Genomic DNA, 71,907 nt, shown 5'->3' with positions numbered 1-71,907 from the left:
GCAGGACTGATGCTCAAATACTTAGGGACCGGGCAGGGGGAAGGGATGGGAGAAGGCAAGAAAACCCAGTGTAGATGACCACATGTGCCCTGGGAGACCCACCCCTACCCCCTTCCCTCAGCCTCCCAGCTAAGCAGCGCCTACCTCCTCCTCCTTTTCCCCCAACTCAACGGCCAGGCAGCAGGGCCCACAGCAGCAAACGTGGACGGGATCAAAGAGTGCTTCTTTGGGAGAGTTTAGGGCAACTGTGGAAGCAACAGATCTGTAGAAGAGGGCAGCTGGATGTTGTCACATCTCTGCTAGGACGTCAGGGAAGAAACAGTCACACCAGGGAAAATTCTTGAAGAAGCTGAAGGGAGAGGCACGTTCACCTTCGTATTCACAACTGGGTGATTTCAGAAAGTTCCAAAGCCCTGTGAGGTCCCTCCAAGCACTCCTTACATGACTGGGATACCTCTTCTAGAAGGACAGCAGGTGCTCGTAATTAGCCAACCGCTCTTAAGAGCAGCTGACTGTGACAACCTGCCACAGGGGACGCTGGACAGAGACCTCTCAGCCTCCAGCTATTGACCTCCTCACAGAAGGATCTACAGAGCAGGAGAAAACGACAGGTCACCTACAAGAGACCTCAGTGCTACTTCTACGGTGCAGAACCGAAAAATACACGTGGAAAGAAAGTAAAGGACAGGAGCCGACTTAGGGACAGAGTAACACTGAGGAAGGACCAGGACTGTATGGGAACAAATGCTTCCAGATCTGTGTCTCTTAGTGCCTTCCAGCTCCGTCTTGGGGTAGAGATAAACTGATGGGAAGGAAGGTCTATAAAAATATTCCAACAACCTTCCTCGTTGAGGGTATAACATCATGTAGCATGGCTATGCCTCTTCTGATAAAAACACAGGACAAGCAGGAAGTTTTTACTGTTTACTGACAGAAGGGGATTTAATGGCATCTGCTTCAGGCTCTAGAATCAGCACAGCCAATACCTGACAACTATCCATCCACCGTAGCTGCTACATAGAAATAAAAAATCCCAAAATCCTCTACTGGTTGAAAACAGTCTCTATGAAAAAAAAAAAAAAATGCACCTGGATCAAAGTGCAATTACAGAGAAAAGCCACCAATACCTTCTCCCCCTGCTTAGCCTCTAGGGGACGAGAGTTTTTGCCTTGATTACACAGGAGGAATAACACACGTAGAAACGAATGAATACTTTCGCAGGAGCTCACACGGCTGGATAACGAAAGAAGGGATTTTGCGAAAGCCGTTCATTTTTCTTTTTTTTTTTAATTTTTTTTCAATGTTTATTTATTTTTGAGAGGGAGAGACAGGGTGCAAGCTGGGGAGGGGCAGAGAGAGAGAGAGGGAGACACAGAACCTGAAGCAGGCTCTGGGCTCCACCCGACGCAGGGCTCGAACCCACGAACTGTGAGATCATGACCTGAGCCAAAGTCGGACGCTCAACCGACTGAGCCACCCGGGCGCCCCAAGCTGTTCATTTTTCAATCAGCAAGAATTAGGAAACCCTTTCTGAGATGACCGTCACAGGGCAAGTGATTTAACTCCTGAGGATAAAAGCCATCGCCGGGCTGTGTCTGCTGCTCGTTTTCCTAAGACCCTGTCCACATCTGTTCCAACCGCCTCTCTCCGCCTCTGCAGACGAGGTCAAGGATTTGATGGTCTAAGAGGAGCCAGGCAAAGTGGGGGCCAGAAGAGGTTTGAAAACCCAAATCCTGAGTCACAGAAACAAGTAGTTCTCATCCGGCTTGCCAGGATTCCCGTGTCGAAGGAACCAAATTCACTAGAGCATAACCCTGCTTTCTGCCTTGTCCCCAGAGCATCAAAAAGAAAAGCATTTCTCCTCTTTGGCGTTCTTCTCGGGAAGCACTGTACTTGATGAACTTGTGTACTGTGGCGTGTTTGTGAGCAGGCACACATTACACTGGGCTAAAGGTCTCCTGACAAAATGATTCGATCTGTTAAGAAGTGTTTTTGCCCACGGCTCTGCGTAGAGCATCCCTGACCTCCCTGTTCCTCAGACTGTAAACAACAGGGCTCAACAAAGGCGTGATGATGGTATAAGTCACTGAGAGAAGGTCTTTTTCTATTGAGTTCTCTGACTTGGGCTTGAGGTAGATGACAGAGGCGCAGCCGTAGTGGACGATGACCACTGTGAGGCGGGAGGTGCAGGTGGCAAAGGCCTTCTTCCAGCCCCGGGCGGAGGGGATCTTGAGGCTGGTGGAGAGGATGAGGATGTAGGTGATGAAGATCAAGCCCACGGGGACCAGGATCACAGAGGAACTGACACCATAATTGATCATCTCATTGATAGTGAAATCAGTGCAAGAAAGCTTCGTGACAGGGTAAACGTCACAGAAGAAATGGTCCACCACTGTGCCCCAGAAGGGCAAGTGGAACATGGCTGCTACGTGGAGAACTGCCATTACCAGACCAGTGCCAAAGGACCCACATACCAACCCGGCACACGTTCCTTTACTCACGATGACAGTGTACCTCAGAGGGTTGCAGATAGCCACATAGCGGTCATAGCCCATTGCCGTGAGCAACAAGCCACTATTTACGGCCAAGGTGACAAAAAAGAACATCGGAGTTGCACAGCCTTCCCAGGAGATAGGCTGGTTATGAAGAATGAGACTGAAGAGCATTCGTGGGACAATGACCAGTGTGTACACAGCCTCAGAACTCGCCAGCATGCTCAGGAAGAAGTACATGGGAGTGCGGAGATGGTGGTCAACACGGATGATGGCCACAATGACGATGTCACCAGCTAGAGTTAAAATGTAGATGGTTAGGAAAGCCACAAAGAGGGTTATCTGGTGCTTTCCAAAGATAGAGAATCCCAGGAAGATGAATTCTGTCACTTCTGTGATGTTCTTTCTCTGCATCTGCCAGACCGGTGTCTGAAAGCAATCAAGGAAGTCATCAAGGAGAAAATTCCCATTGGCAACTGGACTTCACAAGAAGGGGCAATGATAGCTGCCCTGAGGGAGTGAGCCCAATTCCTTCCTTTATGACCAGCAAGCTCAGGCTCAGGGCCCTTGAACATAAAGAGGAAGGACTACCAGAGCTACCTTGGGTCTCACCCACATGTCGGTCGTCACCGCGGAGCAAACCGTCTCCTGCGCATGGAGAAGACTTCTGAATAAACACCTCACACACCTCATTCTGACACAAGGGGAGGCGACCAGCAAGGAGAAGTCCTGCTCTGTGTCCCAGTCAGTAACGACCTCCACCGCTCAGAACAAACTCAACAGGGCGGAACACCAGCCAGGCGCGTGTCCAGGAAACCACAGAGTCGAGTGTTTCGGTGGGAATGTGACAGCAGGACGGAAGGGTTGAGAAAGAGGACCTTTGAGAGGTGGTCGCCGGATCTGGTGACAGGGTTACCATGGACTTTTACATGGTGCTTCAGTTGAGCTCTGAGTCTAGAAACCTCCTTTCAGAGAGCTAATGTGGTGCAAATAGGTCATGCATGGGACTGCCGTGATCACTCCACTCTTCACTCAGTCGGCACTGAAGAAATCTCTTTTGCTGACTCCGGTCACCCTTTTAAGAGGTGAAATCAGGAAGAGAGGATGGTGTAAGACATTGCTTCTCCTGCAGTGCAACAGGAGAGGGTTAGAACGATTCAAGGCACGGACGAGGGGACGTACCCAGCAGAGTTGAGGAGGAGAGCACAAGTCTCCTAGTTGCTTCGGGCTAAACTGGCTTGCTCGTTTTTAGAAATCTGGCAAAGGGCACCTGAGTGGCTCAGTCGGTTTAGCGTCCGACCTCGGCTCAGGTCATGATCTCACGGTCCATGAGTTCGAGCCCCGCGTCAGGCTCTGTGTTGACAGCTCAGAGCCTGGAGCCTGTTTCAGATTCCGTGTCTCCCTCTTTCTCTGACCCTCCCCTGTTCATGCTCTCTCTCTGTCTCAAAAATAAATAAACGTTAAAAAAATTGTTTTAAATAAAAAAAATAAAAATCTGGCGCACACAGGATTTGATATAATGATGAGAAACCGTCCCCTAGTCCTCTTTAATCAACAAGAATCCACATCCTACGCAGAGAGCCCACAGCTGATGCAGTGGGTCTCTACAGTGACCGTTCTACTGTCCTCTGTCTCTTCATTTTCAGTTACCAAGACAGACTTCCTCCCCCACCACCCTGAAGGCCTCATAAGTTGGCTTCATCATGTTCACTTCCATCAAACTGTTCCCTCAAATGTCACCAGAGTCCCCACTGCTAAAACTGTCAGACTGCTTTTGCCTCTGTTTCCGTCCTTCTTATTCATTTGACACTTCTCGAAACTCTGCCTCCTAGAAACCTGGTCTGACCTTGGTTTCCATGACGCTCTGCTATATCTCCCTGTTCTCAGGGCTCGTGTCATCGTCTTCCCTGAATCTGCTCACTCCACCTACATTGTAATCGTAAATGCTGTTTTCTGCTTAATCCTTGGTCTTGCGTTTTCGCTCTCCACTCCCCACAATGTTCTTCCTCCACTTACTTATTATTTCTATGTTGATTGCTCCCAAATCTCTATTTCCATCAATCTTTTCTTCCAAGTCTACAACTTCCTCTGGACTTACCTACTTGTGGGCCTTGTGAATGTAATTTTGTAATTTCCAAGGCAAATAAAATATCTCCCCCTCTGATACACAGAAAAAAAGCTCTCCAGCTCTACTTTTCCAACTTCCTCTTCCTCTGCGACCCCACCATCATCCCAGCCGATCACGGTCGGCACGTCGGGTCCACATGTATTTGAAGATCACAATCGGTGAAATTTTCTCCTTACACAAGGTCACAAGTCTGTCCAGCTTCTGGATTCGCAACAATTCCATGTAAGGCTAGGCTACCCAAGTCCTCTATCCAGGATAATAAACAACATTCCCATTACAAAATTTACATGGAAATACAAAGAACCAAGAATGTCAAAACAATTTCAAATAGAACAAAATATTTGTGCTACTTCATCTGAAGTCTCCAGTAATCAAAGAGGCACAGAACTGGCATAAGAGTAGCCACAGGGGCCCCTGGGTGTCTCAGACAGTTAAGCATGCAACTTCAGCTCAGGTCATGATCTCATAGTTCATGGGGTTGAGCCCCGTGTCAGGCTCTGTGCTGACAGCTTGGAGCATGGACCCTGCTTCAGTTTCTGTGTCTTCCTCTCTCTCTACCCCTCTCCTGCTCGTACTCTGTCTCTCTCTCTCTCTCTCTCAAAAATAAACATTAAAAAAAGTGAAAAAAAAAAGAGTAGACCCAGCTCAATGGAACAAAACCAGAGTCTAAAAATGATCCACATATGTAGGGTCAATCGATTTTTGATAAAGTTCTGAGATACCTCAATGATAGTATTTTCAATAAATGTTGCTGGAACTAGAGATCCGTATGGGAAAAAAAAGTAAACCCCAAACCTTACCTCTTACCATACACAGAAAATAACTCAAAATGATGCAAAGACATACATATATAAAAGCTGAAACCAAAAAGTCTAGACAAAATGGTGATAAAATGTTCACAACTGTGGAATAAGCAAGAGTTCTTAGATACTAAACAAAAAGCATACACCATCAAAAAACAATCACAAACTGAATTTCGTCAAAACGAAATCTTTTATTCTTCAAAAAGATGCTTAGAAAAATGAGGAGGAGAGCCGCTGATTGGGAGAAGCTATTCACAATACATACGTCTAAACTTGTATTCGGAATATATAAAGAATTCTTAACTCAATACTAAGACGCTTCTTACATCGGAAAAAATATTTGGACATTTCACAAAAGATATACAAATGGCTCAGGAGCACATAAAAGATGTCCAATTAGGCATCAGACAAATGTCAAATAGAACCATGAGGTACACACCCACTCACATGGCGAAAATTAACAGTTGAACACCTAATTTGGGCAGGGAGGTGAAGGAAGGAAGGAAGGAAGGAAGGAAGGAAGGAAGGAAGGAAGGAAGGAAGGAAGGAAGATCGCACTGATCGTGGCAATGTAAAATGGTACAACCAATCTGTACAACCGTTTGGCAAGTTTTCAGAGAAGTAAACATATATACTGATCTCATTACTCCGTATCGTTCCTAAGTATTTACACAAGAGCAGTTACAACACGCATCCAGTGTCCACATCTCTGTACAGATACGTACACGGAATGTCCTTAGCAACTTCATTCCCGGAAGCCAGAAACTGGAAACTCGAATGTTTATGGTAAATCCATTATGGTATATCCATTTAATGAAATACTCAGCAATAAAAGGAATGAATTACAAACAAAAGACGCCTGAATCTTAACATACTGAATCACAGAAGTCAGACACAAAAGAGTACATACAGTAGAATTCTATTCATGTGAAACTCTAGAAAATGCTGATTTAATCTGTAGTGCAAGAAAACAGATCAGTGGTTGCCAGACCTGTTAGGGAATTGACTGCAAAAGAACACAAGGGAACTTTCTGGGACGAAAGAACTGTTGATTATGGTGGTAGTTACACAGGTGTATAAATTCATCAAAACTCAACAAAACGTATATTTAAGATTGGTGTCTTTTGTTACGTTATTTATATTGCATTGCATGGTATTCCATATTATTCCATCATACATTGTAATGTTTTATACCTCAAAGTTGACTTTTAAAAAGACTCTCAGCCACAAATTAGACTCTATCCCTGCAAATCTGTCACCCAGAATTCTTTAGGGGCTCATTAGAATGTGCGAAACACGGGAATTGTCCAGGGCTTGGGAGATCTGGAAACTGATCTGGAATCTCTCGACATCAAAACATGTAGTTTTGGGCAAATCACTTAAAATTATCCTTGGTATCAGCTCTGTGATAAGCAGCAGCCATCCAAGAATTTTTTTTTTTTAAATGAACAAAATGAAGAAAAACACTGAGACAATGAAAGACGAGAGAGACAGAAAGTGCATTTGCAGATTATCCTTTTGGGAAAATGAAAACACTGAAACAGCCTCACATAATGAAGAGTTAGTGCAGCCAATGTTTTCGTCATGAAGATTATATTCCAAATAAAAGAGGGAAAAAAGTTCAAAGTTGCAAAGAAAATGCATTTTTAAGGAAAGAAACTACTACAGAATTTCATACAACAAATCACATCTGTTATTTAAATCCAAGTGAACCTGCTCCCTAGCAGGCGAAGAATTTTAGATCTGCCATTGAGGCCAACCTCCTGAAAATTGGTATTACATGTAAACTACTCTTGCAGAAAATAAACAAAACCCTGTGGTCTCGCCTCCAGAGAGCCCGAAACAAAAATTCTAAGATGCCAGCGACGGATGAAGTGACCGCTTTAAAGCTCTCTCGTTATTAGAACTATCTGAAGGCAGTGGAAGAAAAACACTTGATCGCAGGATGGGTGGAAGAGAATTTGCAAGGCTGGGATTTTAGGACAGGAGCTCAATTGGCAGATCTTTGTGGTTTCCCATCCTAGAACTCCAGATCCCAGCCCAAGATGGATGCAGAAGCAGGTGGGACTAGAGCCCGCCCCAGGAGAACATACGGGCACCCCCAACACCTCCCAAATCTACTCTAACAGCATCTATAGCAAAACCCATAAAACCCGGTGCCTGTTTCAAGAGTGTGCAATCTTACCACCATCTACATCTCTCCAGATCGGACTGTAGTTCAGAGAAAGGGCAGGTGACATGCACTCTGGTCCCCCTGGCTCGGATAGCTGTCTATAAGAGAAGACCTATAAACTCAGCCATCGTGAGAGGAATCTCCAAGGAAAAGCCTTGTGGACTTGTTGCTTTCCTCAATCTCTTCCTCCGAACTTCCTAAGTATCTCGAGGGAACCAGGAGAGTTGGACTCCAGACAGGTATTAAGGGATCTTATTAAAAATGGGACTCCCGGGGCGCCTGAGTGGCTCAGTCGGTCGAGCGTCCGACTTCGGCTCAGGTCATGATCTCATAGTCTGTGAGTTCAAGCCCCACATCGGGCTCCGTGCTGACAGTTCGGAGCCTGGAGCCTGTTTCGGATTCTGTGTCTTCCTCTCTCTCTGACCCTCCCCCGTTCATGCTCTGTCTCTGTCTCAAAAATAAATAAACGTTAATAAAAAAACAAATGGGATTCCCGTATTTTTCCAAGGGGTTGGTGCTTTGTAATTCCAGAGCCATTTTCTCAAGTGGTTTCTTTCCCTTATCTTTGACTTTATTGAGGGGATGTCATGGGTGTGTGTGTGTGTGTGTGTGTGTGTGTGTGTGTGTGTGGTGTGCAGGAACTTTCGCCTTTAGAAGATGGGGGATTAGCCTGTGGAATATTTCTAAGACATTGGGCGCTTAAGTAAAATTCATTATTTCCCAACAACACTCATTTGTTAATAGGTTCCATTTCAGTAGGATAGCTTACCTTAGTAAATCATAGAGTGGGTATCATAGTTGGATTCCTTGTGGGAGACTTTCTGATGAGCCAGTCATGTTCCTGGTATCCAGAGTTCCTGATCTTTGCCCAGTGCCCACTCATCTTGAAGCCTGCAAGCCCCTCTCCCCCATCTCTCAAGAACCTTCTGAGACTACAGTAAATGTTTAATTTTCCCATTTGATCTATGGTTGTTTATCTCTTACCTGCATAGAAGTTATGAAATGGTATAGGTTCTAATGTACTTTTACGTCATCCTTTATAAGACCATTCCAGCAGCCTAGGATGGTACATCTAATACACACACACACACGCACACACACACACCACACCACACCACACCAGGATCAGGATCAAGCAGTCACATCAACTACAGTGCCTATTTCCATCCACTGCAGTTAAATGTCCTTAAACTTCCCAAGTATCTCAATGGAAGTCTCAGTAAGGAATTAAGTAGCTCCCAAAGCCTGCTCTACTAGATTCAAACTCAGCAACCTCTTGATCCGGTCTGGACCTAACTTTACGGTGACCTTGCTGTCTTGCCTACGCCCCGAGTTTGGAAGTCACTTGAAGCACACTCATAAATACTTTCACCCTCAGTTACCCCCAACGTCTCTGCCCCTCCCCTCCTCTGGGCTTCCCTTGGCCCTGACACAGGCAGTGCCTTCACTGACTCCTATTCCCCCGACATTCTTTGGACATTTTTAACAAGTTTTCAAGCCCACAAAAAAGTCACAAGTCTAATATAAGCAACTCCTGCGTAGTACCCTTCCCCAGATTCACCAATTGTTTATGTTTTGCCCCGTTTTCCTCATCATCATTCCTGTCAATTAGCTGAAAGTAAGTTGGAGACATCATGCCTCTTTATTCTTAAATACTTCAGTGAGCATTGCCTTACATAACAAAATTAGAGACACTGAATCAGGAACTACGGCGTCTCACCTAAACACGTACCAGCAAAAAGCGAAATTGGGACCCAGAGCTCAGTTTTCCACAATGCCAATGCTTCCTCTTCTTAGACTGGAGAATGCCCTATTCCTTCTCGGGTCTTCCCCATCCTCAAATGCTTTCCCCCAAGACCACAAGAAAGACTTACTGTATCAAAGAATAGCAGAATCAAACCCCTCCCTTGCCTTACCTCTCCCCTTACCGTTCCTTCCACCTGATCAAGAACATCACTTTCCACAAAAGGCTGGTCTCTGCAGAGTGACCGATCACCCGATATACAGGGTCATCTAGAAAATGTGTAAATAGTCCCTGCTTTCCACGACCCAAATCATCCATCATACTTTCCCATTGACTATGGCTCAATCATTGTCCCAGGCAAGACTGAGTACCACCTTCTCAAATTTTTAACACTTTCATCTCCGCAAATTTACAGAGAAGTTCCAAGTGTAGCACGAAGAACCAGAACTCATGAGGTTGTTGATACACAGCTCATCGCCTTCAAATACTCCAGTACTCCCCAGAAACAAGGACACTCGCCCACAAAACCATCATCCCAATAAGGAGATTAACACTGATTCACCATCATCTAATTCTCAGATCCCATTCAATGTTTTGCCAAGAGTTCCAGTCATGTTCTCAAAAACAACCCACTGCAGAGTCAAGCTTCGCAATTACCGGCATGGCTCGTTAGCCTCCTTTTTTCTAGAACAGTTCTTTGGTCCGTCTTCGTCTTTCATAACCTGGCCGCTCCCAAAGGTTACAGGCCAGTTATTTTGTTGAATATCCTGAAAGTTTAATGTCTTCTAGTGAGTAGACTCAGGTCACGTCTCTGGCAGGACAGGGTAATGCTATATTCCTTCACTGAATGCTATCGACCAGCACGGGATTCTGAATGATGTGGTATCTGAGGACGCTCGATCGGTATAAATCATGGTTCTCTACTTTAAAATCACTCTCTCTTTTAAATTAATATTTTACAAGGATGTGGTTTGAAACTATCAATATCCTATTCTTCAAACATATTTATTCATCTATATCATTTTAGATTCCTTGTTTACTCTTATTTAATGAGCTGTAATTACTTCCGTTATTTACACGGACCCTCAAATTACTCCCGACGTGGTCAGTGGGACCCCCTTCGATCTGGCTCTGGCGTCCGTTTGACACGTCTCCATTATCCTTGGGTCATTTCCTTCCTTTCTGGCACAAGATACCAGTTCAGGTTCCTCTTACGCTTTCCCTGCCTGAGACCCAGAATATTCCTCCAAGGAACTCCAATCAGCAGTTCCTCTTAGTGACAAACAGCATCTAGGAGGCAAGGCGGGATCTGCTTCCAGGCACTCTAACTGGAAACCTGTTGGACACACGCACCAAAGACCACAAATTCACCGCATTACCGTGAATTCTCATCGAACGCCACGGGGTAATTCAGGGCTTCTCCACTTCTACATCGAACTCTCCTTTTTGACAGCAAGAAGCCAGATGCCCATCATCCTTATTGTTCTATTATATCAGTTCCCATGCAAGCAAGCAGCTCCCCTCCCCCACTGCCTCCTCCCCTGCAAGGTGGTCTCCTCGCCCTGCTCCACCTCCCAGACCCGGAACAGGCTCCCACTCCCTGCCCTACCCCCATCCCCCTTCGCTGCCCCCTGCATTGCTCTGGGCTGCCCCCCACTTCCCTAAGTATTCCCTCCCCTGAGTGTGTCTGCCTTGCTTGGTCCCATCTAGTGACATAATTCTAAATCTTCCAAGTAAGGGAAGAGGAGAAGAACCTTATTTCTTTGGGGGTGCTTTTCACAAACTACATGGCAATTTCATTCACAATAAGGAATTCTAAGTACCAGGCATTTGCTAGATTCTGTGGAAAGAATCTTTAATTCCATGGGAAGAAGCATGGCAAAGTGCTTGATCAAAGTGGGCATTTTCCTTCTTTTCCCGCGTCTCTTCGCTTTTTAAAAACCCTACACAAATTTGCATCCCTGCTTGTTTAACTCAACAAATACCCACCGAGTCACCAGTATACGTGAAGCAAAGTGGTGAGCGGTGGGCAGGATCTGGAGAAAGATAAAATAGAATCTTCGATAAGGTTCTGTGCCCGTGTTTAGAGGGATACACAAATACCTGTACCATGAGACGGAATCCTGGGATTCCATAAAACGTCACAATGCCACCGTTTGTCAAGTGCTCATTCTGTGCAAAGCACCACGCCAAGGACTAGGCCACTAAAACCCCCAGCAAGGTGCGTGGTTGTATCGCCGTTTCACGTGCGAGTGACAAAGAGATTCACAGAGTCTGCATGCTTACGTGTTCACATTTGGAAAACGACAGCCCAGGACCTGGACTCCACGTTTGTCCGATTCCGTAACCTTCGCCCTTCACAACTCCGTGGTGTCTAGAAGACGGGAGCGGCCTCTCCCATCAGGAGGTCAGGAGAGGCTTCACGAGGCACATGGCCTAAGAGATGAACTCAGCCAAGGGGCCTTCGAGAAGCAGGGCTGGGTCTGAAAGCTCCTTCGGTTTACAGAGCCCGGATCAGGACGCGAAGGAGGTTCGTGGAGGGAATAGGGCAACGGCAGTGGACCGGGAAAGCCTCGTGGCTGGCCCTGGATCCCAGGACAGCGAGTCTGCATTTCATCGAAGACACATACGGTAACTAAGCCCGTCGTCGCAACCCCAATACGTGACGTTCAGCTCCAGGGAGAGGGGCAGTCCCTGGACATCCACAGCCCTTCGGAAGAGCCACCCTCTCATCTGCCAAACCTCCTCACCGCCCGGCAGGGGAGAGGTGCGCGAGAACTGCACGCGGGGAGCACACCCCCCGAGTGAACGTTGAGGTGGCATCGCCACGGACGGACGGCGGGGCTCACCCCGAGCGGCTGGAGGTGGCAGGGAACATACCACCGTCGGCCACGTGCCGACATCCGAGGGCCCCGGAGGAGGCTCTGGGAGGTCAGGTCATAAGAAGAAAGGGGGAAGGAGGAGAGGCACCTGAGAGAGGTCAGGGCGCTTCCCCGGGAACCCAGAGGCGGCGTCTGCCACTTGCCTGCGTCTCCACAGCCAAGTGCGGGCATGTTTTGAATTGATGGGAAAGGGGAGGGTTTGTGGGGTCTTCATCGGAGAGCAAGTCCTACGAACAGAAGTCTACTTTGCACAGTGACGAAAGGGAGAGGCCTTGCACACACAGCCCGGGAGGCCGGAGCTCAGAAGGCGTTGGCAGAGGCCCTCAGAGAGAACAGGGGGGAGCCCCCCACCTCCAAGGGATGATTGGGCCCCTCCCTGCCGGCAACCAGGTCATGGGGGTGACTCCCTGGCAGCCTCCGTACCTAATAAATAACCCCAGTGCTTTCTTTCCTGGCCAGGCCCCACCTGCCTTCCACCAGGGGCTCTGTCTGTTGGCCCTGGGGGCAGGCTGGAAACTACCGTGCAAATAAAACCCTGGGGAGTCTCAGAGAGCCTCAGGTCTAAGAGGTGAGCCTCGGCTGCAAGTGCAGGGAGAGGGGTACAAGCACGGTGCCTTCTGTACCCCACCCTCTCACTCTGCTGCCAGCACGGCCCCAGGCCCAGAGCAGGGACCAGCCACTGCTTTGGGCGTGGGAGCCTTTGCTCAGACAGGTTGGAAGATGAGGGATGTATAGATGCAAGTGTGGCAGGGGACGCGGGGACGGGAGGGACAGGCCGCAGGGGGGAAAGACAAGAAATTGCGGAAAACAAGACTGAATTTCTCAGTTTTTTTTTTTTCCTGTTCACATTTCAGGCGAAGGTTATTTTATCCCTTTCCTTCTCTAACAGACACGAGTGGGAACGTGTTTGTTTTCCTAAGGCAATAATGCTCGTTGATCTTGATCACAGCGTTGGAGAAGCTTCTACAGAACAGCCCCCACACCTCTGTGCTCCCCATGCCCAACGGGCCTCCTCTCCTGCAGCATCCAGAGCAAGGAGGGGATGAACAACGTTATCGGGATGGGGGGGGGGCAGGTGACAAGGTTTTCTCCAAGGTCAGGGGGGATCCCCCGCCCAGCACACACCTGTGCAGGTTGGGATTCCTCCAAGAACATTGCTGAGCTCTGGGTCAACTACAGCCTTGGTGAGAAAGCGGCTGAGGCCGGGTCACTCGGGGGGAACTCACCCCAAGACTGTCCTGGGGAAACAGCAGGATCCCCACAGAGGCAGGTGTGAGGACAGACAGCCCTTTGTGAGAGACACTGGGATCTGTACGTGTGGGACTTTGCCTGGTTCCTCAAATAAGATCGGGTTCGTGTACTGGGGGGTCCACACCGAGGCCAACACTGGCCGAACTAGGGGCTGTGGGATGGCGGACTGACCCAGCCCCAGAAGTGGAGCCAAAGGTCTGCTCCCGCAGGACAAAGTCACTGGGAAGCAAAGTCACGGAAGTCACAGCCGGAAGGAGCAGCTCTGAAGTCAGTTACCCTTCGTGCCCGCGGGCTAGTGCTGTTTCCTTTGAATTTCCTTTCCTATCTGTCGAGCTGCTTAATGTATAACGGAAGTACAATGCCTCCTAGAATTCGCTCAGTATTTTTCGTGGCCCCAGTATCTCTTATTCAGGGGTCATGTTGAGTTTTTCTATTGTTCAAAAAAAATAGGGAACAACCAGGATGTAATAAAACTTTGTTGTAGGGGGAGAAAGTAGAACTCGATCAGTAGAAGCTCTTCTATGTCCCACTTGATGGAATTTATTTTTCTTTTACTCAACGATTTCTATGGAATTTCACTGAAGTCCTGCTAAGTTGGATTTCCAGGTCACAAGTAATAGAAACAGAAAGGTAGAACAGGTCTGGGGTTGCTCCTACTCCATATGAGCACAGCCCCAGATCTGCTCTAATAAAACGCAAGCCTGCGGGGCGCCTGGGTGGTTCAGTCTGACCCCTGGTTTCAGCTCAGGTCACGATCTCACGGCTTGGGAGTTCGAGCCCTGCGTAGGGCTCCGCGCTGACAGTGCACAGCCTGCTCGGGTTTCTCTCTCTCCTTCTCTCTCTGTCCCGAGCCTGCATGATCTCTTCCTCAAAATAAATAAACTTAAAAAAAAAAAAAACTACAAACCTGACAAGTAGGGGAGCCGGGCTGTCTGGGGCACAAAGTCCAAGGAAAATATTCTTCACGTCCAGTAGCCCCTGGAACACTGTCGGACAGCTGTTGATCAGAACAGTGCTCCCGTGTCATCAAAAACATAGCACACACGCCGAATCCTCATGTTACCTTTGCTTCAAGTCCGTATAAGATTGCCAGGCACTGATGATAAAAGCCAGACATCTCAGCATGGAATACAGGATCCTGCAGCATCTGACTGCTTGTCTGAAGGCTGGGCATATAGGGTGTTCGCCCGCTGACTAGTACGCAGTAAATATGTATTATGCTAAGTTATTAGTATATTATCGTTGCTGCTGTTTTTCTGTAGAGCAGCCGGCACACTGTCATGCTGTTAGTTGGTGCTTAGTGGGAGTGGATTTCAACTTGCAACTCCTCTCCCAAGAGAAAAGAGCAAACGATGTTGGAATGGGCGGGGGTGGGGGGGTGGAGTCCCAGCTAAGAACAGCACAGGCACGTTGGTCCCAGTTTCCAGAGAATGGAGTCGGTAAAGGAAGAATTCTGGATGAATCCAGGGTTTGAACAAGAAACCTGCTGAAACCATGCCAAGGAGGCCACTTAGAAGTACAGGTGAAAAGCATAGCACGATGTAATGAAAACAGAAGACTCCAGAAACTAGATCAGGTGACATAGAGAGCGGCCACTGGAGCCCACAAAGATTTCCCAGGGGCTCAGAAAGAGCTGCTGCCTGGTTTTCTTCTGGGCCAGGTCCCACGAGCCTCCCCAGCGAGTGGGAAAAGAGTGGGTAGATGGACCAAGACAGCCAGGCAGGTGGTTTGTTGATAGCAAAGGGAGGCCAAACACGTCCCTTATCTCCTGACTTAACCACATACTTTCCATGCACGCTACAGCTCCATAATTTTATATTTTGAATACGAAGAAGAAAAACAGGTATGATTCTACCTATTCTATTTAAACAAACGTAATTGGTTTAGTCTATTTAAACAGACGTAATTTTGCAAACCTTAATGCATTTTAGTTTCTCCTCTAAAGCATCTCCCCTGTGCAGCCTCCCTCCCACTAAGCCACGTGATAGAGGATTCCAGGGCAAGCGTGCTCTAGGAAGAGGAGTTTAGTGGGAAGATAAAACGTTTCCTCTAAGAAGACTATCGTAGATAATACGATGCTCACCTAGATCTTGCACTCCTGTTGGAAGAGCAGACTTCTGAGTCCTCTTGCCAGAAGTCAGGACCCTGTTACTAGTTCAATGACCGTGAGAAGGGTCTCATGTCACCTCCTTGCAGACATATTCAAGAGGACATGTGAGATCTCCAGAAATTCTCTCCCACTCCCATGGGAAAGTCTAGCAGATCCATTCTGGTGCAGCTACAAGGTGGCACCACCATCAGCCTGGATCCCTAAGTGATGACAATGAGCCCCCCGTCTCCCAGTTTGTACTGAATATGTACTACATTATGTAGAAGCTCAGAGACTCCTGGTACGATGATAAAGACCAACCAAAGACAAAGAAGAACACGTTCGATGTGTACCCTGGTCATTCACTCCGAGCTGCCTACCTCATCGCTGGAATTGTCCCGGCAAAGTGAATCTGGTGGCTCGATCTAGTTAGGAAGACGGACCTAGAAATTTAGCTTAACTTGTGATCTTTGTTTCCAAATGAGAAAGACAAGACACAGAAGTTCCCCCCTGTCAAGGAGAAAGCAGACCCTGACAGTCATTAAAGCAGAAAATAGACCTTATTCAGAATTATTGGAATAGGGGAAAGAGAGCTCAGTCCAGAAGCAGGCTCAATTCTGAACGCGGCATGAATGAGGGAGATTGACAGCCAAGGGGCAGGGTAGCAGTGAGGGGGTGGAAAATTACCGAGCAGAAACACCAGAAGTAGGAGGGATTCTGGTGCAACCGACCTGACGGGAATCTTGCTGAAGGCAGGCCAGGGTGATCGCATACATACCAAGGGTAGAGGAGGAGGATTCCGGTCAGACATTAAGGCTAAGGGAGCCTCTCTGAACTCACTTGACAAGATTCCTTCCAGAATTGGGTGGATTGCAGGCTCCATAAGGACTGACCCTGAAGCCCAAAGCCAAAGCCTAGTGGAGAAGAGGGCTTAGAGAAGCCTGACTCAAGTCTGCTCAAGGAGACTGTCAGTCCCTCCTGTTATTCGAGAAGACCAGAGACTCTTCCTGTGAACAACGTAAGGCCATTCTTGTTCAGTTGCCTTTTGCTCATTGGGGGCCAGCTGAACGCTCTGCGGGGACTTGGTAGAAAATATCTGCTAAGGGGCGCCTGGGTGGCTCAGTCGGTTAAGCGTCCGACTTCGGCTCAGGTCACGATCTCACTGTCCATGGGTTCGAGCCCCACGTCGGGCTCTGTGCTGACTGCTCAGAGCCTGGAGCCTGTTTCGGATTCTGTGTCTCCCTCTCTCTCTGACCCTCCCCTGTTCATGCTCTGTCTCTCTCTGTCTCAAAAATAAATAAATGTTAAAAAAAATTTTTTTTTTTAAAAAGAAAATATCTGAATGATACATCCAGCATCAGCTTGTAGACCCTTCCTTAGCCCCAGTAAGCATCCCCCAGGGGTCAGGTTCTGGCTCTCAGTGGATCCAGGTCAGGAGAGTGGAAGAAAACACGGCAACGTTGGTTTGGAGAGTTGGAGGCAGATAGTGGAGAAAATTCGAAGAACTGAGAATTTGGTGAGGGCTGGAAAAATGTGGAAACTGGCTCCAGTCCATTTCACAGATAAAGCCCCAAAGACAATGAACAGGGCTAGAACCTAATAATCCATGCAAGTAGATTACAGTTTTCTATTAAAACAGAAAATTTCTCTATAGTTACCTCCCTTTTTGATTTCCTGCTTATAAAAGAAGTCTGGGTTCATTAGGTTTGGTCTCTTATTTACATAAATGCAGCAACTGACACTGACCTCATATAAGGTTGTGCGAGTTGCTTTGCTAGAACATTCCATAAGGACTCTCAGACTTTCAAAAGCCTCAGGTCTAGGTACCTGAGCCAACAACTCACCACCTGAATTCATTTTCAGTACCTATAGATACGGATAAATTCCTCTCTTCAAGATCCTCAAAATATCCTAAGCTTGTTGAGCTTAACAGGAAGTGACCTTCCTTACTCAGGTGGTGAGGCTGGAAACCCTATAAGCCAGATACCAAGCTGATCTTTCCAAGAGGCCTCTGTGGGCACTGGTTCCATAACGTCAACCTTAGTCCCTTCATACTATGTGGTCATATCGGATTCTATGTGCCATTTTCAAATATGACATTCTAGCCCAAGCCTTCACATAACCAATGTCGCCAATCACATCCTGTTATAAACAGAACATATTCTTAGTGAATTTTTGCAGAAAACATGGCCACGAAAATAAGAATACTCAGTAAGGTTTTCCAAGGTCTGGAGGGAACAGGTAGAGACAAGAGACAAAGGTTTCGTTTTTGTTTACAAAATTATAGTCTGATTGTTAGAGGTCTAGGTAACTTCAGAAAAAGAGAACGGGGGTTCTAACATCTTGGAAACAGATGTTTCCAATTAAAAATCTAGCAAGGCTCCAGGGGTGCCTGGGTGGTTCAGTTGGTGAAGTGTCCAACTTCAGCTGAGGTCGTGACCTTGGGTTTGTGAGTTCGAGCCCTGCCCTGGGCTCCGTGCTGATGGCTCGGAGCCTGGAGCCTGCTTCAGATTCTGTTGTCTCCCTCTCACTCTGACCCTCCCTGCTCATGTTCCAAACTGAACGCACCATTGTCTTCCATTAGTCCATTCAGCCCTATGTAATGAATTCTTGTTCTGCTTTATCCTGGGCTGCCAGTTTTATGAACCCGTCAGCTTCTCAGAGTTCTGGAAATCTTTACGCAGTCCAGTAGCGTGGCCTCAATGTTATCTAAGCAACGCCATCAGAAGCCTGGAAGCCCAGAACGTCTGCCACAGTCCTTTCCACGGGTCTGAGAAGACCAAGCATTCTGACCTGCAGCTAACTGCAAATGCTTTCAGGGAAGAATCAGAGTGAAATAAAAGACATCTGTGAATAAGATGGACTTGACATAGCCATGGATAAGAATATCTGGTTGTTTCTGTGACACACATTTTAAAATAATTACTAGAATATGGCTGATAACATTCTGTTGGACATATCATGGACAGAGTACTGACCAATTTCTAGCAACTTCGTACAATGTCTGAAACATTAATATTTACACATACAAATATAACCTATGGAAAGTTAATCTCTTTCTTATTTGACAACGTCTTTCCAGGCCATCCAACATATCAAGAAAACCAAATGAGATGAACAGCTCTTCTTACAAGGTACGAGAACAAATCCATTGTGATTTTCAAATGTACCTCTGGGAAATCTCAAAGCCAGTTTGAAGCCAAGAAGATTTCATTTAGGATTGGATTTGGGGAAAGCAAAATTGTCAAAAGTGTAAAAAAACCTTAGCTCTAAGAAGTGATAAGACTTGGTGTTCCTACATAATCAAGAACATGCACCATAAGGTTAACGTTAGCACGGGAAGTTGGTCTGATAAGACCTAGAATCTTTGTTTCCAAGGTGAATCACTTAAGCAGTAAAGAAAAACCTCTTACAATCTACTAAGAACAGGCCAATAATGCAAGAACATTTTGTTATTTTAACAGAGAGACAGTCAAATTCTAGTTTGGGATCAGTTATGTTTGAACTCTTTTTATAACCTTATAAATAAATCCATCCAATCTCCACCAGCTTAACCCCACATAAAATTACTTTTCCTCAAAACCTTCTGCAAATTGCTATATCCAGTGAGAGGGTTCTCCCTGTATTTTTCTTCTTTCTCATCCTGAACCAGTCGCTTAACCTTGAGACAAAATTAGTCTCTTTTTCCTTTAATGAGAACACGTCCTTTACACGTTGCCAATTTCCCTTTGCAAAGAGATTATTTCCCATATCCCATTTTTCTTCTGCATTTTGCCCAAAAGGTTGTTTCCCTTATTTTTGGTAGTTTTGTTTTCATATATTGATTATAATTCTTTAGCCATCGACTGTTTTTTTAATGTTTATTTTTGAGAGAGAGAGAGAGAGACAGACAGACTGCCAGCAGGGGTGAGGCAGAGAGAGAGGGAGACACGGAATCCGAAGCAGGCTCCAGGCTCTGAGCTGTCCGCACAGAGCCCGACGTGGGGCTCAAACTCATGAACTGTGAGATCACGACCTGAGCCAAAGGCCAAAGTTGAACACTCAACCGACTGAGCCACCCAGGCGCCCCAACGATTAGTAAAATTTTAGAGAAAACTAGGAAGTAGACCATTGTGAATTGTCACATATCAGCATTATAGCATGTTTTATGGATATACCATCTAAAGTCTGTAGGTACATGCTTCCTCATTTTTCAGTGTTTTAACAGCCTCACGTTTTGCTTCTCTAGACCATGCAAAATTAAGGAGCCGACAGTATCTAAATTTAAGTTTATGTTCAGTAATAAATGTCTCAGCTGTTCATCTTAGAAATGATGGAAGTATTTAATGACTGTTACTTAACTTAGCGTAATTTTAAGGTGGTAAGTTACCAAAAGATTTTAGGAATGGTGCTTAGGAAGACGTACCGGTAAACGAAAGCAGCCATGGTCTCAAGTGATTTCCCTCGTAAGTATTTGTACAGAACACACATGTTAGGGAAGCCTCATGAAAGCAAAATAAAACAAAACACTGAAAAAAGCCAAACACTTGTTTTGTTGCTGCGGTTGATAAAGTAATGAATAACAAGCAGGGTGCTTCGACTGAAGCTTTACTACCCGTACATTTGTTTTTAAATTGAATTTATAATTTTTATAATCTTAAACATCCAGTAAATACTACCTTATTTTATTAGTATATCCACGCAGAAGAAAAATGTATGCCCATTTGATACTGCTGATAACTCAGACATAGCTGCTTTTATGGAATCAATGATGAAACTGGTCGCCAAAGATTTGCTCAAATCTCATGTACTTGAGAAGCATCCAGGGTAGTTTTTGTATTCCTGGAAGTTTTGGAAAGATTCATACAAATACTCGTTTATTGCTAAGCTGATTTGAGTAGAGCTCCTTTACAGGATTTTATAAACTAACTTGGTAATACCGTCCAGAAGTAGAAAAACACCACATATGCGTAACATACGTACACATAGGTAGGAACACACAGCCAGATGCAAACAAACTTCTACCTTTCATTCTAAAATTTTAGCCATGAGTCGGGTAAATACAGTAATACAAAAACCTCACTGGCTTATAGCTCCGCTCTTTGTTTTTATCCAAATGGTCTGACAGATGGAATAACTTAAGATTACCTACTCAACGTGAGGCCTAACTATTTCTGCCAATATTTGCAGAGGAGATTAAAATTTTCTTTTGCCCTGATAAATCATCTTACAGAGGCTCTGGGCTACAGTTTAGGAGAGCGACCGAGGGGACCCCAAGCAACCGTCTGGATGTCTCCAAAGTCTGAGTGGATAAAATACCCAGTCTGTTTCCAGTTGGCCTTTTCTTTTCTACCTCATGCAATTGCTTTTAGGGGGCCCCAGAATCCCTGGAGAGTCCTCGTGGGGACAGGGAGCACAAAGTTCAAGCACCTGCGGAGTGATGGGAGCAAAGGTCCAAGTAGGGTTGGACAGAGGAGGCAGGAGGTAGGGGCTTGAAAGGGGACAGATCGAAGGGTTCAGAGGAGCTGAAGGAAATGAAGGAGAAAGGAGTGGACACAATGGGAAGGGAGAGGTCTTAGGGGAACCAGCTTGGGGGGAATCGTAAGTTTCTCAAGGAAGCCACTGAAGTACCATACTATCCTCAGTAAAATCAAGCCGGCAAGAAAGCAAGCAGAGTTAGCAGAACACATAGTCAGCAGGTGCGAGAAGAGAGCTTCAGTCAACTGAGAGGCTCTCACAGGAAAAGCAGGATCAAAAAGAGAAAACAGAGCTCACAGAGATTCAAGGCGGGGCAGGGGGTGGGGGGATGTCCACAGGAGTCACAGAATAAATTCTCACTTGACAAAGATCCAGGAGGAATTTTCTAACCCAGGAAGTCAGAAAGTAAGCTCCCACTCAAAACAAAGAGCCAGGAAGAATTCTCCAGCCCAAGGAGTCAGAAAGTGAATTTCCCGTTCAAAGCAAAGAACAAAGCTCAGGCGTCAGGGAGTGAATCTCTATTCAAAATAGAGAGTCAGTAAGAAAGACGTCCTGGTAGGTGCCTTGCAGACAAAGGAGACGAGGCCCTTTCACACTCAGCTTCTTGACTACACTCCGAATCCGAAGATTCGAAATGTGTCAATGGGCTGTCATCTGGAGCACGGGCTCGGAAGCCGGACCCACCAACGAACCGCTGATCAATCAGACGGGAATAAAGACGATGCTTCAAAGGTATGCAGGTAGGGCTCGAGGGAGAGGTCCTGGGGTCCAATAATGAATCCAAGCCTATTCAAGTCACAGCACCATGAATGTCAACAACAAAAACAAAAAAAAAAAAGAAAAGAAAGGAAGAAAAAAAACAGTGCCAGACTGTTCTCAAAGGAATAAAAGTAGACCTTATTTAGAACTACTGGAATAGGAGAAAGAGATCTCAGTACAGAACTGGCTCAGTTCCTAATACAGCATGGACAAGATGGGGGGATTTATAACCAAGGAGCAAGGTGGGAATCAGAGGGTGGAAAATTCAGGAAACACCAGGGGAGATTCTGGCTAGACGGACTTGACAGGATTCTTGATGAAGGCGTCCCAGAATGAGCAGATATCAAGGGTGGGGAATTCTTTTCGGATGGACTTAATAGGATCCTTTTTTTTTTATGTTTATTTTTGAGAGAGAGAGAGAGAGGAAGAGACAGAGCATGAGCAGGGGAAGGGCAGAGAGAGGGGGGGAGACACAGAATCCGAAGCAGGTCCAGACTCTGAGCTGTCAGCGCAGAGCCCGAAGCAGGACTCGAACGCGAGATCATGACCTGAGCCAAAGTCGGACACTCGGCCGACTGAGCCACCCAGGTGCCCCTGGACTTAGTAGGATTCTTGTCAAAACTGGATGATACAGGTCTGACAAGGACAGACAATGAAGCCCAAGGTCAAAGCCTACTGCAGAAGAGGGCTTAGAGGAATCTGACTCAAGTCTGGTCAGGGAGAGTCTTTGTCAGCCTGGAGCCTAAGACAAGTTCAGAAGGCAGGTGCACTCATCAGTAAGCTTCTATGGGACCTTCCTGGAGGGAGGAGGGACGACACCACGAGGAACTGAGGAATCTACTAACGTTCCCTTTTCACACCTGGCACTATCCTTGGCAAGCCCAGGGAAGAGGATGGAACCAGACACTGACTGATTATCCCAAAAGCCTACTGGGAACTTACAGAAATGTGTGTGGACAAGGATTTTTTGAGAATAGGAAAGGCTGTTTTTTGTTTTACAGACCCGTCTCTGCAAAACACAAGGACGTTCTCAGGGTGGGTCATAGAATTTTGAGATCACATAATCATTTCATTCATTCATTCATTCATTCATTCATTCATCTAATCAACTTCCTATCTCCTATGTGGCAGGCTCCGTGCCGGGCACAGGGGATACAATGCTGAGCAACACAGACGAACACCTACCCCAAGGAGTCTGGTCACTGGAACAGACTCCTCTGGGTCAGCAATTAACGAAGAAGCTAAATCATGGCTTCCGAGTTTTTACTTGTCTCCAACTTCCAGCTAATGCTGTGCCTTTCCTCCCAACCCCTCTAGCTGGAGAGGAGATTAACCTTTTTCAGCAGTGTTAATTCCCACTGGGAATGTCTATAAGTGAAAATGGTAACATTTTTTTCTCAGCCAACCTGGCGGTGTTAATTGAAATGAAACATCCGGTAATCTTCCGTGGGTGCCTGTTATAACGGTCAGATACACGGGCAGCACGAGCAAAGGAAGAAAATCTCAACTGGAGAGAACACTTGCACCATTAACAATCCGCCAGAAAGACGGAAGGATCCGGACAGCACAGAGGCCCAGAAACACAACTGGAGAAAGATCTAGGTTAAGGATCATGCTAATTTCTCACTCTCCCCATTGACTTGGGGCCAATAAAGACCTAGAGAACAGGGGCGCCTGGGTGGCTCAGTCTGTTGAGCGTTCGGCTCAGGCTGTGATCTTGTGGTTGGCGAGTTTGAGCCCCGCACTGGGCTCTGTTCTGACAGCTCAGAGCCCGGAGCCTGCTTTGGAGTCTGTGTCTCCCTCTCTCTCTGCCCCTCCCCCACTCGTGCTCTCTCTCAAAAATGAATAAACATTAAAAAAATTTTTTTAATAATAAAAGAAAAAGACCTAGAGAACAGATATACTCATGTCGTATGATAAATGTCCGGTGGGCAGAGTTGCGATTACTAACATCAAAGTCTTTTTTTTTTTTTTTTTTGGTCATCCGCTGCATTCACAGAGGGATCTACTTCCTGTATAAACTCCTTCTGTGGAACCCACTGAGGAATGTTCCAAGATAAAATCCCATGCAACACTACTCCACCCCCTACCAATGTATCCACAGTTTACTTAGGTATGTTCAGCATAAATCCCTGAGCACGAAGTAGTTTACTTCAGCCTCCTGTAAAACTTAGCTTCAGATTGAGTTGGGGTGAAAGCATGGGAAAGATGTGGCCTGGAAGTGCTAACAGTTAGTTCCTTTGGAGTGTGAGCCTGAGCCTTTCACATGGCCCAAAGGGATAGCCAAAGATGGCCTCAAAAGAGAAAACAGACCAGGATCACTTTTAACCATCAACTTGGTAAAGGTAACGGCCCACTTCATTGAGGTTCAGAATATTCTAATAGCCTCCAAGGCTACGCATCCGAGGTGGCACCACGTGAACTTACTCTTTGCAGTTAACACGCCCAAGTATTAGCCACTTCATGTGGTTCTACCCAGATGCCCAGAGAAACAGTGTCACAGTTGGGATGGTATTTGTATTCAGGAAATATAAATTAGGAAATGCTAATTCCCTGTAGCAGAAATGCTACAACCCTGTAGCATTAGGGTTGACTGATACATTGCATGGAGCCTGTGGGCTACAAAAGGCGCATCCAGCATTACAGAGTGAGAAAGGGGTCAAACAAGAAGACATAACATTTGTAAATAGATATACACCTAACAGGAGCACCAAAATATATAAAGGAAATGTTAACAGACCTGAAGAGGGAAATTGACAGCAATACAGTAATAGCAGGGACCTTAATACCCTCTTTGTGTCAACAGATAACATCATCCAGACATAAAATCAGTAGAGAAACATCAGCCTCAAATGACATTAGGCCAGATGGATTTAATAGATATATACAGAATGGTCCATCCAAAAGCAGAATATACATCGTTCAAGTGTACATGGAACATTTTCCAGGATGGATTGCATGTAAGGCCATAAAATGAGTCTCAGTAAATTTAAGATTGAAATTGTATCAAATATATTTTTCAGCCATGTTGGTATGAAACCAGCAATCAGTTACAAGAAGAAAAGTGTAAAAATCACAAATACATGGAAATCAAACAACATGCTACTGGGTCAACAAATAAATCAAAGGGGAAATTTAAGACAAAACAAAAAAAACCCTTGAGACAAATGAAAAGGGATATACAACATTCCAGAAACTATGGGATACAGCAGAAGTGGTTCTAAAAGAGGCAAGTTCAGAGTGATGCAGGCCTACCTCAAGAAACAAGAAAAATCTCCATCTAGCTTTATATCTAGAGAAATTATGAAAAGAAGAAAGCCCAAAGCTAGAAGGAAGGAAATGAGAGCAGAAATAAATGAAATAGAGACTAGAAAGAAAAGAACAGTGAAACTAAGAGCCGGTTCTTTGAAAAGATAAACAAAATTGACAAATCTTTAGCTAGACTCACCAAGAAAAAAAGAGCACTCAAAATCAGAAATGAAAGAAGTTACAACCAACACCACAGAAATACAAAGGATCCTAACAGACGATTGTGAACAATTATATGCCAATAAACTGAACAACCTAGAAGAAATGGATAAATTCACAGAAACATACAATCTTCTAAGACTGAAGCATGAAGTAGTTAGAAATCTGAATAGATCAATCGATAGTAATCATAAACTCCCAACACACACGTCCAGGGTCAGATGGCTTCATTGGTGAATTCTCCCAAATGTTCAAAAAAGATTTAATACCTATCCTTCTCTAGCTCTTCCAAAAACTGAAAAGGAAAGGTTGCTTCCAAACTCATTTTCGGAGGCGGCATTACCCCCATACCAAAACCAGACGAGGACATCAACCCCTCGCCCCAAGAAAATTACAGGCCAGGATCCCTGATGAATGTAGGTACAAAAATCTCAACAAAATGTTAGCACGACAAACCTAACAGTACATTAGAAGGATCACATACCACGATCCTATGGGTTTTACTCCAGATATGCAAGGACGGTTTGACATACACAAAAATCAACATGATATACCTTGTCCACAAAATAAGGATAAAAGTCCTATTATTTCAACAGATGCAGGAAAAGCATTTGACAAAACAACATCCACTCATGATAAAAGCTTTCAACAAAGTGGGTAGAGAGGAAATGTACCTCAACATAACAAAGACCATATATGTTAAGCCCACAGCTAACATCGTTACTCAGTTGTGAAAAACTTAAAAGTTTTCCCTCTAAGATTACAAACGCAATAAGGATGCCCACTCTGACCACTTTTATTCAACATAGTGTTGGAAGTCTAAGCCAGAGTAATTAGGCAAGAGAAAGAAATAAAAGGCATCCAAAGTGGAAAGGAAGAAATAAAACTGTCACTATTTAAGGAAACGATTTCATACACAGAAAACCCTAAAGACTCTACCAAAACACTTCAAATAAACAAATCCAGTCAAGGTACAGAGTACAAAATCAATATACAAAATTTGCTTGTGTTTCTATATACTGGCAAACTGTGGGGAAGAGAAATTAAGAAAAAAAATCCCATTTATAATTTTATCAAAAAGAAAAAGAACGTACTTAAGGATTAATTTAACAAGACCAAAGAGCTATACACTGAAAACTTTAAGACACTAATGAAAGAAAGTGACGACAAATAAAAAGATAATCTAGGGGCGCCTGGGTGGCGCAGTCGGTTAAGCGTCCGACTTCAGCCAGGTCACGATCTCGCGGTCCGTGAGTTCGAGCCCCGCGTCAGGCTCTGGGCTGATGGCTCGGAGCCTGGAGCCTGTTTCCGATTCTGTGTCTCCCTCTCTCTCTGCCTCTCCCCCATTCATGCTCTGTCTCTCTCTGTCCCAAAAATAAATAAAAAACGTTGAAAAAAAAAAAAAGATAATCCATGCTCGTGGATTGGAAGAATATTGTTAAAATGTCCCTCTTGCCCAAAGCAATATATAAATTCAATGCAATCCCTATCAAAATTCTAATGGCATTTTTCACAGCAATAGAAAAAACATCCTAAAACTGGTATGGAACCACAAAAGACCTCCCAAATAGCCAAAGCAATCTTAAGAACAAATTTGTAGACATCGTGCTCCCTGATTTCAAACTATATTACAAAGCTATAGTAATCAAACCAATTTGGTACTGGCATAAAAACAGACTCACAGTCAATGGAACAGAATAGTGCCCCCAAAACGAACCCACGCATAGTCCATTTATGAAAAAAGAAGTCAAAATGCACATTTGGGAAAGGATGGTCTCTCCAACAAATGGTGCTGGGAAAACTGGACAGCCACATGCAAAAGAATGCAATTAGACCCTGCCTTACATCATACACAGAAATTAACTCAAAATGGATTAAAGACTTGAGTACCTGAAGTCATAAAACTGCCTGAAAGAAAACATAGGTGGTGAGCCACTTGACTTCGGTCAACTCCAAACTCAAAGGCAACAGAAACAAAAACAAACGGTACTGTTAACGTGAAACTAAAAACTCCTGCACAGCAAAGGGAACCACCAAAAACATGAAAAGGCAACCTTCTGAATGAGACCCAGCAATTCTGAGTATTTATCTGAAGAACACAAAACCGCTAATTTGAAAAGATGCACGCATCCCTAAGTTCACGGCGGCTTTATTCACAATACCCAAGGTGGGGACACAACCCAAGTGTCCGTCAGTGGATAAATGGAAAAAGATGCGGTGTATACACACAATGGAATATTCCTCAGCCATAAAGAATGAGATCTTGCCATCTGCAACAACATGAAGGGACCTGGAGGGAATGGCGGGAAGAGAAAGAAGTCAGCCAGAAAACAAACACTGTATGCTTTCACTTCCACTTAGATGTAGAATCTAAGAGACAAATCAACAAAACAAAACTCAGATACAGGAAACAGAATGGTGGTTGCCGGGGCACAAAGCCGGTGATAGTGGTCAACAGGGTAAAAACTTCTAGTTAGAAGTCACGCGGACGTCATCTACGGCAGGGGGACCACAAGGATATTGTACAGCATGCTTGAGAGTTGTTCACAGTAAATCCTGAAAGCTAACTTTCCATAGGGATGGATGGGTGATCACCTGGCAGTGTGTACAAATATTGAATCATTATGTTGTACCCCGGGAATCGAGGTTATAGGTCAGTTGTAGCTCCAAATTTGAAGAAGTCTAAAACGTTTTTAACAAAACAGACCCAAAAAAGGCCCATTCGGCTATGTCCGACATTAATCGACTAGATTAATGTCCTCCAATATGCCTCAGCACTGTCTTCTGTCGGTGTGGCCTTTTGGGTACTGTCCACCCCATCCCACAAGCTCGGACAGAAGAAGGCGTTCCTAAACAAAGAGGAGACAGGGAGAGAAAAAAATGGGTTAGGGAGGGGCAAGATGTTATGCAAATTTAGAGTGCGTTCAGCTGCCCAGACCAGAACTCCTTCTGGACCAACAGTGGCTTAACAGATATTATTTCTAATGTCTCTCATTCCAAAAAGTTCAGAGTAGACAGTCCAGGAAGAAGTAGTTTTAAGGATTCTTCCAAAGCCTGTTGGCTGTAACCTCACAGGTCAAAAATGGCTTCTGTGGCTCCAACCACCACGTTCATGCCCAAGGTAGGGAGAAGGGGAAAGAGCCAGCCCCCCCAAAGGTCTATCGCATTCTTCAAAAAAGCAAGTTTCCCTGGCGTCCCTGCATGCCACCCTGGCCACGCAGACATCAACTGCGCCTCCTTGGCCAGAACTGCCCCGTGGACGCCTACACTAAAAGGATGCTGGACCCGCAGGTGTTTGGTGGTGAGCCAGGTTGGAGCAAGGCCGAGTTTCCTGAAGCAGCACCCTAGTCTCCAGGGACCAGCTTCCTGGGTTTCAGGAGACCACTGTGGTGGCAGCTGGCAGGGAGGAAAAGGTATTCTAGAGTCCGGCCAGTAGCCAGCCGCTGCTCAAGAGTCCTTGCCCGGTTGCATCGACGGCTTCCGAGTCCTCACTGCTATCCGAGTGGCCTGCTCCCTCAACCACCACCTTTTTAAGTAGGTTTTTGGTTTCCGCTTCTTGCAACGGGGCCCTAACGGACACACGAGTCTGCTGCCCTGCCACAGGTGGGGACGCGGGGAGCCGGGGACGCTGGGAGCCAGTTCCGTGGGGCTGCAGCCCGTGCCCAGGCCTGTTAAGATGACCCATGGGAGCCCACTCCCCTCGGCTACCCCACCTTCCACAAGAACTCCTTAGCCCTGCAGCCCAGCTTTAATCACCAACATCCGAATCTAAATATCCGTGTGCTGTTGTTTTTTTCCCCATGAACAAATGATACTTCGTGGACATCCTTCGGTTTGGGGTTTCTCTATTTTTGTCTCTGTTATGAAATGACTTCAGGACTAGTACTCTGAGGCATAGCTACAACACAGGGTATTCCTCCCCTGTAATTTATACGGAGTTTCGGAAGTTCTGTCTCTACAAAACACAACTTATGAGGACTTCACGGATTTCTCCTTCTGCAGAGTTAGAAGAGAGATTACAGGGAAAGACAGATGCCTAGCGATTCTCCACTGCAAGCGTGTGTTGACTCCGACCAGGACACAAGGACCGACCTGAACTCAGGGCCCCCAGAGCATGAGCTCCCGGAGGTACAGGAGTCTGTGTTTACCACTGTGCTTAGCACCTTCAGCAGGGGCAGGCACGTTGCGGGGTCGATAAGCGCTGAGTTACTGAGTGTGCGCTGACAGCCCGGAACGCACTCCCCATCCTGCCTCCAGCACCAACACCAGAGCAAAGTCACCAGAAATGCCGCCCTCGCTCACGTAGGTCTCCATGCTGCCCTGCCTCCCCTTACCTGGTGGATGTGCTTTGCTCTGGACGAGATGATCCAACCGTAAAGAAAGCAAAGGCCGTGGCCGAGCCCAGGACCCACAGGGGCCCCCGCATCCGCTGCTTCCCAGAGTCCGTCTCTGACCTCAGCGAACAGAGCCCTGAACCCCATTATGAAGACTTGCCTCGGACTGCTTTCCCCCACCCCCACCCCCAAAGGGAGGCAGATCAAGGCCTGGATTACCCAGGCAATTTTCCAGACTGCCAGCTCGAAATGGCACTTGAATAGCACTAACATGTGATGAGATGGGCAAAATTATAACATTTAAGCAAGTAGATAGGAAGACATATTCTGGAAGGCGGCGGAGGAACGTGTGTGCCCCGGCCCACGTGTGCGCCATGAGCGGGAGGGCACGGCTGCTAAGGAACATGCTTAAGGAATAATAGATATCCTCTGAATAGTTGCATTAGTCGCCAGTTTAACACACAAACATTGATTATCTCGCATCGTACCTGAAGTCAAGAATCCGAGAGCAGCTTGACCGGCTGGTTCTGGTCCAGGGTGTCACGAGGTTCCCAACAAGGCATCACCCAGCACCGCTGCCTCGGGAGGCCCGGTTGGCTTTGGTGGGTCCACACTCCAGGGCAGCGCAGGAAGTCCCGCCCTCCAGAAGAACCCAAGAAGTTGTGGACATTTTAGAAGTGCCTTCTAAGGAAGGTGGATCTGGTTAGCGACGGGAGCAGGAGGTGGGGGGGGGGGGGGTGGTCTCCTAAATTTAGCGTGAAATTTTAGGGCCAGGGGTGAAATGCTCAGAGGACTGAAAAATTCCCCCCCATCCCTCCCCAAATGTGCCTCAATTTTCCTCTACACAAACGAGTGAGGACTCCTTGAAGAATGCTCCCTAGCTTGTGAAAGAAAGCACTCAAAGATTAGAAGAGAAGGCGATTACACCACCCTCTGGTGGTCCTTTCTCGCATTAGGGGAGAAAAAAATTATTTTTTTTTTTTCTGAAGGTCAGAGTCCACAAAACAAAACAGAAGGTTGATCATAGCATGACAGAACAACTCTCCTGTCCAAAACATTGCCACCACATCCGAGACCCAGCATCACCCTGGCTGGCGAGTAAGAAAACCCCAAGACACGCCTCGGTTCAGGAAGGAGTTTCTAGAGAAATCCAAAGACAACGCGGGTGAAATCAAGGACATTAGAGGAGACACACAGCTACAGCTACCAGGAAACACAGCCTAACTTCAGCCCGATAAATGAATCTGAAACCTCACACTGAATATACTTCGGTTCCTATTACCTAATACATTATGTCCAGCTTACAAGAAGAAAAAAAAAACAAAGCGTGATAAAAGAGGAAATAAGTCTGAAGAGACAACATAGGCCTCAGAACCACAAGGATATGGCAGAGATTTTGATATATTCTCAGACTGGGAATCTAACTGATAAGGGGCGCCTGGGTGGCTCAGTCAGTAAAGTGTCTGACTTCGGCTGAGGTCACGATCTCGTGGTTTGTGAGTTTGAGCCATGCGTCGGGCTCTGTGCTGATGGCTCAGAGCCTGGAGCCTGCTTGCGATTCTGTGTCTCCTCCTCTCTCTGCCCCTCCCCTGCTCATGCTCTGTCTCTGTCTCAAAAGTAAATAAAATAAAATACAATAAAGAAGAAGAAGAAGAGGGGCACCTGGGTGGCTCAGTCAGCTGAGCGCCCGACTTCAGCTCAGGTCATGATCTCACGGTTCGTGGGTTCAAGCCCCGCGTCAGGCTCTGTGCTGACAGCTAGGCGCCTGGAGCCTGCTTCGGATTCTGTGTCTCCCTCTCTCTCTGCCCCTCCCCTGCTCATCAATAATAAATAAACGTTTTAAAAAAATTGCTTTAAATAACTGATTAATATGATATCAGTACAAATGACAAAGTGGAAAACATGCAAGAATAGATCGGTAACAGAAGCTGAGAGGTGGAAATAAAAAAACCAAAGGGAAACGTTACAGATGAGAAGCATTTTCACAGAAATGAAGAATGCCTTTGGCAAACTCCTCAGTAGACCGAACATGGTCAAGGAAAGAATCAACCAGCTTGAAGAGGCATCACAGAAACTTCCAAAAATGAAATCCAAAAAAATACATAAACTAAGTAAAAGAGAACATCCGAGTACTGCGGGACAATCACAAAGGGCATAATACATATAAGGGGGGGCCAGAAGGAGACAAGTAAAAGGAGAAATATTCGAATAATCACAGAGTTTTCCAAAACTTATGACAGACACAAAACCACAGACCTGGGAGATGCAGAGAACACACACAAAAAAATAATACCAAAAAAACTACATCCAGTCAGGGGTGCCTGGATGGCTCAATCGGTTGAGTGTCTGACTTCGGCTCAGGTCATGATCTCACAGCTTGTAGGTTCAAGCCCCACGTCAGGCTCTGTGCTCACAGCTCGGAGCCTGGAGCTTGCTTTGGGTTCTGTGTCTCCCTCTCTCTCTGCCCCTAACCCACTCACATTCTGTCTCTGTCTCTCTCAAAAATAAACATTAAAAAAAAAATCTACACCCAGGCATATTATATTAAAACTGCAGAATATCAGAGGCAAAGAGAAAAATCTTCAAAGAAGCCAAAGGGAAGAAAAATTCCTTTCTTAGAGAGAAACAAGGAGAAGACTCACATTGGACTTGACTTCAGAAGCCATGCAAGAAACTAGTCATATAGTATTAGGGGGAAAAAACACCACCAACCTAGAATTCTGCAACCAGTGAAATTATCCTACAAAAGCGAAGGAGAAATACTTTCTTAGACAAATAAAAACTGAATTTGTCATCAGACCTATCTTCCAAGATTATGCTAACTTTCTTCAAAAAGGAAAATGATAGAGGTTAGAAACCCCCATCTACATAAATAAAGGAGAAGGAATAAATGAAGGTTGAATAAAATATTTTTCTTATTCTTTATTGATTTAACAGATAACTTCTGGGGTGCCTGAGTGGCTCTCGGTTAAGCGTCTGACTTGATTTTGGCCCTGGTGATGATCTTGTGGTCATGAGATAGAGCCCGGCATGGGGCTCTGTGTTGACAATGTGGAGCCCGCTTGGGACTTTTTCTCTCCCTCTTTCTCTGCCCCTCCCCCACTTGCACTGTCTTTGTCTCTCTCAAAATAAATAACTTAAATTTTTTTTAAATAGATAACTTTCTTCAATATAATGGTAACACACATTACGTGACCAGAGCTTATGGATGGGTGAAGTGAACGGCAGCAATGTGACAAGGGACTTGAGAAAATGGAAATATGGCTATAAAGTACCTGCACTACTCATGAAGTCGTACAGCATTATTTGAAAGTGGACCTAAGTTATTTGTAAATAGGTACCGCACGCTGTTCGATAACCACTAACAAAAACTTTTTATAAGTACAATTGAGGGGCGTCTGGGTGGCTCAGTCGGCTAGGTGTCCGACTTCAGCTCAGGTCAAGATCCCACAGTTTGTGGGGTCGAGCCCCACATCGGGCTCTGTGCTGACAGCTCGGAGCCTGGAGCCTGCTTTGGATTCTGTGTGTCTCTCTCTGCCCCTACCTGCTCGCTCGCCCTCAAAAATAAAATTAAAAAATAATTTTAAAAAAAAGAAGTACAATCGACAGGCTGATGGAACAGAAATGTCGTCATATAAAATGCTCAGTTAAAACCAATGAAGGATGGTTAGCAGAGGGGAGGTGGGGAGGTGGATGGGTGTAATGCGTGATAAGGATGAAGGGGTGCGTGTGCTTTGACGAGCACCGAGCATTGTACAGAAATGTCGCATCACTGAACTGTCCACCTGAAACTAGCATTACGCTGTACGTTAACTGGAATTTACATCTAAACTTAAAAGACAAAACCAATGGAGAACAAAAAGAGGAAAATGTTGAAAGAATTAATGCAATGGATAAAAAATGCTTACCAGTATGGCAGACAGTAATCCGACTATACCAATAATCATTTCAAATGTGAATGGTCTAAATATACCAACTAAAGAAACAGTTGATCAAAAAAAAAAAAACCAAACAAACAAACAAACAAGAGATCAACTGTAAGTTGTCTACCAGAAACCAACTATAAATAGATTAAAAGGAAAGGGATGTAGAAAAATATGCCAGGCTGACAATAATCCAAAGAAGGCTGGAGTCGCTTGATTAACTGGATACATGTAGACCTTCAAAGCAAAGAAAATTAACTAGGATGAGGAAGAGCATTACGTGATGATAAAAGGGCTGATTCTCCAAGAAGATACAACAACCATTAATGTGTATATGCCTAACGACAGAGCATCAAACTAAAGGAGGCCAAATCCGTTAGAACTAAAAGGATAAAGAGACAAATCCAGGATTAACCCCCCCTCCATCAGTAAACCCATAGATCCAGCAGGCAGAAAATCAGTCAGGACATAGTTGAACTGACCAGCACCATCAATCAACTGGAAGTAACTGGCATTTATAGCCTGGTTCATCCAAGAACAGAATATACAGCCTTTTCTTTTTTTTTTTTTTTTTTTTTTTTTTTTTTTAACGTTTATTTATTTTTGGGACAGAGAGAGACAGAGCATGAATGGGGGAGGGGCAGAGAGAGAGGGAGACACAGAATCGGAAGCAGGCTCCAGGCTCCGAGCCATCAGCCCAGAGCCTGACGCGGGGCTCGAACTCACGGACCGCGAGATCGTGACCTGAGCTGAAGTCGGACGCTTAACCGACGGAGCCACCCAGGCGCCCCTATACAGCCTTTTCACACTCAATGGAATGAATACATTTTGGGCCATAAAAAACACACGTAAAATAATAAAAGTCATACAAAGCACACTCTCAGACCACAACAGAATGAAACTAGAAGTAAGATAGCTGGAAAGTTCCCAGATATACACTATACACTTCTAAAAAAAAACAAAACAAAACTGAGTCAAAGAATGTTCAAGGGGAATTTTTTTTTAATAAAAAACTCAAGTTATCAAATTTGGTAAGATAAGGTAAAAGCTATACTTCGGGGGAAATTTGTAGCATTCGATGCATGTATTAAAAAAGATGATCCAGAATCCATAAACCAAGCTTCCACGTCAGGAAACGAGTAAGGATACCAATAATAACCTACAGCAGATACAATAAAAGTTAGAGAAGAAATCAATAAAACTGAAAACAGTGAAACAGAGAAAGCCCATAAAACCCAAAAGCTAGTTCTTTGATCAATAAAAGTGATAAATCTCTATCCAAGCTAACCACAAAAAAAAAAAGTCAAAAATTACCAATACAGTGAAACCTTGGATTGCAAGTAACTTGTTCTGCGAGTGTTCCACAAGACGAGCAAATTTCTAATGTCTATACATTTTCAGTTGATAAATGAGCAATGTCTTACAATGTAAGTAGTATGTGACACCGAATGTCATGTGATCCCAACTGAGCCAGTGGTTCTTCTCTCTCTCTCTCTCTGCAGGATTGTGAGTGATAGTCTCCCATGCTCAGATGCTGGGTCTCAGGCCACAGTGTTTGGTAGGAATCAGTGAATTTCCAGAATTTTGGAAAGAGCCCCCCAACTGGCACTCATGTATTCTTTGTCATTTCAAAGCACCTATGGACAGTCCTTTCCTTTTCTATATAACAGTAAATCTAGGAATGCTTTGCTCCATTCTAGGTCATTGGATAGGTTCCTTGTTGAAGTTGCATGAAAAGAAATAGTTTCAAACACAGAGAGAGCAAGAGTTTCAAGTGATGATTGTAGGGCCGCTTGGGTGGTTCAATCAGCTGAGCATCTGACCCGATTTTGGCTCAGGTCGTGATCTCAGGGTAGTGGGATTGAGCTCTGTGTCTGGCTCGAGCTTAGCATGGAGCCTGCTTAAGCTTCTCTCTCTCCCTCTCCCTCTGCCCTTTCCCAACTTGCATGCCTGCTCTCAAAACAAAGGAAGAAAAAAAATAAGCCTAAACCTTTTAAATTAAACAACAGCCTCCCAGAAAAGAAATCAGGAGGCCTAGAAGGTTTCACTGGTGAATTATACAAAAAGTTTAAGGAAGAAATGATACCAATTATCTACAAGGTCGTCCAGAGAATAGAAAAAGAAATACTCCCTAAGTCGTTCTTTGGGAATGGCATTAAACTAATACCAAAATTATATAAAAATGTTACAAAAAAGGCAAGCATCAGAACAGTAGCTCTCATACACAGATTCAAAAATCCTCAAAACCTTAGCAAATCAACGATGCGTTAAACGAATTTAACACCGGGGCACCTGGGTGGCTCAGTCGGTTAAGCCTCTGACTTCGGCTCAGGTCATGACCTCACAGTTTGTGGGTTCGAGCCCCGCGCCGGGCTCTGTGCTAACAGCTCGGGGCCTGGAGCCTGCTTCGGATTCTGGGTCTCCCTCTCTCTCTGCCTGTCCCCTGCTCACACTCTGTCTCTCTCGGTCTCTCAAAAATAAATAAACGTTAAAAAAAAAAAAAACAAACTTTTTTTTAAAAAGAATTTAATACCATGAAACTAGACAAGCTAAGTTTATTTCATATGCTGGAAGATATGTTTAATGAAACTTACCTAAACACCAATTCTGATAAGTTCTTAGATGTAAGTGCAGGAAACTCAGTATTGCTCTAAAGACAGTAGGACCCCACGGCACAAACCGCCATCTAGCTGTCCACCAAGGATCAGTGTCCCCTTCCCAGAGAGTGGCGTGGCGGCTGGAAAGCAGTTGCCCAGCTCACAACTACATTTCCCGGCCTCCTCGCTTCTAAGCGTGGCCACGAGAAGGACTCACGCCAACGGAAAGTGCGTAGAAATGACAGGTACCACTTTCCAAGCAGAGTTAAGAAGCAGGGGGAGATTTTGTTTCATTGCCTCGTCTTCACCTTCACCCGGAGGCAGAAAACGGAGCACGGGACGGAGACACCCTGTGGATGGCAGAGTCGTACCAGGCGGGGCCCTCAAACCGGGAGCTGGAGGAGAGCCTGTTGTGCCAATCAAGAACGCGCACTTCCGATTCTACATGCGCCCAAAACTAATTGCCACAATAGTATGCCCCGGGGTTTTGCCGCAAGTCTGTTCCAGCACAGGGTTGTCCTTTACTAGGGCTGGTGCTTTCTAATCTTCAAGCGTTTAGGTCTCTTCTGCTTCTTGGAAAGCAAAACTCAAAGATGACTAGAAGAGAGTGTTCCCACAAGACAGGTGTTGAGTAAGTGCTACACAAATGTCCTCAAGTTCAGAAACCTATTTCTTCTTTAGCAACTTTTTTTTTTATGCTTATTTTTGAGAAAGAGAGAGACACAGAGTGCCAGCGGGGGAGAGGCAGAGAGAGACAGACAGACAGACTCCGAAGCAGGCTCCAGGCTCCGAGCTGTCAGCACAGAGCCCGATGCAGGACTCGAACCCACGAACCGTGAGATCATGACTGGAGCCAAAGTTGGACCCTCAACCGACTCAGCCACCCAGATGCCCCTTTGGCAACTTTTTAAACGGAAAGATACATTCGGCTGGCACATACAGAACTTTCTGGAAAACCTATGAGGACTGCTCGCACAAAAAAAATGGTATGAACTCTGAAAAACACTGCTCTTTTTCCTCCCTTTCTTTCCCCACGCTGCCAGATCTCCTGCTGCAGCTATTCTGCCATGAGACACTGTCTTCGGGAAAGTCATGGTGGTAAGATCCCAAGGAAACTTCTGCTTCTAAAATTGCCTGAAATCTCTAGCTTGCTTCTGTGAGTAAAGATCTCCATTTAAATGCCACTTCCTCGGAGAGACGGGTTTTTTACTGCCCACTGGCTACTTGGTTGCCCAAAACATTAACCTAAGATCACCTCTCTGTCTCTCACCCAGATTTTTACAGAGAAAATGGAATATTAAAAGCTAAAAGGTGAGAGGAGTCGTGGCATGTACTAGAAACAAAGCAGCACTCGAGCAGAGAATGTAGGAGAGACTTTGTTGAGGAATGAAGCCTTGTACGTTGACACAGCCTCCTAAGTGAGTGTCCTTGATTGGTCTCACGCCTGACAGCTATTTGATGTGAACCTCTCATCTCCCTCCTCTAAAACCCTTCACAAATATTCCTACACCAACAAGGATAAAATCCAAAGTGCGGGGAGGGGCAGGCATAAGATTGATGGTGTTTAAGGGTACGGACTTGTCATGAGTAGTAAACAAACCACAAAGATCAAATGCACAGCGTACTGAATACAGACAATACAGTACTGTAATTACCTAGCGTAATATTGCTACCTTAGCAGTCACATTACAGTATCTAAATGTATCAAAATAATACACTGTACACCTTAAATCTATTACAATAGCCTATGGCAAATGTTTTCAATGAAATATTTTTTAAATCCAAAGTGCTTCCCATGGCTTAAAATATTCTATAATTTCTATATCATCTGCATGGTCCTGAACCCAGCAACTGACTTTCTGTACCCTCCAACTGTCTATAAAACCTTCTTTTTCCTGTCAAAAAGCAGACTTTCATTCATCTTTCCAGACCCAATTCAAATGCTGCCTCTTTGTACAAATCTCACCTCCGGGGAGAATCCAGGCTCTTCGTCCACTGTGTTTGCAGTACTCTGTGATGCACCCTTTCCTGCCCCTATGGTACCCTCATGTAAGGGAGAGTGATTCGACTGTTACCTTTCCAAGGACCGGTGCTGGGGACTCATCTCTGCGTCCCTAGTGCCACACCCAGTGTCCGACACTTAAATACGTGTTAATTGATATCGTTATGGTAAAAAAAAAAAAAGAAAAAAGCAAAACATAAGCATCAAGACTCAGGGAATAGAAATATGAGCAGCTCAACAAAACCACTCACTTGCAGACATACCTATTCAACTGGTCAAAATCATCAAAGAATCATTTTTAAGTCTCCGGCTTACAACACACTGAAGCATTCAGTGGGCACCGTCTACGGAAACTTGACAAGAATGGACTTGGTACAAACAGGGGGAGACTGGCAGGTGGTTGTGCCTATACCATCCCTCCCCCACCCGCCTCCCCACCCCCCAACCCACCCTGCCAGCAGTGCTGTGGAAGAGCTACTGCAGGTGAATTGGGCAGCTGGGGAACACGAGCAGAGTCCATCTCCTCCAGCTCACTGCCGCAGAGGATCTGTGCTGCCCAGCAGCCGCTGCGCCATCTCCGAGTCCCCAGCTACTCCCTGGGAAGTTCTGGGTGGGTCAGCCAGAAAGCAGCAAGCCACGCCCACCCCCGCCCCATTGGATCAGCCAGGGACAAGCTGGCCACGCCCACCCACCCCCCGCCCCATCGGGTCCGCCAAAGACTAGCTGGCCACGCCCACCCCCGCCCCATTGGGTCAGCCAAGGACAGCTAGCCACGCCCACCCCCGCCCCATTGGGTCAGCCAAGGACAGCTAGCCACGCCCACCCCTGCCCCATTGGGTCCTCCATGGACTAGCTGGCCACGCCCACCCCCGCCCCATTGGGTCAGCCAGGGACAAGCTGGCCACGCCCACCCCCGCCCCATTGGGTCAGCCAAGGACAAGCTAGCCAGGCCCACTCCCTCCCCAGCCCCATCCCATCCCATCCCACAGAGCTTCAATTCTGACCGATCGGTGGCTCAGCACTGAACCGTACAGATCAAAAGGTAACCAGCCTTAAATAAATGGAAAAAATCTGAGCAGAGAATCTGGAGGCTTCACACTGGGTAGGGGTGGGGTGGATGTCACAGTATTAGTCCAGCCAAGTCACCAAACAAATAAGCAACCCGGTGAGAGCAACAAGTTCTGAAAGGAGGGATCAGTAGCCAGGATTGCTACAATATGTTTTCCAAAATATTTCAACACAGGCAGCACCCGGGTGGCTCAGTCGGTTGAGCATCCAACTCTGGATATCTGCTCAGTTCATGATCTCCTGGTTTGCGAGTTCGGGCGCTGCATGGGGCTCTGCACTGACAGTGTGGAGCCTTCTTAGGGTTCAGTCTCTCTGCCCCTCTCCATCTCACTCTCTCTCTCTCTCTTTTAAAGCAAATAAATAAACACTTAACAAAGAATTTCTAAAATATTTCAACACAGAATTGTGAGACCTAAAGAAATAAGTGTGACACAAACAGGAAAAAAAGATGCAGAGACACTGTTAAGAGTCCCGCGGGTTGGACTTAAAGACTTCAAAGCAGCTGTTATTAACATGCTAAAAGAACCAAAGAAACCATGTTTAAAGAATTACAAGGTGTAATGGCTCAACAAATTAAAAATGGCAACAAACTTAGAAATGCTAAAAAGCAGCTGAGGTTTCTAGAGTTGAGCAGCTCTATTACCGAAGGACAAACTTACCGCGGGGGCTCAGTCACAGCTCTGAGCTTGTACAACAAGTTACAAACCTTGGGACAGATCAACACACATCATTCAATCTGAAAAATAAAATAAATAAAACATAAAAATGAAGAGCGCCTCTGTGAAATGTAGCACGCCAGTATGCGTGATGGTATGATCAGAGGAGTGGAAAAAATCGTAAAGGCACATGAATATTCCCCGAATTTGAGGAAAACCATTCGTCTGCAGTCAAGAGGCTCAACAAACTCCAAGGCAAAGACAAGGATATTCGCGCTTAGATTCATCGCTGCCTAGAGGCCGAAAGCCAGAGATGGCAAATAAAGTCTTGAAAGCAGCAGGAGAAAAACGGTGCGCTTACATCCAAGAGAATCCCAAGGAGATTGACTACTGACTTCTCGTGCGAAATAACAGAGGCCAGAGGCAGCGGGGGCAGCATATCCAAAGTCCCGAAGGGGCAAATGTCACCCCGGATTCCTACTTGCATCTAGACTACCTTTCAAGCTCAATGCAAAATGAACACACACCTGGGTAAGCAGACACAGAACGTGTTGCTGGAAGACCTGCCATAGAACAAATAGAAAAGGAAGTTACTCAGGCTGAAAGGCAGTACCACCACATAGAATTTATGTACATAAGGTCAAAAATAGCTCCATAAAGGTAATTAGATGGGGACCTATTAAAGGACAGCATAATTACATGGTACTTCTCCTTCTCTGTATTTAGTAAAGGAGAAGTTGCACAGAATGCCCAAGATTTCTGCCTCCAGGAAGATGAAGTACCTTTTCCTATTTTCGAAGTGCAGTGAAAAACCCTGGATGCTGTATATGAAATGCAAACAGACTGATGTTTCATATACATGAACACCAGGGGGAGAGGAGGAGAGAGACCAGACAGAGGCCACAGGACCTGAGGAACAGCAAGGCAGGGAGTCCATTCGGCTCTCTTTTGGCTCCTAGGTCCCCAACCAGAAGCTGGAAAAGTCCCTGGGTGCAGACGAGAAGTCCCCGCGAGAAGTTTGTTACCTCTAGACAAGAGACCAGGAGAGGGTATCCTAACAGGACAGAAAACTTTGCAGTAACAACGACCCTATTCCAACAAAATACCACAGAAAAAAACCGCCTCCCCAAATGCGTTCCTGCCAAAGGCCACGCGGAGAGCCTGCGTTTCACCCTTGCCAGTAATGAGACGCCCAACCCCCCACCCGAATGGTGTCAAAGAAGACCGAATGCATGAGCGGGAGCTTCCTCTCTGCCAGGCAGTGAGTGACAGACAAGAGCCTGCTAGTGGCCTCGGGGGACCAGGCGGGGAGCTTGTGCTTCTGCCTCATGCAGTGCTGGTAAGGTGCCTGCACCCCTCCCTACAGGGCTGGGATCCAAGGAGCCCTAACAGAAGGTCCCCAGTTGTACCACATTCTGCAGGAACAAGGCCACGTGCTATCATGTCAGTGGAAGCCCCTGGAAGGCAGCGGAGACGTGCCCCCTCTCTAGTGTGGAGGTCTAGTGTGGAGCCTGAGCTCTCACCGCCACCCCACCCCCCAGCAGTGACAATGACCCATCACTGCTTTGCCAACAGAGGCTGCACAGAGGACCTGGGCTCCTACCTCCACCCAGCAGTGAAGAGGTGGGGCCTCCTTTCCTTCAGAGGAGCCTCACGGGAGACCCGCGGAAACAGGTTTTAAATCAGATCCAGAGTCTTACAATGTAATACTCAAAATACCTAAGTTTCAATCCAAAATTCATCATATAAAGACACAGGAAGACTTCCAGCTGAATGAAGAAAAAAAAAAAAAAAAAAGAGTGAGAGAGAGTGCGCAGAGAGAATCAACAGATGCTAACCCAACACGACACGGGTTAGAATTATCAGACACAAATTTTTTTTTTAATATATGAAATTTATTGTCAAATTGGTTTCCATACAACACCCAGTGCTCATCCCAACAGGTGCCCTCCTCAATACCCATCACCCACCCTCCCCTCCCTCCCACCCCCCATCAACCCTCAGTTTGTTCTCAGTTTTTAACAGTCTCTTATGCTTTGGCTCTCTCCCACTCTAACCTCTTTTTTTTTTTTTCCTTCCCCTCCCCCATGGGTTTCTGTTACGTTTTTCAGGATCCACATAAGAGTGAAACCATATGGTATCTGTCTTTCTCTGTATGGCTTATTTCACTTAGCATCACACTCTCCAGTTCCATCCACGTTGCTACAAAAGGCCATATTTCATTCTTTCTCAGTGCCATGTAGTATTCCATTGTGTATATAAACCACAATTTCTTTATCCATTCATCAGTTGATGGACCTTTAGGCTCTTTCCATAATTTGGCTATTGTTGAGAGCAGACACAAATTTTTTAAAGGAGCTACCATAAAAATGTTTCCACGGGCAATTATGAACATGCTCAAAACATGTGAACGAGTCTCAGCAGCAAAGTACTAGGGAAAGAAAAAAAGCAACCACTGCCAAACAAATTTAGAATTAAATAACCAAAATACACGCAAAGGATACGCTCAACAGAAGAATGGAAAGAACAGAGAAGAACCGGTGAACTGGAAACACAGAGAGAAGGTCTCCGATCTGAACCAAGAGAACATCAACCGAAGACAGAGTCTGAGGAACAAGACTGCAATAAAAGATCTATGGCTCACGTCAGAGTGCTGGGGAAGGAGAAAGGGCAGGACTAAAAATGCCTGCAAAACCCAGGACTGAAAGTTTCCCAGGTTTGTCAAAAGACCTAACCGTGCAGACTCAATCTGGGGGGAACCCCAAACAGAACAAAGCAAAAAATATCCACCCTGAGACCCGGCAAGGACTTTTGAAAACAAATGGGAAAGGAACATATTTGGAAGAAGCCAGAGAGAACGTTTCTGCACACACACTGTGGAGGACAAGGAGGAAGGGGTGCGAGGTGTTTCTAGAGCTGAAAGAAACCAGCGGCCAAGCCAGACTTCTGTAATCGGGGAAAATAGTTCTTCAGGAATGAGACAGGCATCGAGACATATTCCGAGAAGGGAAAGCTACGAACTGTCACCAGCAGATCTACCCTAAACGATTGGCTTAAAGAAGTCCTCTAAATTGAAAAGAAATAAGAATCATTGGAACATTAGGAAGGAAGGACGACCACGGTAGGGAAAAATACAGATGAGTATAATTCACTCCCCTTCTCCTCTGGAGTTTTCCGAATTATGTTTGATCATTGAAGCAAAAATTATAATCCTGTCTAATAGGATTCTTTGTGTAGGCAGATGTTTAAGGCCTATATTATGAATGGAAGGGTAGAGGGCTCTCCAGCACTGTGCCATACTAGGAGTCTGGAGTTCTCTCTTGTTCGGCAAGAGAGCGGATGTTGAATTGAATACGAGAGCGGCTAATGCCCAGGAGGAGACAAGAGCCCCAAACAGAGGTTTCGTCTCCGTACTTATTGAGCTCACAAGATATTATCCCCGTGGTGAACGTGAAGAAAACAAGATCTTACCCACGTGAACGTGGAGAAAACAATCAGACAAGAATCATTAACTCGTGTGCCTAAGAAGTAAAGGGTCTGGGGGGCAAGTGGAGTCTGTGATCAAAGTACATTAGTAGATTGGCGTCAGATATAAAGTAATTTCCTGCAGGTGATACAACAATTTACTAGTGATCCCATTACAATATCTCACTAGCTAACCTCGGGCGCTTTCGCCCCACGGTGGCGGCTTTCTGCCCTAACCTTTTTTCTAGCCCATTTATGTAAGTAGAACCTATTTCTTTCCCCACACAGCACGGGTCCATGAATCCATGTGGGCGATAAAATGACAGAATCATGTGCGCGCACACACACACAGTACCTACACATCAAGTCCCTGATTCTGATACTGCACGATAATCACGTAAGATGTAAACACTGGGGGAAACTGGGTGAAAGGCACACGGGATTTCTTGCACCATCTGCAACATGCACCCATCTTTACCAACTCAGACCCGTATCCTATGAACAGAGGTGCAAACATCCACCAAATACCAGCACACGGATTCCAGCGCAATATGAAAAAGGATTATACACTACAGCAGCCAAGTGGGAATTATCCCACGAATGTAAGGTCGACTTAATCAAAAATCAATTATTGCGGTGTATTCACACAACAGAGTATTCCGTAGCCATCAACAGGAATGGAATCCTGACACCAGCCGCAGCCCTGGGTGAGCTTTGAAAATGCTGAATGAGAGAGGCCACACAGAAGACCACCCATTGGACGATTCTGCTTACGTGAAATGTCAAGAAAGGGCAAATCTAGCAAGACGAATCCACGGAAGAGTGGTTGCCCAGGGCTGCGAGGAATGAGAGCTAGTACGTACAGGTTTCTTTTTCAGGGTGAGGATGAGGCCACAAGATTAGATTATGGTGATGGAAGTACAACCCCACAAGTAAACTAAAGAGTTACGTACCCAAATGGTAAATTTTACGGATAAGTTAGATCTCAAAGTTCTTTTTCAAAAAAAATCGCAAAAATGCCCTGCAATCTGATGATAATTTAACACAGAGGCAACACCTCCCATGCATCTCAAATTCCTGAGCTCAAGACATAGTAAACATTTGAGGAAGCTGGTAAGTGTGCATCCTTTGTTTACAAAGACAAAGAGAAGACCTTCGAGAAATCTCTAAGCAGTGCTTGAATGGAGATAGGTTTGGGCCCAAAAGGATGTGCCCAGTTAACTGAAGCCGCGCATCCTGTCCTTACCCTGTGAGGGCGGATAGATGAGGGGTGGTGATAAGTCTGTATTTGGAACTCAGAGTCCGTCCTACGGGTCCAAGGCCCCATCGTGTCACATACTATGAGCTGTGGGGACCCTCTCCATCTGTGGTCAGGCGTGTGGGCCATGTGGTCAGAGAGCCTGAGTTCCGGTCCCCAGACTCCCTCCCCCCACTGTGGGATCTAGGGCAAGTCACAGAGAACCTGAAATGCAAAGTATACAACCACCTCGTGTTTGCCTTGAGGGCTAGAAGAATGGAGCCTGGCAATCAATCAGCCTAGGACAGTGTGGCTCGTAAATTAGTCCTACCACCAGCGACAACAGACGTGGAGCGGCACTGGTGGTGAAGTGGGAAAAACCGTGCCTGCAGAAGTGTTACAAATCTCAAATGAGAAAAAACGAAGTGTTCTTTGTAAATTGCTGTGTAATCTTGGGGAATTAAGTGATGTGATTTCCTGCTGTAGAGCTGGTCACATCCTCGACCTTCAAATATCGGTTCCCTTCCCCCAATGCAACACACACACACACACACACACAGGCAGTGGCAAACTGGGTGGGTGTCTGGCACTTTCTGAATCTGGTTTTCTAAGAATCTGGCCTGTGTGCCAGGCTCATCCTCTGGTCCTTTGCGGAGACTCCTCTCTCCCACCACCTTCTTTTCTTCTGAAGGCTCAGTGCCCTTCACCAAGACTTGACTTGTCACCGGCTTACTGTGCTATAATCTCCTCCAGCCAGTTTCTAACAGGCTGAGAAAAGGGAAGGTGGGGAAGAGAGGGGAGGACCCGGCCGAAGACACGGAAGGATCGGATGGAAGGAAAAGCCCTCATGGACGTCTACTTTCCTAGCAGGTGACTTCCTTTCTCCTCATCCCAGGAGAAAGGGAGACGATTCGGCGCCAAGGGTAATGTCGCCAGATGCTTCTATCAGCTATACAATGCCAGAAAGCGCATCACAGGCCTCAGTCTTTGTAAGCGCTCGCCATCTCATCCGTGCCAAGTCGTAAGAAGTGCCTGCAACGTGTCGGGCCCTGTGCCGGGCACCGGCAACACAGGTTTACGTTCTGACAGCCAGGCCTCTCCACAGCTGGCCACACCTTCCCTCCCTGCCCAAATTCACCCCATCAGATACCCTGATCTTCCACTCCGGCTTCATCCTCGTTCTGGAACACCCCAAGGAGAACGCAGTGTCCGTTCCTCTGTGACCAAAAGGCCCGACGGCCCCTCCCACCGCCCCGCTCAGGGTGTGCACGTATCCAGCTCCTGCTCAAGATCCTGAGCTCCTTAAGGCTACAGGCTCCACCCGGCTTAGGACAGGAACGGTACGTTATATTCAGAACACGTACTCTGAAAGCGTGACGGTTTTCTATTAGAAGATGCACCTTTTTTGAAAAAGGAAATACACCGTGATACAGGTGTAATGTGATGGGGTTGCTCCGTGATAACTAATGTTACCTGGGTGAAGGAGGAGGCAGGAGGAGCTGTTGGGGAGGAGGCCCGAGAGGAGGGAGGAGGCCCCTACAACAGCCCTTCTCTCACTCCATGCCTGCCACTCCTGTCTGCCACACAGGACTTGTCATTTCTCAAACATTCTGCGATTTTTCTGACTTAAGCCTTCGTAGTGAGGGTAATTTTGATATATATATAAACGCTGCATATGCGTGCGTACGGCATTGCAGGAGAAAATGTATTTCTCACTGTGGGTTTCGGTTGAAATAGTCTTACAAAATCCTAGTTTACATGAATAGCTTTTTATCTTTGGCAGATCAGACGTCTTTGAAGATCTGATTTAAAAATGCACATGTGCCCACACTCACACAACTCTGCGCACAATTTCAGACAGTTCGCAAATCTGCTGAAACCCCATCAAGACCCACGGACCTCGCCTTCAGAACTGCCCGACCGTCCGTCAGGTGCTGAGCCTCACAAGGACGCTGGCATCACCTGTGGACTCACCCAGTCTCCCATGGGAGACAAGAGATTCCAGGAGAAGGCACCCGACAGGCTCGGGCCCCTTGACCTTCGGTGATCTGTCGAAGGGAGAGGCGATCACAGGTGACCAATACTAATTTTATGGTTAAAAACGTGACAAAAAGAAGGTGGAACATGGAAAGACTGACCTTGGCGCTGAGACAGTAATGAGTCACTTATTTCCAAACCGTAGGAGCATATCAGGTAGGTGTTATTCTACTGAGGCTCTTCCAATGTATTTGCAACCTCGAACGGGAGATACGAGAGAATTCCTTCATTAAACACGTAACTGTCCAACCAAGGAAAAAGGGGGAGATGTGAGCAGAGAAGAGCTGGTCACAAGAACTCTGATAGGAAAAGACATGGGAGAAAACTAACCCCTCAGCACCCACCCCCCACCCGGGAAAGCAGGCACTGTGGGCCTTGCTGTATGGAAACCTACAGCTTGCCCTCAGAGAGCAAGCAAAGCCGCTTGCCCAGACTTAGCCGTCACTACAGAATTAATTCTCAAAGGCTTTCGAGAAACAAGATACATTTTTCAGAAGAAGAGTCCTCCAAGGAAGGCACCGTTCCTACAGAAGAGACCCCTGTCTGTTCCCCCTCTGCTCCGTTTCCAGGCCTGCAACCAGAACATAGTTTTAAAAGACTTTGGTTTTGGGGGCGCCTGGGTGGGTCAGTCGGTTAAGCATCGGACTCTCGACTTCCGCTCAGGCCATGATCTCATGGTTCATGAGTTCGAGCCCCGCGTTGGGCTGTGCACTGAGGGCATGCAGCCTGCTTGGGATTCTCTCTCTCTCTCTCTCTCTCTCTCTCTCTCTCTCTCTCTCTCTCTCCCCCTTCCCCATATGCACTCACTCTCAAAATAAATAAACTTAAAAAAAGATCTTGGTTTTCTCGTACAAAAGTAAAGGCTACTCTGCTTGAATATGCACTATTTAAGTGGCCAGCGGGGATAAATTCATGCAAACAAGAGTCTCTCTTTGGGGCAACTATTTATTTTTCAACCAACAAATGGTAAGGAGTGTCTTTTTGAAGCACTTGTATTAAGGATCCTGTAACTAAATCACACAAGCGGAGAAGTCTCAGGTGGGCCCTGCGATTCTTCAACTGAAGTCATGCTGTCCTTGTCACTAGGGCTGATTCACCCTCTGACCAAAGCCCAGCGCCAAATGGCCAAGGGAAGTGGGAGCCAGGATGTCACTGCAAACACTCGTGCATGAGAACAGGCCATCTATGTGTCCTGGGTGGGGGGGGGGGGGGGGGGGGGGCTGCCCGTCCCTGGAGGAACATGCATCCTGAGCCGAAGTCCTAGCTTCTGCCTTCTTCCTAAGGCGTGAAAGCAGGATTCACGCCGAAAGTAGTTCGCGGCATAGTTTTTTATCTGGTCTGCTCGTGAGATGTAAAATGTTTGTAAGCAGGGAGGGAAAAATGGCCAGGGCTAAAGGAGTCCATCCGTAAAGAAATGCTTTTGTCCACACCTCTCTACATGGTACCCTTGACCTCCAGGAACCTCTGACTGTAAACAGGGGCCAATAGGAGAGCGGTGTTGGTGTCGGTCTCTGGGAGATGGTGTATTTTCTATTGAGTTCACCAGCTTGGGCTTGTGGTCGGCAAGAGAGGCACCATCCTGGATGTGACCCCAGTGAGGTAACAGGCACAGGTGGCCTACAGAGGTGGCAATCCTCAACATGGGGGAGGCCAGGAGCACACTGGTGCAGGAAACGTAAACCAAGCCCGAGCGTGCCTTAACACACGTGCGGGGAATAAAAAATCTTTGACTTCATGCCCAGCACTGTCCGTGCAGGAACATCGCGTGGCCGGAAGGAGATCACAGAAGAAATGGGCCACCACAGGGTCACCAAAGGACAAGTAGCACATGGATGCCATCTGGACACAAAGCTGTGACCGGGCCAATACAGAAGGCCTCACCAGCCAGCTGGGCACCCACCTTCCTGTTCATCAAGACTGTCCCCAGGTCCCACGCCAAGCCGAGGGAGCAGCCTAGACTCGAGAGAGACAGGCCCGGCCAGCTGGGCTGACTGGGGAGAAGTGTGGACCAGCCCCAGACCCCAAGGCATCTCGGGCTCAGACAGCTTCAGATTGGAGGCAGACAGGCCGCCCAGCCCCGGCCCCCATTCGGCATCAAGAGAACAAAGCAAATTGCCTTTTTGAGGTCGGGAGGTTGGGGGGAAAGACCGTACCTAGGGATTTTCAGATGAAAATGGGGGGTCAGGAAAACAAAGAACAAGACGACCGGCTGGTTCTAAGACACAAGACCAGAGGGCCCTGTGGAATGATGACCAGCATGTACAGTGTCTACACTGGCCAGCACGCTCTGGAAGCAGCCCGCGGCCAACGCAGGGGGAGCCGAAGTCAGCAGTGCCCGCCGGAGACGGACGGGCACTCGCCACGCTGGCGATGCCCCGCAGGACGAGCCGCCAACTTCCCTAAGGCCTCGCCCCTAGGTTCTGTGGTTTGAGGGATAGGAGTGAGATGGCTCGAGCGAGAAAATTCTTGCTCTGACCTGGATCTGGGTGGTGGGCAGAAACGGGGTCGGGGCAGATGAGAGGGCAAGAGCGAGACACGGCGGCCCCAGCCAAGGCCTCTTCCCACCGCCCGAGCGAGGAGCCTCCCGGGCTTCGTCCCCGCGAGCGCTCGGCCTCCGAAGACGGGGAACACATTCCGGCACAGAGAAGGAACCTCCTCTCAACGCTCAGCACCCTTACCCCGTGTCCCCACCACCGTATTTGCTCTTCTGTTTCCACCTCCTCCCCCAGATGCCGCTTGAGTAAATCCGGTGACATCCTGGAGGAGGCGGCTTTCGGGTGCAACTCTGAATTCCAAGGTGAGATTGCACGGAGGTCGTGGGGTCCAGGTAGAGGACTGAACCCGAAAGGTGACACGGTTGTCAGGGATCGTCTTTTATAGACGAACCCGGAAACTGGGAACAGAGTGAGATCAAGGACAGACGCCGTGGTGCCCAGGCTCCTGGACAGAGGTGCACCTGGGACCCTGCCAGCGTGGGGAAGGGGACGAGACGCCAGCCGGCAGCCTGCAGTGTGGCATTTAGAGTCTGAAATAGCTGCTGGGTAGAAAGGTCAGTCGTGATCTCAGGTGGGCACTGATTTTTCTCTGTCGTTGGGGGAAAATGTTACAGGGTGGGAAGCAGAGAAACAAAGGCTTCTGTCAAGAAGAGAATCTAAAACCTGTAGAGAAAAACACGCTGGCTCCTGAGTCCCTACAGCAATCCTGCTTCTTTCCTTCCGTTACTTGCCAGAATGACGGATCCTCGGGAGGGACACCTCCTTCCTTCTTCTCCATCGTCCCCCGCGACTCGGTTTCTGCCACGCTCCCTTTAAGGAAACTGCTCTGCCAAAGGTCACCGAGGAAGGTTTTATTGCTAAATCCAGCATCCTTTCCACCCCGATCTCGCTGATGCTCTCCATGCCACAGGGCACCGCCTGCCGGTTCCTCCTGCAAACATGCTAACTTGGTTTCCATGACAGTATACACGCTACCCTTCTCTCTGCCAAGCACGGTCGCCTCCCTCCTCTTCCCTTGCCTCCAACCCCATGAATGCGAATGTTCCCTCGAGACGGGGCTGGGCCCCCGCCCGCCCGACACATCATTTCCTCCCCACCGGAGGAGAGAATCCGTTTGTTTCCATGTATTAGAGGTCGACTCCTCTGAACCTTGCACGGTTTTTTTTTTGTATTTTTATTTATTTTTTTAATTCAAGTTAGCGAACCTACCATGTATTATCGGTGTCAGGAGTAGACCCCAGTGATTCGTCACCTACATAGAACCCCCAGTGCTCATCCCCCCAAGCGCCCTCCTTAACGCCCATCACCCATCTAGCCCATGCCCCTCCCACCTCCCCTCCAGCAACCCTCAGTTTCTTCTCTGTACTTCTGGTTGGCCTCCCTGTTTTTATCTTTTTCCTTCCCTTCCCCTGTGTTCATCTGCGAAGCTTGTATTTTTAATCCCAAGTGGCATACATATATCACAGATGCGCCGCTGGCCTTTCCTAGGTGTAAATCCTATTATCATCTCAAATTCAGCATCGGAGTGGCCAGACTTCCCCCCACCTCCTCCGAAGAAGCTCCTTCCTTCCTCTCAACTCTGCAGCATAAGCACCACAGTTTCCCAAACCACACACAGTCGTTAACTTTGGAGAAAAATCTGATCCACGTTCTGTGTATCTGTTAAAAAAAAAAAAAAAAAGAAAAAAGAAAAACCTCATCTGTGCCTGGCTGGCACGGTCAGCGGAGTGTACGACTCTTGATCTCCTGGGTTGTGAGTTCGAACCCCACGTCGGGTATAGAGATTCCTTAAAAAATTAAAATCTTTAAAAAAAAATCCTTGTCCTTCTCCTCTTACCATAAGACGCTGCCATCAGTCTAAGATTACGTGCCTTTGACTTCCACAACCACCTATGAGATTAATGCTCCGTCTTAATGTCTCCATGGTCTTTCCGTTGCTTACAAATGAATGCTTTCAGGTTTCCTCACAGCCAACAGAACACATAGCAAATAATCCTTTATTAGCCCCAAAATGCTGATCTAGCTCATGTTCTGCTTCAGTCTCTCCCTATCCAGTCTGTCCCAATGGTTACCGTGACGTAAGGTCTTCCATTAACACCCAAAGCCTTGGAAAGGGTCTCAAGCATTCAGGCAATGTTCCATTCTCACACCTCTGCCTTTCTCCAGTTCTGAGTTCATGCCACACCCTTTCCTGGCACTGCCCTCTTCCCCCCATGCCCCCTTAGGCAAACCTTACTGCCTGCCAACTGATGTAACCAGAACAAGTCGACCTGAGGCACATCGGTGGCCCCCCTCCTACTCAACATCCACATAGAGCCATCTTGCCTCCCCGACCCTCAACCCTTCCAGAGCCACCCAGACGGGAACCGCCACCTCGGCCCTGAACATCCGCTGGCAGGGAGGCACCAGGAGCCTCTCGGCCACCACGGGGATGGTTCGCTTGGAGAACTCCACCCAGTTCTGAAGACCCAGGATTCGGTTTTCCTATATGCTGACATCAGAGCCTTCCTCTCTGCACCTGGAAGGATCCCACGTCCAATTTGAGGACTCCTAAAGCTCTGACTTTTCTCTGCCAAGGGCTAAGAAACATATTCCAGAGAAGGAAACTAAAAAAAGAGACTCGGCCTCCCCGCCCCCACCTTTTCCCATTTACTGGGGGCAGTATAAACTCCATTACCTCTGACCTCCCCAGGACCACTCACCTCCCAGGCCAGCTCCACACCGTCATGCCCCAGAGAGAAGGTTCTCTCCCACACTGATCTCCAAGCCACCTGTGACGAATGGAATGATCGTTCATGACAGACGCTAGGAGAGGTCGGTGAGCCCTGTATTCTTCTCAACTTCTATGGGACTCGTGAGCATCGGGGAAGGGGAACCACACGGCACCGGGGTTCCCGGTAGAGGTTACTTCTGGCATCACCTGCTCCCACCACTCAACTGGATTCTCCTTTTTATTGCTGCGGTTTCACGTAAAGAGCCCTCGCCCTGTTTGAATCCTTTGAAGCCACAAATATACACCAGGCTCTTTTCATGTGCAAGAGTAATTAAATCAAATGGGCCCCCTAAAAATGAGTAAGCCCTCGTGCTCGGCTTCAATGAGGAGAGGAGGGCAGGTAAATACACTCTTTATCTGTAATAGGAGACAGATAACGGTAATGTCCATTAAAGGACTGGAAATAAGAGCCTCCAAACGCCGCTGTGCACTCTGTGCATATTATTTTATCTCATTTAGCCTCACAAAAACACGGAGGTGTTTTTCAGAAAAGGAAACCAAGGTTCACAGAGCCCTAGTGACTCCCAACAGTCAACCACTAGTAGATTCTATTCATGTCTTCGATCTCCACCTCCCGGGGAGTCAAAGGTGAAAATAACGCCTAATTGAGACATCAGGACAGCCTTTTGAGATTGTAAAGAATGTCAGAATCGTGTAAAACAGACGGATAAGGCAGAACGGAGGCAAGGACCAGGAAGAATGCAGTCAGGGGAGCCGAGCACAAGAAACAGCAAGGGGAGGAGGGGAGGATTTGACGGGGAGGTTGCAGCAGAACGTGGATGGCACTGGCTTCCGAGCTGAAGGACCTGTTAATTCAGAGGCCACAAGGTGGGGGCGCCTGGGTGTGGCTCAGTCGGTTAAGTGGCCGATGGCGGCTCAGCTCATGATCTCACGGTTCATGAGTTCGAGCCCCACATCAGGCTCTGTGCTGTCACCATGGAGCCCGCTTCAGATCCTCTGTCCCCCACCTGTGCGCGTGCTCTCCCTCCCTCCCTCCCCCTCTCTCTGACATAAGCAAACATTAAAGAAAAAAGAAAGCAATAAGGTGTATAATCCCAACTCCATTAGGGGCCCTTACTATGCAACAAGCCAGGTAAGGCTTTACAACCTGGGATCTAGCCTAGGAAAAGTCAGAGAGTGGGAAATGCCGAGACTTAGAAAGATAACCTGAATGACGGTTAAGAGAATTCTTGGCATTTTTAGTAATAGCAGAGGGAATGGAGACAGAGGTCCCACTGATGTTGTGCCACGGTAGGTCACCACTGAATCCCCAGCACCTAGTGTCGTGCGTGGGAATTAATGAATAAACACAAGTAACTCACAAATCAGCTATCACCAAAACTTAACGTAAATACACTCTCCATGCCAGGGACTCGAAGAAGAAAACAGAGGGCTGTGCAAACATCTCTGCAGACAGTGGACAGATTGCCAGGAAAGTCAGTCCTAATGAGCAATGGGAAAATCCAGCAGAAGGGAACAACCACCACACTAAGAGGAAAGTAATAGTGAAAATGTCAGCTTCGGGGAGACAAAGTGCACCCTCCAGTTCTCTTGTCCCTGACCGAGGGCACGGACCATGTTGCTCAGTATTGAATTGATCAAAGGTGAAGGGACTCTTCTGGATCTGCAGAAAGTAGGATCCCAGGATATCAAGTAAACAGAAGTCCACTTTACAGGCGTATGGAAAGAGGCCTCGCACGCAAAGCCGGGGAGGCCAGAGCTCAGGAGGTCTCAGCAGAGGCTCCTAAAGAGAACAGGGGTGAGTCCCCCACCTCCATGGGCTGACTGGGCCCCTCCTCCCGCCCCCCCCTGCCAGGAACCAGGTCACAGGGGGCGGGGCTCCCCGGCAGCCCCCGTACCTAATAAATAGCCCCAGTGATTTCCCAACCCTCCTTCCATCAGGGGCTCTGACTGTTGACCCTGGAGACAGGCTGGAAAATCCCCCAAGCCCCGTCCTACAGCCGCATATAAACCAAGGGGAGCCTCAGGCCTAAGAGGTGAGCCTCAGAAGCTGGGGGGTGGGGTACAAGCACGGTGCCTTCTGTACCCTCAGCCCAGTCACTCTGCTGCTGGCACAGCCCCAGGCCGAGCATGGACAAGCTGCTGCTTTGGGTCTCTGCCCTGGCCAGCCTCCTGGGAGTCTTTGCTCAGACAGGTACGGTGGTCGGGGGGGGGGGGGGGGGGGGGGGGGGGGGGCGGCCAGAGAGCACGAGATGAGACAGGGGGGTGGGTAGGTCATTTTCACCCTGCATGTGTGGTGAAGGTCATCTTGCTCTACCCCACGGACCTCAGTGGGAAGGTGTTTGTGTTCCCTCGAGAATCTTCTACTGCCTATGTGACCTTGACCCCAAAGCTGGAGGACCCTCTGAAGAACTCCACCTTGTGCTTCTGAGCCTACGGTGACCTGCTCCGTACCCACAGCCTCTCCTACAACGCCCCGGGCAAGGACAGTGGGCTCCTGGTCTTCAGGGACAAAGTCGGGAGTTACTCCCTGTACGTCGGAAGAGCCAAAGCCACCTTCAAAGTGACCGAGACGGCCCCCAGCCCCGTGCACATCTGTACCAGCTGGGAGTCCTCCACTGGCATCACCGAGTTTTGGGTCAATGGGAAGCCGCTGGTGAAAAAGGGTCTGAAGCAGGGTTACACGGTAGGAGGTCACCCCAAGATGGTCCTGGATGCCTACGGACGGGGGTTTCAGAAGGCCCAGTCCTTGGTGGGGGAGATTGGGGACTCGTACACGTGGGACTCTGTGCTGTCCCCAGAGCAGATCCTACTGGTGCAACAGGGCTCCCACCTGAATCCCAACGTCCTGGGCTGGTGTGTGCTGACCGATGAGCTGAAAGGGCACGTCGTCATCAAGCCCCCGGTGTGGAGCTGAGCCCGACTCAACAAGAGCACTCGAACGCGACCCAGGCGCCAGGAACCCGCTCAAGGCCGCCGCCCACGAGATCCCACTGCCTGTGGCTCTTGCTTTTTTTCAATTTCCCCGTCTGCATGCTGCCGAGGAAAACAAGTATGTTGCATTGTGCCGCCTGCATCCGGGGGGTACTTGTTGCGATCTCCAGCACTCTCTGATCCGCTTGTTTGGAAGTCAGTGCGTTCTTCTGGAGCACAAGCAGGGCGCAGAGTGGGGGGAGGGGCAGCTGTGACTAAAAGGATGGGTCACCACACCCGCCCGAGGCTCAGGGAGCGGCGCAGGGGCGATCCTCACCAGCTCCGCATCATTCTGTTTGCTCCAGATGTGTGCAAAATTCCGCCAGGAACCCAGTTTGGTTTTCCAGCAAATGCAAGAGAGATCAGAGATGCAAACGAGGTCGGAGGTCACATCAGAGAAACAACTCGAGTAAGTAAAGGCAATGGGAACCTGACCTCAAGTAATGAGGAAAACTGGCAGGCAGGCACGAAAACTCAAAACGTAGGAACGTCTGGCATTCCTTGCGCAGGAAGATAAACGCGGCGTTTTTTTCTAAAAAAAAAAAAAAAAAACAAAAACGAAAACAACAAAGCCCATACACTACCAGCGTATCGTGCTGGATTTTTCCTCCGGTCCTCAAGTCACCAAGGATACTGCTTGGGACCTCCCAGTTCAAAGTCCTACGGATCTCCATCTTAAACCCTTTGAGGTGACATTGCCCTCCGTCACTTGATCCCCTCAGGCACCACTCTCAGCACCTAACGTTCTAACTACAATGCTACGGAATGTTTGTCGGATTTTATTAGGAGTTACCGTCATTACAGAAGCCACCAGGCACACATCCGCAGCAGAAACGAGGGGCCTTCTTAGAGAAGGACCCCAAAGAGAATGCAGCTGTGTGTGAAAAACAAGGCAGGCTTTGCCCACGGATAACGGGGCGTCAGGCCGAGGGAAATCAGAAAAGACCACATCCAGGAGAGCTTCCGAATGACAACAGTGATGACTTCAAACTCACTCACCCAGGATCCACAACGAGGCAGGCACCAGATCCGAGGAAGGAAGACGGAACCCGTGAGCCCCATTCACGGGGCAAGAGGGTCGGGCAGACAGGAGTGGGTAGAATCCACGGTTTGTTGGGGTGCTTGCGTGGAGTCACGGGGACTTCACAAGCACATTTCAACCTGCTCCCTGGTGAGAAGGAAATGCAACGTGGAAACATTAGTTTCCATTCGCCAGCCCTTAACTCAAGGCTTGCTGTAGAGTTGAAGGTCGACCACCCTTCCTGTCCTGTGAGCTCTGTACCTGTACTCCGTGTCCTAGCAAGACGGGTCTCTTCCTGTAGAGTACGTATCTCCACCAGGAGCACAGACACACGTTTGCCTAGATGCTGTGTTGTCCGCCATTGCTAGTTCTTTGAGAGAGAGACAGACAGACAGACACGGAGGGCAGAGACAATCCCAAGCCAACTCCACACTATCAGCACGGAGCCCGATGTGGGGCTTGAACCCACAAACCGTGAGATCATGACCTGAGCTGAAACCAAAAGTCAGACGCTTAACTGATTCAGCGTCCCCCCCCCCCAGGTGCCCCCTGCCTGTTCTTAATAGTAGACACTTTTAGCTTAACAGCCCCCTCTGTCAAGGAACCTAAAACAAGTTTCAAGAAACGAAGCCAGCGTACTTTCCATAGCATCATCCGTTTCTTTCTTGAGCACCTACTCTGTCCCAGACACTATGCCCGGTGAAAACACAGCACGGAGTGAAACCATCATGGGACTGGCTTTGGAGTTTACATTCTAGTAAGTCTGGGTCATCTGATACTTTCTGTGTCGTAATCCATACCTCACCGTCGTCAGGCTTTCCTCGATCTCCGGTTGATATCCTAACTCCCCCCTCTCAACTCTGAGTTACACGGATTATTTTACTCTCGGGGATCATTTGCCACTTCTCCCACGGCCAGATCTAATGCCTGTCCGCTTTCTTGCCTTTGGAGACCTTCTACCTCCTGAGATGGCTCTTGTGGACAGAACACAACACAACTCCAAGCCAGCCGGCTCTTCCTTCTAGATGACCCCCACCTCCTCCCAAAGCAACTGGATCCCTTGTCCCCGTAAACTCTAGGAGGCTAGGATGAAGGGAACACAGACAACACTTCTCTGCTTCTACGATGGCCATAGCTCGCTCAAGTCTTTGAAGTCTCCCAATAGCTTGGAGCACGTTTTAAGCTTTGAGGGACGCTGTGGAAGCAACCCCCCGCCACCACTACCAGACTTGAGGTGAAGACTGTAGAAATCCCAGCAAGCATCCTGTCGAGGTACCAGGAACATGACCTGCTCTTTTCTCGAAGCAACAGCAGTGAAGCCACGGCTCTCCCCAGCACAGCTCCCAGCCCACGTCCATCTCTCTGCACACCTTGTTCTTGCCCAATGATACAAGAGCCACTGAACTTGTCCCGAATCATTTCCTTGGCACATTCACGTAAGTGGATCCGCGTCACGTTCTTATAATTCTGTAGCATCACATCGATGATTCCTTCCAAACTGAAGAAGGAAGAGTTCCATTTTAACACCATTTAAAGTAGAGATGGGAGGGGCGCCTGGGTAGCTCAGTCAGTTAAGCGTCCGACTTCAGCTCAGGTCATGATCTCGCCATTTGTGAGTTCGAGCCCCGCGTCAGGCTCTGTGCTGACAGCTCAGAGCCTGGAACTTGCTTCGGATTTTGTGTCTCCCTCTCTCCCTCTCTCTGCCCCTCCCATACTCATGCTCTGTTTCTCTCAACAATAAGTAAACATTACATTTTTTTTTTTTAATACAATAAAATAGAGATGGGATCTCTGGCTGCTTGCTTGAGGCATTCTCTTCTCAGGTATAATGGTGGTCACAACAAGGAAAATAGCAGGAAACCACTTCAGTCCTTGAGAACTCACAAGGAAAATGGAAGGACCCGGAAGGTAGGATGGCCCAGGAGCAGGACTGGAGAGTGTGCAAAGGTGTGCAGAGAGAGGCCTAAACCTGCAGACGTTTCTAGGAAGAAAAGCAGTGTTTGAACCTCTGTCTTGTACAAGGGTCTGGTTCTCATTTGTGAAGCTACAGGAAAACAGGTCAGAGCACTTAGCCTCACGGCTCCGGAGAAGTCTACAAAGGACTTTTCTTGGGTGAAAAAGCCTTCCTCTTACCTTCCCTCTAGGGCCCCAGCGTGCAGTCACATCCGGAGAACAATGCCGAGACGTTCTAGGTGCGCCTCGCGCTTCCTGTGGTTTACGGTAAACGGGGGTCCAAGAACGCTCAGGAGCAGAAGGAAAGTGAAGCCCCACCTGAGTCACCTTTACTCCTCATCTTGACGGGGCCGAGCAGCTAGCTTCTCAACTCCACTCCATCTGTGTTCCAGAACCTGCCGTCTAGGTTTTGTCTGGCTGTGGCCACTCTTTTGAGGGCCCAACACGCCTGGAGGTCCCACCGCGCAGGTGGAGCGGTGGCAAAGTCACGTGTGGCACACGGCCACCGCAGCCGGAAGCGACGGCACCAACGTCGCGGAGAAATTGCGCTGGGACCCACGGTCCACGGGGGGCGAATCCAGCTGCGTCTGGGGAAGGCAAAGGCAGACAGGCGGCATGTCAGCCACTTCTCGTGGCTGCCTCGTGGGGGTCTGCGTGAGGACGCGTACAGAGGACCCGCTCAGCACATGTCCTTGCATAGTACAGGTGCTCACTGTCATCAGGGGTGCTACAGAGGAGGAGAAGGACTCCAGAACCTCAAATCACCTGCCGTGACTTTCTGGCGTGTTCCTACAAATAAAAAGGACTCGCCACGCTCCCCTTCCGTCCCTGCCCCCAAACCTCATCCCTACCTACCCGAGTTGCCACCCGCCATGAGTTTTTACAAATAAGTCACGGCTGCCTGGTGTGCAAAGAACACGGATGGATCCCAGACTCAAGAAGGTAGGCGGTCTCCCGGGTAGGAGGACACTTCTGTCCCAAAGAAAAGTCTCCTCTATTCAAACAGTTCACGGAATCAGATTCTTAATTCCTCCCTGGCTGGCTCCCTGGGTCTATCTTATTTGCAAAGAAAAGTAAAGGACAGGGCACAAAGTCTGGCAAAAAGGCACGGTCGTGGTTTTTTTTTGTTTTTTTGTTTTTTTTTTTAACTCGCAATTCTCTTCATGCACACGTTTGCGTACTTACGCACAAAATGTCGTCACGGGGCTCAGCCCACTTTGCACGCTTCACGTTTTTTAAACCTAGATTCTGTTTCTAGGCACATTATTCTGCTTAGGAAGATTTAGGCATTGACAAGCACCTATGGGTTTTGTCCTAATTTCTTCCCCTTGCAAATGGTGTCTCTTTTACACCCTCGGTGTTTTCCTCCCTCTATTTTTCTTCCTCCTCTACTAGAAATCCTGGCTTCACGACTACAATTTTGATGCCTGAGCACATTTCTGTATTCTTATTCTCCCAGAGGGTTTTTTATCCTTCTGGAATGTATAAATCATTTTGAAAGCTTTCTGCGCGGGACCACGCTTCCGAGATCATCTACCGGTGTGTCCCCCACACAGAAACACCCTCAGGGCTCAGCCACAGGAGGGCTCAGATTTGGGTGGGAGAAGGGCTGCTTCCACGGCTGCCGTCACTTCTGGCTGCGCAGGCCAGTGGGGGGAGGGAGGGAGGGGGGGAGGGAGGGAGGGAGGGAGGGGAGGGGAGGGGAGGAGGGGCCATCTGGTGCCAAAATCGTCCTGACAGTCACCGACACACGTTCTAACTGCCCAGAGCTCATCCCAGGCAACGGGCACTGGCTGAACCCACCCACCCCCTCCACAGTGTTGGCTCCGTGATGCTCCCCATGACCTCTTCTCCCTTCCCAAGGAGGGCAACTGGCATCTCTTGCCCCGCGAGGTCCTCTGTGTAAGAACAGAAGACCAAGGAGGATGAACACGGGCATTCGGTCCCATGTCCCGAACTTCCCATCTCACCCTCCGGGGCCACCCTCCCCTCCAGGGACAGCCACAGCCCTGCGTGGTCATTTGAGCCACGCGTCGCTCTTCAGTAATAATTTGGGATTGCTCCTACACTCCAAAGAGAGGCTACCAAGGGACCTAAGCAGGCAATTACCCTTAATCTGCACTCGCCGCCCAAATATCACTGGAAACGTAACAAGATGCGGTAAAACAGGGCTTCGGATGTGGAATATGGTTGGGAAGAATTCTAGGAAAAGTCAGCGTGAGCAGATGACACGGGCTGTAGGAAGCGTAGTGGGCCACCACCTGAGAGGATGGACCACGTGGAGGGTGAATCCCAGTTAGCACAGCGCCCCGGCCCCCACACTGTGCAACTCAGGCGGGAGGGGCGGTAGCTCCCCCTAGCGGCGGCGCTTCGCCATTCCCTCACACCCCGCACACCTCTCCCCTAAGCGGATCCTAACACGGAAAGAACGCTGCGCTGTTGTGAGCTCGCACAGGTCTTCGTGCGCACCTGAACATCTGCATTTCCTTCCATGTTTTAAGGTCTTAAGATCGCCTTTCATGGTCTGCTCAATCCAATCCCGCTGTGCCCCACAGGCAAAAAAAAAAGTTACTTCTTTCCCCCAGAAGTCAGCCATCCAGCCTATACCTTTATAATCTATTCAAAGAAAATTCGTATTTACAGGAAGCATACTTACACCAAATCTGTGGCGGGTTTGGGATGAAAGCGGCACTTTTCAGACCCTAATTTAAATAAAAGACCAGGGATTTTTTCTTTCCCCCTCCTGGTTCCATTCAGTTCGGTATTTTCTCCTCTCCCCTACGACAAATGTGGGGCACCGCTTTCCTGGCTCAGTGTCTCCTTAACCACTTGTTGGCACTCGTTACAACAGGCTCATGGAGAAACAGAAAAGGCAGATACAATCTGTGCTTCTCGTCCAGGACGTATTGGAGTTCTTTGTTTACTCCCTGGAACCAGGCTTCCAGCCCAAGAAACTAACCAAGAATCTCTACTGAAACTAACCAAGAATCACCAATGACGTCCTGGCTCAATCCGATGTCCGCTCTCCGGTCTCCTCCCGGACTTCTCCTAACTCTTTAGGAGCCGTACTTTCATGCTCCCAAGTACTTTAAACCGAGGGTCACCGTCCTCGCTGTGAATACTTGGTCAGATGTCCTGTAATCTCACTGCCCCTGCCCCCACGTAACAGTTAAGAATGTCAGGTAGATCTCCTTTCAGGCTTTTTCTTGGAAAAATAATTTACACGCCTTCACATGTGCATCCACAGATTTTAACCCTACTATTGTTCTTTACGTGGTTTTGTTGTTTGGTGTGGTCCCTACATCCATCCACGGTGACGACAGCAGCACCCTCCAACAGATCTTTCTCCGAGGGAAGGAAGGCTTGAGGTCGGCTGCCCAATCTAGTTGCCCCGTATCACATGGGGCTTTTTGGCCCTGAAACGTAGCTGGCAAGACTCAGGAATCAAATGTTTGCTTTTAACTTTTTTTTTATGTTTTTATTTATTTTTGAGAGAGAGACACAGCACGAGCTGGGGAGGGGCAGAGAGAGAGGGAGACACAGAATCCGAAGCAGGCTCCGTGCTCTGAGCCGTCAGCACAGAGCCCGACGCAGGGGCTTGAACTCATGAACCACAAGATCATGACCTGAGCCAAAGTCGGACACTCAGCCGACTGAGCCACCCAGGCGCCCCTACTTTTAACTTTAAATTATAGCTCTACCTCATGCTTTCTAAAAAGCTGCCTAGAGAGTTGCACAGTCGCTCTGGAATCTACCTTTCTTTCCAGTTGATCTTTTGAATTGTTTTGTGGCACACCCATTTTTTTTTTTCTCAAATGCTTATTTTTGAGAGAGAGACAGAGAGAGCACGTGAGCAGGGAAGGGGGCAGAGAGAGAGAATCCCAAACAAGCTCCATACTGTCAGGGCAGAGCCTGACACGGGGCTTGATCTCACAAACCATCAGATCATGACCTGAGCCAAAATTTAAGGGTCGGGTGCTTACCCGACTGAGCCACCCAGGCGCCCCACCCGTTTCTACTTTAAACATTTGCCTCCTTATTTTCCACGATGGAGTCCTTTCCGGAAAGTTTGCAACATTTCCTACGTTGTGTTTCCAAGATTCCTAGGAAGTTTCCTCAACGTACCCCAACTCTCCAGACTGCTGCTAGCCGCGGTGATCTTGGTCTTTAGGTAAAATGGCTCAAACCATTTGACATATGGTGGCTGTCCCAGAGTCCCTCAGCAAACTCCTAGGAAAGCCCGCGTGTGCTTACAAGGGGGAGAGGTAAGACCAGAGAGGTTGGTACTGCTTCCACTCATTCCCAGCAAGCCTGTCTTCCTCACTCCATCTCCCCTCCCACACTGTGCTGTCAGCCGCCTCTCTCCGTTTCCCAACACCCCTAACGCAAGACTGAACACACAGCAGCTCACCCTGAAGGTCCGGGGCTCTTGAGGAACTTTATGTCACGGCACAGTTTAGCAAATTAAACTCAAATATTATATTCTTCACCCCGAAAATTCCCTCTGCCCTTCCCGCCCCCAAAATCAGTTATTTCTTTTATCCTATTGCTGGTCCTTCGCTTTTCCAGTAACTTCCCCTTTTCCCTTTAGTTTACTTGCCCCTAAACCCTCAAGTCCCTGTTAGCACTTTTACAACAAAGCGATCTGCCAACGGTTTGACCGAACACCTCGGGCTGAGCCCAGAAGACCTCATCTTCACACCCGCTAAAGTGCTCCTGAAGATCCTGTCCCTGAGATTAATTCTGCAACCTGTACCCTGGCCCACGTTCTTCCTAAGTGACAGCTACCCAGCAGTGACTCCATCTCAGTAAGAGCCTGACTCCCTGACACTCATTTTCTTGTCCCGGCTGCTTGTACTCTCCCTGGAAGACACACAGGCAAAGCTGGGGCAGCACGGACTCAGGGCCCCTGTGGGCTGTTATTAAAGGAAAAAGCCGGGCGCCTGGGTGGCTCAGTCAGTTGAGCGTCCAACTTCGGCTGAGTTCGAGCCCCGCATCAGGCTCACTGCTGTCAGCGCAGAGCCTGCTTTAGATCCTCTGTCCCCCTCTCTCTCTCTCTGCCCTTCCCCCACTCAGGCTCTCTCTCAAAAATAAAACATTAAAGGGGGTGGGGAGGAAAAAGCCCCCCATCCGTGCCCTACAAAAATAGCATGCCCGAGGATACTTTGAAAAGGTCCATGTGGTGGTCTCATCAAATGCTGAGTCCTTGGCCGGAGGCTTAAGGGAAGATCAGACATCACGAACTGAAAAGGAAGGAGGGGATAAACCAGCCATAAGACCTATGCCAGCACCCTGGTTATAGACCAAAAATTAGACCGTGTGCATGTGTGTGCGGGTCTTACAACCCTTTCTGATCCCAGCTCTGTGCTGACTACCCCCCCCCCCCCCGCCCCACATGGTTTTCGGACGCTGGAACTGAAGAATGCAGAGAAAGAACGTCACAGAAGTGACCGAGTTCGTTTTCCTGGGATTCTCCAGATTCCAGGAGCATCAGCCCACTCTGTTCGTGGTCTTTCTCATCCTGTACACATTAACCCCAGCTGGCAATGCCATCATCGTGACGGTCGTCTGCATTAGCCGTCACCTCCATAACACCCGTGTACTTATTCCTGAGCATGCTGATGAGTTCAGAGGCTGCATACACACTGGTCACCAGGCCACGGATGCCGGCTGGTCTCCTAGCCCAGAATCAGCCCATCTCCTCGGCAGGCTGTGCCGCCCAGATGGCTGTTCTTTGTTGCCTTAGCCAGCAGCCACTGATTTCTGCTCACAGTCATGGGCTATGACCGCCGTGTGGCCATCTGCAACCCCGAGGTACACAGTCGTCATGAGCACGAGGGTGTGTGTCCAGCTGATGTGCGGAGCCTTCGGCCTTGGCCTGGCCGTGGTGGCCGTCCAGGTGACATCCATGTTTACCTTACCCTCCTGTCAGCGTGGTCGGACATTTCTTCTGTGACATCCTCCCTGTTCTAAAACTCTCCTGTAATGACACCACTGTCATTGAGACCAACAATTATGGTGTCAGTTCCTCTGTGATCCTGGTCCCCGTGGGCTTGATCTTCATCACCTACGTCCTCATCATCTCCACCAGCCTCAAGATCCCCTCCGCCCGGGGCCGGAAGAAGGCCTTTGCCACCTGCACCTCCCGCCTCACGGTGGTCATCGTCCACTACGGCTGCGCCTCCGTCATCTACCTCAAGCCCAAGTCAGAGAACTCAATAGAAAAAGACCTTCTCTCAGTGACTTATACCATCATCACTCCTTTGTTGAGCCCTGTTGTTGAACCGTGTTGTTTACAGTCCTAGGACCAAGGAGGTCAGGGATGCTCTACGCAGAGCTGTGAGAAGAAACATTTAATATGTTGACCCTGCCCGTAAGAGACCTCTATCCCTGAGCAACACGTGTCTTCACTGCCTCCAAACTTCCAAGTCTGTCCTGTGCAGTCCTTTCGGGAATGGGATGTGCCCATCTTCCTTCAGCACCCCTACTATAAAATCTTCTGGTTCCGTAGATGCCCAAGTTTGGTCCAGGTGTTTTCATCTGGGTATTTGAAAGGTCAGGGAGGATGGGCGTTATGTTTAAGAAAGTGTGTCTGTGTTTCTAGAGTGGGGCAGGGGACGTCTTAAAAGCATATTAAATGTGGCTCTTTTATGGTGGAAAATAAAAACTTCTAGAACTTTCATAATATAACCTATGGAAAATGAAACTGGGCAAAATCTCAGCAAGGTAAGAATAGTCAATAGTGAAATTGTATCAGAACCTTTGGGAAAGGGGAGACGTGTATTAAAAAAAAAAAGATTAAGAAATTCAGTTTCGTTCTTGAAAGTGTAGCCTCTATTATTTGATTGATACCAATGGCTTTGCTTCCATTCTGTGTGGTCCCCAGAGGGGTGGCCACGGCTGTGAGCCGCTCAACTCTCACATCACGTCTGACCGTGCTCGTCAGTTTCTCTGGCTGCCAGTTCTCTCCGTGGAGCCAGCTTCCCTCTTGCCATTCTGGAGAAAAAGAAGTTGGTCAAACAGAGCTGTGTTCTTTTGGGAGTAAGAACCATGAAAGTATGCTTTATTTGCACACACACCATGGCACTTCTTGGGTAATACGAGATAAACCACCAGCAGTCAGGAGTAGTTGTTCAATTCACCAAAAAAAGGCTGAAAACCAAAATCTCTACTCCTACCAGGCCTTTTAAGGAAACTGTCCTTTCCCCCAGAGCTTCTGGGAGCTTTTCTGGTTTCCCGCCTGCACAGAACCTCCTACACTCTTACCTCCGGTGATGGTAGGGAGAGTTAGACACTTCAGGCACATGCCTCTTTCTCCTCAGTATTGTGTTCGGAAGGCTTACTTGCCCGTTGCTTAATGACATTTGTCTTCTTAAAGGAGGGATTTCCTTTCCCTTCTCCTGAGAAAGGGATGGGGCCATCCCAGGAACTCACCCCAAGTAAGGTCTGGCCGTACAAGCGGCTGAGATTCTAAGCGGGAAAGCCAGAGTTCTTCCAAGGTCTGGTCATCTCTTTGTAGTTTCTGCCCTAGGTCTTTGAGATTTCTGCATCCTAGAAGCAAGGCTTCCTACAGAAGCTTTTGAGAGGTCAAAACTGGGCCCGAGTGCCCTTATCTGCCATAAGGTCCTCCCCGACAGTGCTCTCAGGTTCAGCCCACCATGAAACCCTCCCCCACATCCAAAGTTGGCATCCCTGAGAAGTAAGGCAGCTTTCCTCCAGAAGGAAAGGGTCTCTCCGACAGCATGACAGGACCCCACCCCTGCCACCAAGACCACCCACAGTGCCAACTCTTACTTATTACCTCAATTCCCTCTGGACTAGAAGCCACCCAGGTCCTCAGATCTGTCCTTTTGTGTGCAGAAGGGAGGTGGCGGGCCGGGGAGGGCTGTTCTGAGCAGGAAAGTGGGGCGGGGACCAAACCTGTCCTAACCCTCCCCAGAGGCAGCATCGCCTCACCCAGCCCCTTGCTCCCTTACTACTTCTCCACGAGGCCACTCTTCCTGAGTCCGAGGACCAAAGCGGGAGGTTTCCCCCGTATTCTCCCTCCATCCACACGCCCACAACAGCCGACACACCACAAGCCACCTGTGCACTCAGGAGTTAAATATCAGAGCTGGGCCCAAGAGCAGCTGCCAACAGCGCCTGTTATAAATACGATGTTTAATTCTGCCTTGCTGACCACAGAGGAAAATATCCTAAGTTTTTATTTTAATACATTAATGTACCGTGTAATAGTTTCAGGTGTACAATACCGTGATTCAACACTTCCCTACAACACCTGGTGCTCATCACAGGTGCCCTCCTTGCTCCCCATCCCTATATCACCAGTTTCCACCCCCCCAACCTCCCTTCTGGTAACCATCACTGTGTTGTCTAGAGTCAAGAGGCTGTTTCTTGGTTGGCCTCCTTCCATATATGTATATATATCATACAAAAACTATATATAAAAGCATGTATGGTTTTAGTGCCCTTACCTATGTATTCCGTGCCGACTCATCTGGTCACAAGGGCTGCCTCACATGGTCTCCTGCAGCTCGATGCCCTTCACTCCAACGCAGGCAACCGTCCTTTCTACACGTCCCTCAAGTTCTTGGCATGAAATTCCATTAGTGCGGTTTTCTCGTGGTGCTTTCGTTGTTTGACCGCGGGTATGTTTCTCTTGCTGGATCACAAGCGGACCGGGACCGGGAATGGTTTATCTCGTGCTTATGACCCCTCCCAGAGCAGTGCTGGGTAGAACGAGTACCCACTCAAGTATCGCACCGCACTTGGACTTCCTGGCAGGTGTTCGGCGGCTAGACACGTGGCTGCTGCCGCCGGCCCTCACCTCCAGAACAGTAATAAGCTGGGCCACAGTGGCAGGGTCCTCTGCCTCCCTGGACTTCCTACAAGCCAGCTTCCCAGTTGCTTCAGGACCCCTCCTCTCTAATTTCGTTGTGGCACTGACCCCTTAGCAACAGAGAACCAGCTGACTTTTCCATTAAAAACCATGCCTACCCATACTAGGATATAATCTTCAAAACTTAAAGGGAAGGAAGTTTTTAAATAAAATGACACGCCATATAAAATTAAAGATTAGGACACTTAGCATGATGTCCTAAGTGAAAAATAGATAAATATTGTACGAGCTCACCTACATGTGGAATCTAACAAAAACTCAGATCATATTTGTGGCTGGCAGAGGTGAGGAATAAGGGGTAGGGGAAACCGAGTGAAGAGTATCAAAAGGTACAAACCTCCAGGGGCACCTGGGGGAGTTCAGTTGCTTAAGTGTCTGACTCAGATTGCCCTCAGGTCATGATCTCATGGTTTTGTGAGAGCCCTGCGAGGGGCTCTGCGCCGACAGTGTGGAACCTGCTTAGGCCTCTCTCTCTCTCTCCCTCCCTCCCTCCCTCCTTGCTCACACTGTCTCTCAAAATAAAACAAATTTTTGTTAAAAAGGTACAAACCTCTAGTTATAAATAGATTCTGAAGATGGACACCATGAGGACTTGAGGTAACAACACTATATCGTGTATCTGAAACTTGCTAAGAGTAGATCTTAAAAGTTCTCAAGGAAAAGGGGCGCCTGGGTGGCCCAGTCAGTTAAGCATTCAACTTCAGCTCAGGTCGTGATCTAACGGTTCGTATCGGGTTCCACAGTGGCAGTGGAGCTCGCTTTGGATCCTCTGTCCCCCCTTTTCTCTGCCTCTCCCCCCCCCACTCACTCTCAAAAGAAACAAATTTAAAAAATAAAAAAAAAACAGTTCTCAAGGAAAATATAATGTGTAACTACGTGTGGTGATGGATGTTAACTTATTGTGGTAATCATTTCACTGTATGTATGTATATATCTGTGTGTATACACACACACACACACACACACACACACACACACACCAGATTATATTGTATACCTTAAACTTATATGATATTCAATATCCATCCTATCAATAGAACTGGGGAAAAATAATCATGACCTATCCTAATACTCTTGACAAAATTACAAATCCATCATGAGGCCAAAAAAAAAAAAATCCCTCTATAATTTTAGATCTTGACTCCTCCTGGACAAAAGCTCAGGCCCCTTTGTTCCTGGGACCAGAGCCCTCAGTTTCTCCCCACCTAATTTTCCTACCCACCTCTCTCTCCTCCCTTAAGAGGGATCAACCGGGGAGAAAGCCGACACAGAAATACCAGCCGTCGGCAACACAAAGCTTGGTTGTGGGAAGCAACTCGCTCTGGGAAGTAAGTGCAGAGAGGGAGGAGGCAGAGGTCACCAAGGGCTAAGTAGGGCACGCCACGTGGATCCCTTTAGCAACTCATCTCCGAGGGGAACAGGAACTGCAAACCCAGGAAAGCAGCACGGTCTATGGCGAAGCAGTTTCCATTCACTGAGGGTTTATTGCACAGCAGGCCCCACGCCATCAGTCGTCTCCATTATTTCCTTGAAGACAGAACTTCGAAGCTTTGTAGTGCTTTGCACGTCATGACAACCTTCAGGTACCTTCTTTGATCCTTATAATAACCTTATGAAGTGGGAGTTGTTATGCCCGCTTTTTAGGTTAGCGGAAGCAGTAGGAACCGACTGGCTTCCCGTCATGCCCGTTGGTAAGGAACAGAGCTGATGCCAACACGAGCCAGCTAACGTCAAAGTAGGTCTTTGCCACTCTGTCTCCGCCATTTTGTACCTTTAATCTTTCTGGAAGACCTTAGACCCTCCTCTCTGAGAGGTGGTATATTCACGGAGTCCCTCTGGTCTCGGCCTGGACGTCACTTCTACCAGGAAGCCTTCCCGAAACAACCTCGGAGATGTTCCCCGTGAGCCCCCACACCACTCGATGTGAGTCTCTTTTTATTTATTTTTTTTTTTTTTTAAGGTTTGTTCATTTTTCAGAGACAGAGACAGAGTGTGAGCGGGGGAGGGGCAGAGAGAGAGGGAGACACAGAATCGGAAGCAGGCTCCAGGCTCTGAGCTCTCAGCACAGAGCCCGATGCGGGGCTCAAACCCATGAACCCTGAGATCATGACCTGAGCCAAAGTCGGATGCTTAACGGACTGAGCCACCCAGGTGCCCCTATACTTTTTTTTTTAATAGAAAATTTTTTTTGACATTTATTTATTTTTGAGAGACAGAGCACAAGCAGGGGAGAGGCAGAGAGAAAGGGAGACAAAGAATCCGAAGCAGGCTCCAGGCTCCGAGCCGTCCGCACAGAGCCTGATGCGGGGCCTGAACTCATGAGCCGTGAGATCATGACCTGAGCTGAAGTCGGACGCTTAACGACTGAGCTCCCCAGGCGCCCCTCGATGCGAGTCTCTTTGTTGGCCGTGTGTTAAAACATCCCCGTCTCCTCGCCTGCCTCCCACACCTCACAGCAAACCTCTGGGCATGAGAACTGCTTCTGGATCCTCACCGCCCAGCAAGGTTCTCGCCGTAAGGATCTCAATGACCATCATATAAAATTGGAACATGCAGTGAACGCATCTGAAACTGTGTCTCGATGGCCAGATGTACAGACAGCGTGTGTCCCGCACGCTCCTGTGCCGTGAAACGTCCAGGTCTTCAGGAGGGCAGTTTTTGCCTCTGTTCTAGTCTCCCTGCTTCAGAAATGTCATGTTTCCCTTTTGTGACCTGGTTAGGATGGGAGGGGTCACATTTCTGAGCTGCCAGTGTCCTGGACTATGGCAGCAACCCTTTCTTGTATTCGGTTTCCAAACTGCGGTAGGTTAGAAAAAGCGGGTGGACCCCAGAAGGACCTGCATGAGGGCTCATAAGGGGTCTCAGCACAGAAACTGAAACAGAGCTTTCTGAACTATCCCAGCCCTGCGGAGAGGCTGAGAACACGGCTTGAAGAGTGCGGAGGAAGGGGTCACACTACCCTTCCCCTCCAAGTGACACGGGAGGCCTCTCCCCTCCCCGGGCCCAGCTGCCTTTGGAGGAGTCTTGCCAGAAGGCAGCCAACCCTTCAAGGAACAGGTGTAGGAGTGTTTTACTCTCCCAGATTCAAAACCCTATCTGAAGGGAAGATACATTTTAAAGATGGTCACTAATGGTCACTAATATTTGGGGCTCCTCAAGGGACTCTAGATCCAGTCTTACCCCCTCCCCCAATCAGAACCACAGCCCTGTCTTCCTTCAGCACCTCCCCCCTCCACTGAGTCCAACAAAGGGTCACCCCGGGCAATGTGGGGATCGGGGATTCCCACCTATCCTATCCGTCTCATCCTCCTGGGACCCAGAATCCCTCAGAAACAGGGCAATGCTTCCAGAAGGGCTTACTGACATCTCATTCCCTCACTGGATGTCTTCATGGACAGCAAACTCAGTGATCTGTGCCTGGATCCAGAAGGCGAAGAGAAAAGGGAATCGGAGGGCAGGATATACTCATTCTAAGACCTGAACCTCCACACCCTGCCCTGATGTCTTTGAGCCATTCAGAGCCCTAGAGACATAACCATGGGTTCCTCCCACCCTCCACCCCATCCAGTGAGAAAGGCTCCTTGCCCGGCTAGTTTCCCTATTAGCTGGACCGGCTACATCCCACTCGGTCCTCAACCTGACCGATTTCACCTACCCACCAACTGGTGGAATTTTTCAGACCGGCCGATTATTTTCCCGTGGAAAGCCAGGGCCACCGCATCTGGTCACTGCAGAGCAAGCCTGCCTCCTACAGCCCTTCCGGTTCACTCTGCTCCCTAGTACAGCCCCCACCGCTCTGCATGGGACTCATCAACCACTGCCAATCTCCTCGAACATCAGCTGTCATGCGTTTGGCCACCTCGTGCCATCTGCAGCCGGGAATCCCTCTTTCCCCCCACAGGGTAAATAGGTGATCAGACAGGACAGAGCATGACAAAAACGTACAAGTTTCTTAAGATCAAATGGACTCCACTGAGTGGGCGAGGCTGGAGGTAACTGGCGGGTCCCCATGTGAGGGCAGCAGGAGTGCCCTGCAGGTAGGGTCTCAGAGGGAAGGGACTCTGCATTCCCGTGTCCGGAAACTTCTATAGGCCCCCCCCAAAGAGCTCCTGCATATGCCAGAGCTCATTCGGAGGTCTACTACACCCCAAAATCCGTCAGCAGCAGCCATAGAAACCATGATAACCACTCACAGGGGTTGCCAACAAGGCTGTCAACAGAATTCACAGCCACAGGTCTCTGTCTCTCTCCTTACCCACCTTGATGCCTTGAAGAGGCCTTGAAGCGGTGGAGAAATTTCAGAACCCGGCTGGCAATTCCCCCAGCCACAATTTCCGAGGCTGCTAAAGTAGAAGAGAAAGTCACTGAAACTGCAAACCCTGCCTCTTCTAACCCTCGATCCCCAACACGAACAGCTGGAGGAAGAGGCCAATCAAAAGAACAAACCACTGACCCTACAGATCTCTCTGCCTTCCGAACCACACGTCTGCCCATGGACAGGGCCAGCAGAGTTAGGGGAGGGGATCTCAACTCTTAATAATTGAAAGAGGAGGAAACATAGACTCTGCCCAAAATAGCATTAAAAGACAGGAAATAGAAATTCTACAGAGCCTGGTTGGAAACAGAAGCTGGAGAGGGAAAAAAAAAAAAAATCAAACTGTTTATACCCATCCAACTGTGTTCAAAGTGATCAATAAACTGATTACACATAAATAGAATTTTGTAAAAGTGTTTAGCGCTCAGTGGAATCCATCTAGTAACGGGATTTTGTTCAACCTTCAGAAGTGAGAACTTTGTACACATTTTCAAAATTGTATTATGCAGGTATGCAGGGGACTGTACCTGCCATTTTATAGGAGCTCAATAAGCCTTTGTTGAAGGAGAACAAATGTGCGGATGAGGTTGGCCTTGGCTGCAAAGAACAGAGGCCAACTCTGAAATGAGGCCAGGGTCTCAACTGGCCGCAGACAAAGCTTTGCCTCTGGAGGCGAGAATTCCTTGCTCTCACTTAGGTAAGACAAGACTTCCCCGGCCACGCCTAAGAAAGAGGGGGCAGAGACAAGATACTAAATTTCTTTGCTTATTCAGATGTGTTCCTTCTCAGGCACCTGTATGATCAGGAGAATAAACCACTGAACGAGGCTTCCTATTCCTTTCATGGCACCTCTCTCCCATCCCCAACCCAATATTGTCCCCCTTATTTAAGACACCTTGAAACATCTGGGAACGTTCTCCAACCCCTTTATCTCTGAGAAAGGTTTGCAAGC

General features: G+C 47.9%; 2 protein-coding genes and 1 pseudogene across 2 annotated transcripts; 2 read left to right on the top strand and 1 right to left on the bottom strand.

Moving 5' to 3' along the window:
* Positions 1-1,979: 1,979 nt before the first annotated feature.
* Positions 1,980-2,906, bottom strand: LOC122211506 (olfactory receptor 10J5-like). The gene has a single exon (XM_042924735.1). It carries the CDS (start codon positions 2,904-2,906, stop codon positions 1,980-1,982), a length of 927 nt encoding a protein of 308 aa, XP_042780669.1.
* Positions 2,907-53,924: 51,018 nt separating this feature from the next.
* Positions 53,925-54,712, top strand: APCS (amyloid P component, serum). The gene is given in 2 exon segments (XM_042924737.1): positions 53,925-53,983; positions 54,114-54,712. Coding segments are annotated over 2 exon segments (657 nt in total). The 3' UTR covers position 54,712.
* Positions 54,713-63,163: 8,451 nt separating this feature from the next.
* Positions 63,164-64,098, top strand: LOC122211501 (annotated as a pseudogene).
* The last annotated feature ends 7,809 nt before the right edge of the window (positions 64,099-71,907 follow it).

This window comes from Panthera leo, chromosome F3, assembly GCF_018350215.1.
Source record: "Panthera leo isolate Ple1 chromosome F3, P.leo_Ple1_pat1.1, whole genome shotgun sequence".
Classification (NCBI taxonomy): Eukaryota; Metazoa; Chordata; class Mammalia; order Carnivora; family Felidae; genus Panthera; species Panthera leo.
The sequence above is the reverse complement of the archived record's forward strand: the minus strand, read 5'-3'. Positions and strand labels throughout refer to the sequence as shown.

What these genes read in the sequence shown, in the direction of transcription:
- LOC122211506 (XM_042924735.1), bottom strand. Translation starts at nt 2,906, where the DNA reads ATGCAGAGAAAGAACATCACAGAAGTGACAGAATTCATCTTCCTGGGA.